Below are 72089 nucleotides of genomic sequence, written 5' to 3' on the forward strand. Positions count from 1 at the left end.
GTCAAGGGCATTCGCAGTTTCCTAGGGCATGCTGGTTTTTATCGTAGATTCATGAAGGATTTTTCATAAATCTCTAAACCTTTCTGTTCTTTGCTTGAAAATTATAAATAATTTAACTTCACATATGAATGTTTGCAGGCTTTTAATACGCTAAAATATGTTCTCACCCATGCACTGATAATAACAGCTCCAGATTGGAACCAGCCCTTCGAATTAATGTGTGATGCCAGCGACTATACTGTGGAAGCAGTCCTTCGTTAACACAGAGGGAAGTTGTTGCATCCGATATATTATGCCAGCAAAACCCTGATAGAGGCGTAGATTAATTCACCACAACTGAGAAAGAGCTTTTAGCAGTGGTGTTTGCATTTGAGAAGTTTCAGGCATATCTGGTAGGATCAAAGGTGATTGTCTACACGGACCATGCAGCTCTGAAATACCTATTGATGAAGAAGGATGATAAATTGAGGCTAATCCGCTGGATTTTATATTGCAAGAGTTCGATATAGAGATCAAGGACAAGAAAGGAATGAAAAACTTGGTTGCTAACCACTTTTCCAGGTTTCCCAGTCTAGGAAGCTCCAAGCATGAGATAGAAATTAGAGGAACCTTTCCAGACAAGCATGTGTTGGCAATTGAAGTCCTGAATGAAGAAGAGGAACCATGGTTCGTAGATCTAGCCAACTATGTTGCCAGTGGAATTCTGCCAGCAGATATGAACCAGCAACAGCTAAAAAGGTTTCTGTACGAGAGTAAATTCTACATGTGGGATGTCTCATACCTTTATAGGATTGGCTAAGACAAAGTGATTAGGAGATGCATTGCCAATGTTGAAGCTCAACAGGTGCTGGCTAATTGCCATTCTGCACCATATGGTGGACACTTTTGAGGGAAGCACACGGCAGCAAAAGTTTTCCAGAGCGGATACTTGTGGCCCACCATTTTCAAGGATGCATACGAGTTAGTGCAGCATTGCAACGAATGTCAAAGATTTGGAAATATTTCCAAGAGGTTAGAGATGCCTCTCACATACATCTTAGAGGTGGAGCTTTTCGATGTATGGGTCATGGACTTTATGGGACCATTCCCTCCATCCAATGGAAACCTTTTCATTTTGTTGGCAGTCGACTATGTATCAAAATGGGTCGAGGCAGTGGCATGCGCCAACGATGATGCCAAAGTGGTTGCCAAGTTTTTACACAGGCATATATTCATAAGGTTTGGCACACCCAGAGTTGTGATCAGTGACAAAAACTCCTACGTCATTAACAAAGTTGTAGCATCTCTCCTTGCTAAGTATAACATCAGGCACAAAGTATCCGCAGCTTATCACCCCTAATCGAATGGGTAAGCTGAGATATCTAACAGGGAGATCAAGAGCATTTTGGAAAAAGTTGTTAACACAAATCAAAAGGATTGGGCGATGAAGTTGGATGACGCATTATAGGCTTATCACACAGCCTTCAAGACACCTCTGGGCACGTTTCCATACAAATTGGTTTTTAGGAAACCCTACCATCTTCTGTTGGAGCTGGAGCATAAGGCTTTTTTGGCTGTGAAAAAGTTAAATCTGGACTATGCTGTAGTAGGAGATATTCGCCGCTTACAATTGCTAGAGCTTCAGGAATTTCGCTGAGACGCATATGAGAATGCCAAATTATATAAGGAAAAGACGAAGCAATGGCACGATGCAAGAATCAATCCTAGGAAGTTTGTAAAAGGACAACAAGTGTTGTTGTTCAATTTAAGACTCAAACTCTTCCCAGGAAAGCTTAAATCGAGATGGTCAGGTCCATTTTTGGTCTCACATGTATTTCCTCATGGAGCAGTTAAAGTACAAGAAATGGATTTAGGAAGAGAATTTACAGTGAACGGGCAGAGGCTGAAGCATTTCTTTGACGGTAGCATGGTGAGAGATGCTGGAGCTCACCAGTTTGCCACAGACTAAGATATCAACGAAGGAATAAAGGGAGTAGGATTTAATGCTTAATCATTTTATTCCTCTAAAGCTTTAAATTAGAAGTTCAGGTATTTAGTTGTTTCATTTACATTTGTGAACTTTAATTCGTGTTAATTTTATTTTTAAAGGGGGAATCATTAAGAATCAAGATTGAGTGGACTACATTCAAAAGTAAGCTGCAGTGATGACAACGTGATGTCGCTGGCACAAAAGGATAAGGCAGGAGGGAGCGTTGGGACGTGGCAGACATGCAGGTGTGTATTCATGGCAAATTCGGCTCCTAAGGAAAAAGGTAAGTAATGATTTCAATTTCAGGGAAGAGATATTAATTATTAAGATTTTGGGGGATATTTTTTTCAATTTTTGGGGGAAATTTTTCAATTGCAATTAATTAAAGAAAATTGTGGGAAGATATTCCTTAATGGCACACAACCATTTTCTGTTTTCCTTTTTAAGACCCACGTTTTCTACACTCTTCTCCCCCACTATGCGCCATAACTGTCTCCCTTCCCTTTTAAGTTCCCCAAATTCTCATCCTCTTTCCAAACATCGAAAACCCTAGCATCGCCATGCGTCGCTTCAAGCATAAGGCAAATCACAAGAGGGCGTTGAAGCTGGAGCTCTCTGCCAGTTCAGGGTCCAGCAGCGAGTTCAAGGAGGCTGACAAGACGATTCCACCACAAGGACGAGCTTCTGCCGCCTCCGCTACCTGTCATTAGCCCTCGGGTAAGTTTTCCAACCCCTGCTGCCTCTCTCTCTCAAGCCCAGCCAGACAACCCATTGCCTGCTAGCGATAACCCATAAACCTTTGCCCCTGCTGCCTCACTTACTGAACCACCCTCCACTGCTAAAACTTCACCCCTCCACCCACCCTTACGCCTATTTCACAACTCCCAGCCATCCCCACTTCCACATCTACTATCCCTCCGCCCATCCTCATCGAAGAAATCCACCCACCAATATTCTCCAAATCCACACCGACCAAAGGTCCTGCTTCGCGAACCCGCAAAAGCAAGCGCCCAACCCATTCACTCATAAGCCTCAGCCCTGCTAAGAAGAAAAAAGCACCAAAAGCACCTTCATCGCCCCTAGCCAAAGCGAAATCGACTAAATCCGCTTCCTCATCTGAGGGGAAGTGCCGCAGTCGAATGACTTCTGTTTTGCAAGTACCACCAACCCCAGGCTCCATAAAGCACATCAACGTTGTCTCTGCAGGCCAAGCTGCCTTTTAGAAATTCGTGGACCCGGAGGCGAGGGCCAACTACAGGATGATTAAGACTAGGAACTTTTATTTGGAGAAAGGGTTTATAGACGTGGAGATGCCCTAGTTTGTGAGGGATGGAGCTGCGCGAATGAAGTGGGGCATTTTTGTACTCCCCCTATGCTGGTTTTGCCAAAGCTGGTGACGGAATTTTACTTGAATTTTGACCCGGACAGGGTGGCCCGTACAACGGTGAGGTAGGTGGAGGTAAACTGGACACCGAAGCAGATTAACAGACTCCTTAACCTGCCAAGCAGCCCACAATCTGAATTTAATGAGCTGATCTAGCAGCCTTCTATGTGTGAGCTTGACCATGCTCTACAGCTTGTAGGGATCGAAGGTGCTGTTTGGCAGGTAACTAACGAAGGTGCCCGCTCCTTGAAGTCTGGTCAGCTCACAGGCGAAGCCAACGTTTGGGTCTACTTCGTCAAAAGTCGGGTCATGCCTACAATGCATGATTCGTCTGTTATGAAGGATAGAGTCCTTTTGTTGGCATGCATCTTGGAGAACCGCTCAATTGATGTAGGACAGCTCATCCACCGAGAAATTGGCCAATGCGCAACGAAGAGAACCAGAGACCTGTTCTTCCCTAGTCTAATCACCAAGCTTTGCCTTCACAGAGATGTGCCCGTCCTTGATGACGAAGAGCCCCTAAAGGACAAGCTAGTGATAGACAAGAGCACAGTGGAGCGGTTGATGAGCCAGGACCTTGCTCGTCATGGAGTTGTGCCAAACGTGGCCATCAATGAAATAATGTCCCAGTTAGTCAAAATGCAGAAGCAGTTGTCGCAAATAGAAGAGGCACAGTCAGCTTCTGTGGAGAAGGCAAATAAGAGGGACGCAAGCATCCTAGCGACATTAGAGTGTATCAAAGCGGCAGCACCATACACATCCACTATGCCGGACAAACTGAAGGAACTGTTGGAGCGATCTGGCAACTCTAAAGAGGAAGATCAGCCCACGGGCGACTCTTCAGAGAGAGAAGAAAGTGAAGGAGAAAGTTCTGTCTGACCCCTAAAAGGAAGTTCCTGTCTTTTTGTTCTTGACAAACCCCCCCCCCCCCCCCACCACCCTCCCCATTTTATTTTAAATTTCTAGTTAGATTTTAATTTATGCATTTTTCAATTTTCGCGTTTAAATTTATGTTTTTCCTGTTATTGTCTAGTAGTTTTAATTGCAATTCCAGTTTCTTCTTTTTATTTTGATAGTCAGATGTGAACCCCCCCCCCCCCCAATAAATTAAATCAAAATTAGAAGTTCTGGAAGTATATGTGTTCTCATCTTCTGTCTTTTGCCCCGCCTTTTGTGCTCAGTACGCAGTTTTCCTGTTCATGCTGGAGCATTTTAATGTAGTTATCTTTCTTTTGTTCACCCTCTGGTTCATGTTTGCCTGCCCATGCCCTAGCATCCCTCTAGCAGTACTGGCCTCAGGTAGCGCTTACTTGAGGGAAGAATTTTAATGGTCATCTATCCAAAGCCAACCCTAATCTTTGTATAGCTAGCCTGGACCTCTTCTTTTAGATCCCCCTTGGATGATAGTATTAACCCTCCACACTCATGTATATATCTTGATAGCGAACATCCTTGTATTTCTCATTTTACATTCGCTTTAAGTTTGAGGGTATGCTAGAGCGTTACATCCTAGATGTTCTTAGTCGCATTGAGGACAATGCAACCTTTTAAGTTTAGCAATTGTACAGAACCATGAATCTTTCTAAACCTGTAATTCAGCCTAAAAAAAACATCAATAAATCAGGGGCTAGTAGCCCGCATCCAGAGCATAAAGAGGCTGCAGGATTAGGAAGGGCTAGTAGGCCATGGTTAAAGAAGCCCAAGTTAGTAGTGCAAGGTTTAAAGGTTTAGGCTAGTGAAAGAGGCTTGAGAAAGGAATCCCTAGGAGAAGTTAAGCTTGAGGTTGGGAAGTATAAGGAAGCTAAAGTTGGGTAGTTAGCGTCTTCTAGAGTGTGAACAAACATAAGCTTCTTTCATTTTTTTGCTCTAGTTGAAGTACTTAGTAGAGTATGTAAGTTCTATGCATTCTTGATGAAAATGAAAGGTTGAGGCATATGGCAGGTTGCTTGAAGTACAGATTTCTAACACTTTTCGTTGGTGAAAATGGGAAAATTGCATGTTCTTGCTTGGGGACAAGCAAGATTTTAAGTTTGGGGCGTGATAACTCTAAAAAATATAGTTATTCTGGTGATTATTTGGGTGAAAATATGCATTAAAATGTCAAAGTGTATCGGTTTTAGGTCATAAATAGCATGAATAATGTTAAAATGTGAATTCTTAGCTAAATATTCTTAGTCTTTAGAGCTTTGACCAAAAATAGCATAAAATATCGTATTTTTTGTTCATTTGCACAGGTTTGTAAAGAAAAGCTAAACTAGGAAGAAAGTGCTGAACCAGAGAAGAGAAGTCAGGGTATTTTCAAGACAGGGAATTTTAAAGCTGGAGCAAAGCGATGCTAGAGCATAGAGTTACTGCACAGTTACATCAAAACACGAGATTTACCCATGTTCGTACAAACTCCAGTCGGGTGCCCTAAAAACGGAACCCGATATTTAAAGGATGTTTTGCCCTACCCGGCAGACACACAGATCCCAAGAGAGACAAAATTTGAGAGCTAAAAAGACAAGAGGAGCGAATATCTCCATTTTTGGGGGCGATAACTGACGACAGAAAGAGGAGGCTCACCTGCTTCGACGAGTTGTCTGCTTCTTCTTCTCTGCTTCTTTTTGCTGCTTCCTTGAATTGGGTTGTATTCTCCTTTCTTCCATTTTGTTTTCTTAGCCCATTTTAGCTAAACCCCATCTTGGGGGCGATTTACATGTTGTAACTAACTTGATATTGAACCTCTAGCTGCTACATCTATTTTTTAATAAAGTTGTTTTGTATTTCTTCAATCTGTTGGGTGTGTTGCCCTAAACTCGTAGTTTGTATTTTGTAAAAACAAATGTCTATTTAATAAATTTTTATTCAATAAATTTGTTGTTGAATCATAGCTTTGCATTGTCCAAAATCCAATAAACTAAACATCCATGGTTATTTATGATGTAATCGGGACAGTATATATACGGGGTATATATTTGATATACCCCTGATATATGAATGGATAATATCCCGTGAATAACCTAAAGGGTCTATAGTATATGGATAAGGCTGGGTACCTTATCCTGGCAACACTATGGATACGGCCCACTCTGTAAAGGTTACAAACGACTCGATCCATGTCGTTCGTGTGGAGACATGCGAGTGGGGGTATCCTGTACAATGAGTTTGTATAAGACCGGACCGCGAAATAGGCAATCTTTAGGTGTAACACCGTTAACTAATAGATTGCTATTTCTTAGGATGACCAGGCAACTCATTCTCAATCCTGAGTGAGTTATGGACTCCTGCCCGTAAGGGCTCGTCTTTTGATCTGTATAGGTGAGAGTGGCCCGAGTCGCCGACTCAACATTCCTACCATTTTGGGGACGAGACCGAGTGGGGCGCTGGAAACATAACTTCATAAGATGAAATTCACTCCTCCCCGACTTTAGGGGAGTAGATGAGTGTTCCCATAAATGCTGACTCCGGGACTTGAACAAGGGGCCCCACCCTCTCACTGGCCGAGAGGGACTTCCGGTTATTGGTTGGACCATAACCGGGTTGTTCATTAGAGGAGCAGTGTTGTTTAAGGAGTAAGATGTAACTGAGGGGTAAAACGGTAATTTGACCTAACTTGAGTTACGAACACTCGTGAAGGATTGACTCATCATTAATGGTCATATATCCATGGACACGAAAACATTCTGCAGTGAGAAGAGTGCAACTGCGAATCTTTAGTGGAATGACCCGTAGTTAACGAATCTAGATTAACTCGGTCAAAGAGTTTGACCGATTAATCTTGCATCGTTGGAGCTTCGGATGTGTAGGTCCATTAGGTCCCCTTGCTAGCTCATAACGGGTAAAACGAGGATCAAGTTTTTGGAAGAATTTGAATTGTTCAAATTACTTAAGGGATTATATGTATATTGATACATTACAATATATAGTTAATTGTGAATTAAAACTATATATTATGAGAGATATTATTTGAATGAGATTCAAATAAAATTAATATGAATAAGATTCATATTAAAACTATAGGTTAAAAATAATGTGCAGAAGATGTACATTAAAACTATAGCTTATATGAGAGTAATGTTTTAAAATATGATTCTAATTTTATAATAAATAATTAAGTGTTAATTATTTATGTATATATATATTTATTAATTATTAATTGGATTAATAATTAATTATATTAATTAATTTGATTAATTAATTTTATATATATATTAATTATTATTATATATTATAAATATATATATATATATATATATTAATATTATTATTATTATTATTATTATTATTAATATTATTATTAATATTAACTCCCCTGCAAAATTTCAGGGGAGTGGGGGGTTCTATGACGTGGGGAGTTACCCCACGTCATTGTTCTTCTTCTTTAATGGTTGAAGAAAACAGAACAGAGATAGTGGAAAAATAAGCATCCCTAGATCTCTCTCAAGAAGCTAACTCTCTCCTTCTCGTTCCAAATTTTTGCTCCCACCAGCACGATCCCGAGACCCAAGAGGATAGCGAGGAAGAAATATGGTGGTGTTCGAGGAAAACTAGTTGAAGAAACGTTCTTCAAAGCTAAAGTTTTCTCTGTATTTTTCTTCTGTAAAATTCGGTTTTGTATCCCGAAAATCAGTAACGAAAATCCGTTTCCGCTCTGGGATTCACATCCCTTCACCTATATTGACCTGGGAGGGCTTATAGGTGCTGATTTGCTTTATTGATAATTAGCGCTTTTCTATAGCTTTAGGGATACTCAGGAATGGGGTCCCCTAATCATGCCTAGAGCTTGCGTTTGTTGCTTGGGTATCTAGCAATGGAAGTTATACTTACTCATGTTTGGGGTGTCTCGGAAGGGAACCGAGTCAAGCTGGCATTAATAGATGTTAGTAAGCTAGAGGGTAGGTTGATAACCTGTGAAAGTATACTGAATCTCCCCCACCTTTTCCATATTTGTTAACACTTCATTATCGCTTTCTGTGCTAGAGCTTTTTCTTATTGACAGCTTCGAAAATCATGTCTGTTGCAACGTCTGTTTTCATTGTTATTTCATTTCTTTTAGATAATTTCCATACACCAAACTCTTTATTTTTTCTTTATTGGTATCTACACATATAGTTAAAATATCATCCAAAAATTCTTGTGGATACGATCTCGTTACATACTACAACCGACGATTTCGTGTATACTTGCATGTCTTGTCAGCACAGTTGTGTGGATGCAACATTTGTATTAGTAGATTTGGACGAATTTCCCTTTGAAGGTCAAAAGGTCAAAACCGAAGAAACACTATTTTTGAAAACAGTGACTCAACAGTGTTCACTTTTCTTGATGGCGTGAGCTTGTCTTAAATGGGATTGGCTCCAAACCAATTGGAAATAAAACTAGACTCACAAAGGAAGGTTATGGTAGGCTGCAACTAAGTTTGCTTGTGTGAGGATGGTCGTGCAATGTTTCAAAATCGGACAATATTGTTTGTTGTTGGTAGCAGTACACTGTTTTGGAGCAATTGGACTATTCCGTGAATTTGAGGTACTTGCTCTCCGAATTTTGGTCTAAAAATTGGTGTGGAAATCAATAAGCTACCAAGGATTAAGAAAAAGTAAGCTTCACTCAAGGAGAAATTCAAAAGGAAGTCGTTGGAGTGGCTGAAAGTGAGGGAAAAGCTGTTTTAGCTACTGTTCTTCTTGTTGTAGACCTCTTTGTCTTCCTTTTCGTTTTTGCCCAACCAAATGAACTCTAAATTATCTGAAACTTTCCAGATCAAAACTATACTAAAAGAGCTTCAAAATGGTCCAAATTTCACGTTATTTTGTTGGTGCATAAAGTTACAAGCAATACAAGTTGTAGCAATTGAAAAATCACAATTGTGTAGAAAAATCACAGCAACAAACTTCTTTTTTTTCTATTTCTTCTTTTTTGTTTTTTTCTTATGTCTTTTTTTTTTCTACTTCTTCTTCTTCTCTTCCTTTTGTTTTCTTTTTTCCTTTTTTTATTTTTTTTTTGTTTTAACTACAACACACTTAAAACATAAACACAATGTAAGAAAGTAGGTAACATAGAAGCTCAACAAACACCTCTTGATTAGCAAGCAATGGTTGGAGCTTGAAAGAAAAGTTGGAAAGCAAGTAAAGATAGATGGATAAATGGAGATATGTCTCATCTAGAGCCAAAGATCTGATACCAAATGATGTACTCAACCCTACCACAAGTGGCTTAGGCAACCTTTGTAAGAACAATCACCTCTTAGAAACACATGACAACACCTAATACACGCACAAAGAACCACCAAGGGAAAGAAGATGAGACTTACCTTGAAGGTCAAGGTTTTCGATAGAGAGAACTTTTCTAAATCCAAAGTGAAACACTCCACAAGTTTGATGACCAACTAAACTTGCATGTTTCAAGGGTTTTGTGCAACTAGATCAAGATGCACCAATTGGTCACGATTTTTGGAGCAAAGAAAAAAGCTGAATGGTTATTTTCATTTATCAATAATTCACCCTCTCAAATGTACAAGAAGAATCCTATAAATAGGAAACTTTATTTTCCCTAAAATAAAAGGAAAAAGACTTTAACTAAATCCAAACTAAACTAGTTACAAAGGGGCATAACTAAGTTACACAAAATGAGGGGTTTCTCTAAATGGGCCTCTAAAGTGCATAAAACCCCACTCTTGGGCCTAACCTATTAAATAAATTATACATGGAGTCCAAAAGAATGTTATAATACTAATTACATGAAAACACTACTTGAATGCTCAATCCCTAAATAACCCCTAAATTGGAGCTCTCATGTTTGGTGTCTTCATGTTCCCTTGAAGCTTATTTCTCCATTTGTTCTCCTTCCTTAGAAAGCTTGATAATCCACATGTTGAAGTGGATATCTCCTTCTTCATCGGTCAGCCCTCATGACATGATAGATGTGTGTTGCTTGAAGCATATCATTTTCAATTTCATCAAATTGAACATTATAAATTAGATACTTGTTCAACTTTTACTATTTATTAATTTATGTTATGTCACTCATTAATTTTAGTAATTTGATAAAAATCAAGTTTTCGTCGTATAAGTTTTACTAGTCACACAAAATTGACTGAAATAACCCCACCAAAACTTACAAATCAACCAAAAGAAAATCTAAACTAATGTTCTTTTGTTTGAATCTTATAGATTTCTTGTCAAATATATGTTTTATAATTCATTTCACTTGTATAAGAATAACTTTTAACCATTTTCAAATGAAAGTCCATTAGAGGGTAAGATTATAACATTTATCCAAATTTAGTGTACGGCTTATTGAAATTGAAAGTTTAAGGTAAATTTTATTATATATTGCAACGTTAAGAATAATTTTTTCTAGTCAAATTTATATCATATTGTGCCGCTGATATTAAAGTCTGGATCCACCACTATGGTCATTATTCAAGTAATAAAGTATTTTTCAATTTATTTGATGAACTATCCATCAGTCTTGTGGATGGTGTTCTCAATTGATTAACGTAAACAACCTCGTAATAATGAACATAGAACAAAATAACAATCATATAAACAACAAAAGTCATAATTAATTCGAAAAAATGGGAAGAACTTGACTGGTTATCAAATTCATGCAGACTATGTTAGGCTATTCCAAATTGGGTGGGGACAAGCAAAACATGAATTTTATTTAAGGGAGAGAAATTTTCTATGGAATGAGAAGAGATGGAATGGTAAATAGTGTTGGGTCTCAACATTTTAAACGGCCCAATTTACTTAAGCTCATTACTTGTGGATAAGTATTAACTTACTTGAAACAAAAGAAGAAAAAAACCCAAATATAGAAATATGTGAATTGTTGGGCAAGCTTTCTGTATGGTGTGGTGTGTGCCAGTGGGTCTCAGCCGAACAAAAAAAAAAGGAATGGTACTTCTATGGATGTGCACGAAGAAGGTAATAGAGAGAGAGCAAAAGAACTTCCATTGTTGGAGGAAAATTGTGCAAGAGCCGAAGAAGAAGAAGATGAGGTTGTTTTCTTTGCCGGTTCGTTGTTGATTCATTTTACTCATGTTTCATTTGGGTTTCTTCGTGTCGTCTTTGCCTGTGAGACCTCTCCTTGCTTTTTTGATTTCGTCTTTGGTAGATGAAGGGTATTTTGTGTACCGATTGTTAGTCAGGCTCTCGTCTAATGTATTTTGTTGTATCCTCTAGTTGCGACTAGGGAAGAAATCTTGTGTAACCAATTATATTTTATAGTGGATGATTTTCGTAGCTGTCTCGTGATTTTTCCCCTTACACTTAGGGGTTTATTGAGATTTTCTCTACCTTTAAAAAGATTAGAGACTCGCACGGTCACAAGTAATACTCGGAAGTAATCGAGGGTCGAATCCTCAGGGACTTGTTGCTTTTCAAAACAATTTTTAAGAGGTGAACGGTTCAAATATGCAATTGTGAGTTAAGAAGAAAAATAGTGGTGAAATGTTGTTGTTTGGGGTTTTAACTAATAAGCAATTTAATGAAACTCAACCTCCTTGTCTCCTGTCTTAGTTTTGATGCAAAACATGGAAAACACACTATGTTGGGAAAATACACCAGGCACAATTCCTGACTTTTTTTGGGATTTGAGTTCTACTCTTTCACCACCGCTTTTGGTTGCTGCAGAGGCTAGAGTAACCTACATTCATATTCCTATGTGAGATTACAATCCTACAGAATATCTACCAACTCATTCGCATTACCAGTCAGAGGGCCTATACCTAGGACCATGTTTTATGCACTTATTCCTAAGTCACATCCCATATTGGTTTCCTATTATTTTACCTAACTCACCTTTCCGAAGGTTGGGCTTTGGTGTATAAATCAAGTTCCCACTGGCCAAATGGAAAAAAGACGTAAAGAGAAGTTTTTAGAAACCAACCCAAAAAAGTGTCAGGCGCAATCTGGCCAAAATCCCGAGCGTGTTGAAAATCAAATCATTTTACTAAGGCATTCCACAAGGAGGTTGATAACTAATTGAGAACATAATTAAATGTAAGTAAATGCACGAAAACATAAAGAAAGTATTTTTCATTGAATTTAAATTATTTAATAAGCCGTACAAGGAGTTCTCGTTTGACCCTCTTCTCTCTCGAGCGTGAGGGGAGTTGAAACTCGCTAAAGAACTTTAAAAGAATGGAATGAACAAAGAACGGAAGTAAGAACTTGAATTAAAAGCAATACAAAAGGTAAAAGCGTGAAAAGCAAATAAATGAACAACTAGAACATGAACATAAACCCTAAAAACGTGTTCTACAACTAGAGAGCATCTAAAAGAAGATGAAATGAAGCTTAGAATGGATGATTTGCTCAGGGATGGATGACTTCCTTTTATAGCACCATAGGTTGGTTGAAACTCCCCTCCATTTTAGATGGAAAAGGGTTGAGATTCGCCTAACCACCTCACTTGGACTTGGACTCACGGTTTTGAATATGTGGGAAATGTCCTCCTTGTCCTTCATTAATCAAACCGTGCATTTTGACAAATTGCACTCCAAAAATGTTCCGAGCGCAATTCTGCAAAAAGAATTCTGTTATTTTCTTCCAACTTTGACTGCAATTATCTCATATTTTTTCTGAAGTACCATACTTTGACTTTTATGCAGAAATAATCTATGTATGTTCTACTTTAAGAATATGTGATCCTTTTTGGCAAATAATAATTGAAAATGGGTCAAAAATGTGGTCAAACAAAGCTACCAATACATGTTTTTGCAGTAAAAAGTCAACCCTAACACACAAACTTAGCCATTTGTTTGTCCTCAAGCAAAAACAACAACAACAAATCTAAAACAATCAACATGCTAAAAATATGAATGATCAACAATCCAAATGTTCTAAGTAAATGAATCATACAAGTCTCAGGAAAGGCTCCACAAGCTAAACGTCCTAACTTTACTCTCAAGCCAACAAACCATAGACCATCCTTTGTTTTGAAAATAAAAACGATTCTAAATCCTCTTCTTTTCTAAAACACAAAACTCTTTTACAAAACCATGGAATATGCACACTTCCATTTTGATTCAAAAATTTTAACATCATGTGAACCGGCTACTAGCCCCTAAGGTTTTCAACACATTAACATCGGTTTCAAACCACTACCGCCATAGAAACTTGTTAGGTAGCAACCCGGCATAAAATGATGTCGACAATGGTTTTCACGAAGTCACCTTAATATGTAAACTACCACCCTCTAAGATGCTAACGCCACCCATTTAAAGAAAATGAATGTCTATAGCGGGACTCGTGAAAAAGTAAGTGTGTTTTCTTTCCTCTCATGTTTATTACCACTCTTTTCTTACTCTCACTTTTATTTTTCTTTTCCCCAATCTTATTTTCACTCACGACACTTTTTTGACTTGCTTTTCTTCTTTTGTACTCTTTTTTCATACTCTTTCTTTCGAAAAACATTTCTTGCATATGACTCTTTTTGCATAAGACTCTTTTATTGCTTGCATTTTCTTTCTTGACTATTTTTCCAAAACATAAAATTTATTTTCTTTCTTAAAACAAAAAGACACACACTGTCCTCCCCCCCCCCCCCCCCCCCCAAACATAAGGGAAGTAATGTTCTCACTGAGGAAAGAAATTTTGAGAGATGCAAAATTTTGGCACAAAAAGGACAAGGACTTCTAAAGCAACGAAAAAGTTAAGGTTTCAAAACAAAAAGAAGCATAACATAGTTTTATAACCAAAACAAAAAGAATGGAAAATGACTTATGGCTTGATCATAAAACTAGGAAATCTAACTTATTCATGCCTTTAAGAATCCTCATCGACATCATACAAAAACAAAGAACAGAGGAAAACATTTCATTAAAAGGATGAACATGTTGAGAGCTTAGAAAAGATGCATTGAAGAAGCTAAAGACAAACTAGTAGCTAAAACAAGGAAGCATGCAAGCTTGAACTTTAAACATATGCAAAAACACACTTTATAAACATTTCTAACAGCACAACATCCCAACACTAACCTAAAACAAAAACTAAACTAAACAACCTATCATGCAAACTAAAAGAACAAAAACAACCTACACAAACTAACATGCAACTAAACAATCTAACATACAAAATCAAGATCCAAATATTAAAACAAAAGGAGGAAGATACTTCCATATTCATCATCGGAAGAGTCATCATCGGTGGAATCGGTAGGAAGACGGGAAGAAGATGGTAAGTCGGCCGCAAGTTCATTGGGGAAGAAGGTGCTTCATCACCGTATATCTTCTTGAGGAAAGCACATGTGGCACGTTGAGTAACCAAAAGAAGCCCATACTTGTGCTTAAGCTCATCATATTGCTCCCTAGTCACCACCCCTCGGGTCTCGGGATCCGCAGCGGTAATGGGAGAATCTTCCTCTTGAACAATGGAATACCCCCGAACTCTCATAAGGTATGTGAACCGCTTCTTGGGTGTCACAACATTGGCATCATCGGCCTCCACTCCCGCCTGCAAGCATAACTCAGTTATTAGTCCAGGAAAAACAAGAGGACCTACCATTTTCTCCGAGCAACTTCGTATCTCGTTTCTTATGAGCTCCCAAAAGTTGAACTCAATGCCGTTCACCCTATTGCGCTTAATGGAGGAATCGTGAGAAGTGGGTATCAACCAGTTCTTCACCACATACGTCCAAACCGTCGCTTGCTCATTGATGTCAAAGGGCTTTAAGGAAAGCTTCCCCGTGGTTGAGACGGTCCATGTCTTGTGTGGTCTACAAATAAGCCTACGCGCCTCCTCCACTTTCTCGTCCGACGGATGCACCAAAATCTCATTACCTATGACATTAAAAACATCCAACAAACCATAGTGAGTATTAATAATGGAAGGCGAGAATTTTACTACTTTACCCTGTACTCTCACTATATCTCCTAGGTTTGGGTTGATGGCATTGTAAAACTCTTTGACTAAGGCCTCGGATACATGCACAGTTGGGGCAAACAATGACTCCCAACCGTTCTCCACAAGCCTTCTCCTAACATATTTCGGCACGGGCTCTTGCACTTCATCAAAGCCCCTCTCAAGTAGAATTTCACATAATGTGAAGTTGGACCTTCGCACCTCCAATCTCACCCTTTTTACTCTTGATGGTGTTTGTTCAGTAGAATTGGGCTCCTCTTAATTGGCTTGCTCAAGTGGCTCTTCTACTCCTCTTTGCACCATAGCCCTTTCGGCCTTTTTAGATGCCCCAACCTCGGCTTCTTTTTGTGCAACCAAACATGCTACAACGGCTCGGGTCCTAAGCCTAGAAATTGAGTGCAATTTCTGCCACTTTCTTCTTCTTTTGTGTTTTCTTCACTACTTCAGTCAAGCTCACCTCCTCATCTAAAGTCTCTACAATAGCAAAAAAAATTTTGGGTCAGAAACATTCAAACTCGACAAAGGAAGGGTCTTACCTTGTGAAGAAGAGGAAGATGATTCCTCCATGGCCTCACTAGGGACATCCACAGGACCAGATGTTCCTTCTTGCTCTTGTGTAGGGGGCTCCACATCATCTTGCTGATATTTGTGCACCGGAGTTCGTACTCTCACTCCATATTGAGAGACATCGTCATTGTCTTTTTCGTCTTCATACTCATCTCCATGCACTTCTTGGGGTAATTATCCAAGATCTTCATCCTCTCCATCAACATTCAATTGTTCTTGTGCTACCCCACTATTTCCATCATCTTCCAATGGATCTTCTGCCCTTGCTTCATTCAACGCCACCAAAATTTCGACAATTTTCAGCGTTGTCCTTTCTTGTTCTGAATCATAAAAAACTAGGGGCTTTTTAGTCAAGATAGGATCTGGAAAAGATGGAGACAAAATACCTTGAGGAGTGGTCGGTGGAGTCTCATCCATAATTGCGCCAGGCACAATTTGGCATTAAATTTCGACTGTGGCCGAATCTGAATGCTCCAAGGGCTTCGTGTCGTGTTCTGAGTCTCCACTAACCTATTCTTGACCTTCAACATGCACAGCAACAGTAGTGGAAAGAGAAGGAGGGATAGACACTTCTAAAGACTCGGAAACGGGGTTATCTTGAGAAGAATTCACCCTACGACGTATGCTCATGCTATTTAACTCAAACTGAATCTCCTCACTCACTTTCTTTGAGTTTTCCATGAATTCTTGACATTTTATGTTTAGTTCCTCAATTTTTGCATAAACCCTCTCATTCTCTTTATCCCTAATTTCGTTATTTTTATTGCACATTTCCGCTCTCTCATGAAGTCTAGCGATTTCCTCATATAAGGCAGTGCCTTTTTCCTCTAAAGTTTTATTTTTTCGAAGATAGACTTTACTAACTCCTCCAAATTTTTTCTCACTATAACCTTCTTTATTAACCCTAGCATCATTAAATTCCATATTAATTTTTTTAGAATTTGTACCACCTATGGATAGATTTCTCCTAGGGTTCATTCTTATAGCTTCCTCATATCTTCTTATTTGTTCCCTAGGATCAAAAACTAGTTTTTCATTAGAAATCCTAGGAGGTTCAAGAGGAATCATACCCGATTTAGTTGGTGGAGGCAACAAGACTCTCTTCTTCTCATTCTTTTTGATCGTGTGGCTTGGAGGAAGATGAACTTTCAATGGTTCTTGATCTTGCTTCACGATCAACAGTGAAAATCTCTCCAATAAACCCTAAAGGTGTCAAAAAAGAGAGAGATGAGAGAGACTTTGAGATTCTTTGAGATTTCTTGAGATTTCTTGAGAGAATATTTAAAAACAAGTGAGAAAATCTTGGTGAAAATCGTCAATGGGGTGTTTTGAAATCCCATGGCTTTTTGTTTTATGTTTTAAAACATATTAAAAACATAATTGGGTATAAAATTGTACCTCATTTTGATTTAAAAACAACCCAAAGCCCATTTAAACATAACCCACATAAATCCCACGAAAGCCCTAATCCATAACTCAAAAATCTAATTTTTTTTCTCTTAAATTATGCCTGGCTCAATTTTGACGAGAGTCAGATCTTGATCCTGAAAAATTCAAATGCAAAAACAAAAATTAGATTTGGAATCTATACAAAAAAGCCTTAAAGAAAGTGTAAAAATTTCGCAAAAAGAAGACAAAAAAATATTTTACACAAAAAAGCCCTCAACACGACCGATGGACTGTTTTCACTGTTTTTTTTTTTTTTTATGATTAGGCATGCTTAACAAGTAGACAGTAGTTTTAGCAGCAGCAAACAAGGCATGAAGTATGATAAGGAGCCTTGGGTCCATATAATTTTAATGCTTATATGACTCTAACTTGTAAGACTAAACATGATATATGTTATCCACAAAACATCTCAGCATGCTCTCCAGCTTATGCAAATATTTCTACCTAGAAAATATCATGACTAAGCACATATGAACAAAACAACACTATATCAACAACGAAACAAGGGTTAGAAAACTCCCTCAATTAATCCGATGAGTAAAACAAAAAAAAGGGCCACCAAAAGGCGCTTTTTCTAGGCATTCCATATTTAAGTCTTGTTTTATTCCTTCTTATAGAATAATGCTCACTGCTCTTTGCCTTATGCCTTGCTTATTTTCTTGGGAACTCCAATCCTGTACTAAGAAAATCAAATTATTAAAACGTTCAGGACATAATAAAAAAACTGAAAAGTAAACAAACATGACACTAATGTACAAAACTTTCCTCCTATTGATTTTATTTTCAAGAACGTTGGAGGCTTTCAACTTTCACTCATTTCCTCAAGCTCGTTTGATCTCTCTTCTGCGTCTACCATGTCACGGTTTTGCTCCTTCAGAGCACAATATGCTTTAAGGTCTAGCTCGAGGGGTAGGTGACTTACTTGTATGCATTGATTTTTAAAAATTGGAATTTGGGGTGAAACTTCAACGTAGTAACCCTTCATCTGAACCTATCTCATCTTCTCCTATTTCTTCATTTACTTGATCCTTTACATGTTTGGTCAACTTTTCCTTCTTTATGTATTGGGTTATCTCTAAAGAGCATCGAGGAAAAGGGAAAAGCAGTCCAATATTTAGAGGTGATGGGTTTAGGTCCATTGTAACCTCATGCTCCATTACCTCTATCGGTTTCTCGGGTTCAACTTCCTTATTCTTTCATACCTCATTTATTACTTCAGGGATTGGTGGATCATCATTGTCTATTGGGAGCTCAAGTTCGTCATCTTCAAGCTTGCTCCTTTCATTGAATGCCTCACCTTGCTCTTCCATATTGGTAGGCAATGCTTCTGGTGGACTATTCCTCAGCTCATCGGCCACTTGCTCAATTTGGCTATGCAGCCTACGTAACGCTTCATCAGTTCTTGCCATAAAATTTATCATAGTTTGTTCAAGGCTAGAAATTTCCAATAATTGCGTTTGTTCTGGCATCCATGGTTGATTGTATTCCTGTTGAGGTTGTGACGGGAATTCTGGTGGGAATGCATGCTCATACGGATGGAATATACTTTCAGGTTGAATCTCTCCCCAGAGGAAATATGAATGATCCCTCCAATCATGGTTGTATGGATTTGAATAATGGTTGAAATCTTGTTGGTTCCCGAGCGTGTTGAAAATCAAATCATTTCACTAAGGCATTCCACAAGGAGGTTGATAACTAATTTAGAACATAATTAAATGAAAGTAAATGCACTAAAACATAAAGAAAGTATTTTTCATTGAATTTAAATGAATTAATAAGCCGTACAAGGAGTTCTAGCTTGACCCTCTTCTCTCTAGAGCATGAGGGGAGTTGAAACTTGATAAAGAACTTTAAAAGAACAGAATGAACAAAGAACGAAAGTAAGAACTTGAATTCAAAGCAATACGAAAGATAAACGCGTGAAAAACAAAGAAATGAACAACTAGAACATGAACATAAACCCTAAAAACGTGTTCTACAACTAGAGAGCATCTAAAAGAAGATGAAATGAAGCTTGGAAGGGATGATTTGCTGAGGGATGGATGGCTTCCTTTTATAGTACCATAGGTTGGTTGAAACTCCCCTCCATTTTAGGTGGAAAAGGGTTGAGATTCACCTAACCACCTCACTTGAACTTGGACTCACGGTTTTGAACATGTGGGAAATGTCCTCCTTGCCCTTCATTAATCAAAACATGCGTTTTGATAAATTGCCCTCCAAAAATGCGCCGGGTGCAATTCTGCAAAAAACATAATTCTGTTATTTTCTTCCAACTTTGACCGCATTTATCTCATATTTTTTCTAAAGTACCATAGTTTGACTTTTATGCAGAAATAATCTATGTATGTTCTACTTTAAGAATATGTAATCCTTTTTGGCAAATAATAATGGGAAATGGGTCAAAAACGTGGTCAAACAGGGCTACCGACACATGTTTCTACAGTAAAAAGTCAACCCTAATAGGGTTTTCCACGTAAATCTTGGTGCCTCTATGTGTCTCTTGTGTGCTTGTGATTTTATTTCTTGCATAAAGTTATTAGCTACACATTTAAAATCCCGACAAGTGGTGTCAGAGCCAAGTTGGCAAGCAACTAAGTCGGGGTTGATTTTAGTGGTTGGTAAAAATTTTCGTATGTAGTCATGGATGTCAACACAAGGTGAATGATCAATTTGAATGCAACAAATTGGTAATTGTGGAAATAGAAAATGGAAGACTTGCTATATTGCAAAAAGTTTCATGCTTCCGATTAAGGAAGAGTCGGTTATGCCAAAAGATATGTTCAATAAGATTGGCAACTCTTGAATAGACAAGTAGTGAGATATATATGCCAATAGGTTGATGATAGCATATTATATCACACTTATAAGGAGATGTCAGCACACACTTTATGGAAAAAGTTGGAGGATTTGTTCGAAATGAATACAGCACGCAACAAAGCTTTCTTGATAAGAAAGCTAGTAAATTCGAACATGCAGATAAACGTGGATGGTAAACTCCAAGCATTGTTTGCTCCTGAGTTTGTTACCGGATAGGTGTGAGACATTGGTGGTCTCTTTGAGCAATTGTTTGTTTGATGGAAAGGTCACCATGAGTATGGTGAAGAGTAGTCTACTAAATGAAGAGGTGAGAAGAAAAACAATGAATCCTTTGCCAAGTCAATCAAAAGCTTTTGTCACATAGAATTGTGGTAGAAGCCTGAGTCGCAACAAGAATCAAAATAATACAGGAAGATCAGCGAGTAGATCGATCAAAAATATTCAATGCTCTTATTGCAAGAAGGTGGGCCATAAGAATATCCACTGTAGAATATAGAAGAAATATCAAAACAAAGAAAAGAATGACAAAGGAAATGTAGAAAAATATACTGAAATAGCTACAAATGGTGATGTATTGATTGTTTGTGAGGAAAATGCAGTTAATTTCGCATGTTAGGATACTGATTGGATAGTAGACAGTGGTACGGCAATCCATGTTACCTCCAAGCGTGAAATTTTCTCATCTTACAAGTCAGGTGACTTTGGAATAGTATATATGGGAAATAATGATACATAAAAAGTCATGGGTAATGGAGATGTGTGTTTGGAGACCAATAGTGGTTGTACCTTAATTCTTAAAAATGTTAGACATGTTCTTGATATGCGATTGAATCGCATTTCCACAGGATAGCTTTATGATGATGGCTATCATAGTCATTTCAGTGAGAATCAGTGGTAGCTCATCAGAGGCTCATTAGTGGTAGCCGGAGGAAGTAAGAACCTCAACATGTATGTGATGATTGTGAAACTTGCAAAGAGCCTAGTAAATGCAGTGGAAGATGAAACGCTAATGGAGTTATGGCATAAGCGACTTAAGCACATGAGTCAGAAAGGGTTGGACGTTTTTGCGAAGAAGATACCACAAGAAAATGGTGTGTCTCTTAAAACTTGTACACATTTCCTAGCTAGTAAACAACACAAAGTATCGTTTAAAGCTCGGGCAAATAGAAGCTCCAATGTATTTGATATAGTGCATGCCGATGTTTGTGGTCCTATGAGAGAAAAATCTCTATGTGGTGCTTTGTATTTTGTCACATTCATCGACGATCACTCTAGAAAGATGTGGGTAGGTATCCTAAAATCTAAGGATCAGGTCTTAGATGCGTTTAAGAAGTTTCAAGCCAAGGTAGAAGAGAGAGACAGGGACACAACTAAAATGCATTAGGTCCGACAATGTTGGTGAGTATAGAGGCCCATTTGATGAGTATTGTAAAAGGCATGGGATCAAACATCAAAGGACAATTCCTAAGATTCCTCAGCATAATGTTGTGAATGAAATAATGAATTGCACGATTGTAGAAAGAGCCAGATGTATGTTGTCGAATGCAAAATTGCCGAGATGCTTTTGGGGTGAAGCAGTGCAAACGGCAATGGATTTGATAAATCTTTCTCCTACAATTTCTCTGAAATGTGACATGCCACATAAAGTTTGGACAGGAAAATATTCTTCCTATAATTATCTGAAAGTCTTTCGATGTAAGACGTTTGTGCATATTCCTAAACATGAGAGATCAAAACATAGTAAAACCAAACAATGCATATTTCTGGGTTGTGGATATGATGAGTTTGGTTATCGTTTATGGGATCCAGTTATTAAGAAACTAATCAGAAGCCGAGATTTTGTGTTTCTCGAAGATCAGACCATCAAAGATATCGAGACCATGTAGAAACAAGAACCTGAAACAGGTGATCTGATAAAGTTGGATCCTTCTTCATCAAACATTGAAGTTGGTAGTGAAAAAAATCATACACTTGCAGACAACATTGATGATTCTGTGTCTCCTGAGTAACTACCAGTTCCAGAGCCATCAATTCAAGAAACTATTCAAGTTAGAAGATCCATCAGGGATCGCCAGCCCTCTAGGATGTATTCTTCTGATGAATATGTGTTGCTCACTGATGGGAAGAGCTAGAGAGTTATGAGGAAGCTCTAAGTGATAGTGGCAAAGAGAAGTGGTTAGAAGGAAATGCAAAATGAGATGCAATCATTGCATGATAACCATACATACGAATTGGTGAAGTTGCTGAAAAGGTAAGAGAGCTCTAAAGAACAAATGGGTCTTCAGATTGAAGACAAATGAAAACAGCTCACAACCAAGGTTCAAAGCAAGATTGGTTCTGAAAGGGTTCAATCAGAAAAAGGGTGTAGATTTTGAAGATATTTTCTCACCAATGGTGAAAATGTCATCTATCAGAGTTGTACTTGGTTTAGCGGCTAGTTTGAAGTTGGAGATTGTGTAACTTGATGTGAAAATTGCATTACCTTCATGGGGATTTGGAGGAAGAGATATATGGAACAACGAGAGGGATTCAAAGTAAAAGGCAAGGAACACTTGGTGTGCAAATTAAAGAAGATCATTTATGGGTTAAAGCAATCACCGAGATAGTGGTATAAGAAGTTTGATTCGTTCATGGGATAGCATGGGTATAAGAAAACAACTTATAATCACTGTGTTTTTATTAAGAAAATCGTTGATGATAATTTTATTATTCTCCTACTATATGTTGATCATATGCTAATTGTTGGTGCTGATAACAAAAAGATTAGCAAACTCAACAAGGAGTTGAATAAATCATTTGTCATGAAAGATTTAGGACTAGTGAAACAAATTCTTGGCATGAAAATTTTTCGTGATAGAAAACTTAAAAAGTTGTGGTTGTCATATGAAAAATATATTGAGAAGGTACTTGAGAGGTTCCGCATGGACGAAGCAAAGCTAGTAGGTGTTCCGCTTGACAATCACTTCAAGCTCAGTTCCTGTTAAGAAACCTTCTAGATTTGTATCTAACAACCTTGTTGACAAACAAATCCTTTAGATCACAAACTCAAAAACCTCGAAAACGATTATCGAATCAACACAAGGAAAGTAAAAACTAGATTACCTTGTTGATCAATTATCCCAAGGCAATAAAACACATTCTTGGTTTGAGATACGAATCACTCCACAAGCAAGATAGATCAAGTCTTACTTTAATCATCCTAAACATGCAAACTATCACAAGATTGCAAAATACATTAGCTTTTGGCTAAAAAGAAAGGCTCAAAGGCTCAAAGGCTCAAAGGCTCATTTCATTACATCTCAATTCTATATTCTCAAAGATGACATACATGGCTATATATAGCCTTCAAAATTGTTCTTAAAAGTAACATATGGGCATGTGAAGGGTTGGAACACTTAAGTCAATGAATGCCATAAACAACCATTAACTAATTGTAACCTAAAAAGTAAATGAAAAGTATTAAAACTTAAGATACTTAAAAATACACCATAAATCCGAAAATTAAATATTGAATCAGCAAACCAAGAGTTTTGTAACCATAAAGGATTAAATGAAGCCTCATTTAATGTAGCATTGAAATATATCATTGATGCTTTTTGTCTTGAATGAAGCTTGAGTTGACTTGTATTTGATTTGAATATATTGGAGATTCATATTATTCTCTCCCTCTTGGAAAGGATACGTCCTCGAATCTAAATGATCTCCTTGTAAAGCAACCTTGTAGTCATCATCTCGAGCTTGATCAACCACTTTCACATGACTATTAATTTGTACGATAAGGGTGCAAGTTCCTAGAAATGGAAACCATGCAATTGAATCTCAAATTCCATATCTAAATCTCCAATACACTCGACCATGATTCAATGGTATTTGATTCTCCAAGTGTTTAGAAGCAATGGGTGAATGTTGCTTCTCAATGTTGCCTAGATCTCCCTTTCGCAGTGGTTGTAACGAGCCATTAAAAACACTAGGAAAACAATGGATTTGCTTAAATTGAAAACAAACCTTGTTTTCCTTGCTCTCATTTCTTTTCGTAATATCCTTTGTTTCAACCTCCTTCTCAACAAGTACCTCCGTCTCAAAAAGTACCTCCTCTTTGTATCCTCATCATGCATAAAAACTTCAATATTCAAATCAGTTCCAAACAGAGCCCTTCAAATAATGAAAAAGAGAAGGAAGACATGAGTAGCGTTCCATACTCCTCGGCCGTTGGAAGCTTGATGTATGCAATGGTTTGTACCACGTCAGATATAGCTCATGCAGTTGGTGTTGTCAGTCGATTTCTCTCCAATATAGGTAGAGAACATTGGGAAGCAGTGAAATACGTTTTCAGATATCTCAGAGGTACTTCCATAGTATGTTTACAGTTTGGGAGTGGCAAAACTGTGATACATGGGTTACAGATTCAGATATGGCCGATGATGTTGATTTCAGAAAATCCACTCGAGGTATCTGATTACTTTTGCAAGGGGAGCTATATCATGGCAGTCCAAGTTGTAGAAGTGTGTTGCTCTTTCAAGTACAGAAGTTGAGTTTATAGTAGTAACTGAAGTTTGTAAAGAAATGCTTTGGATGAAGAAGTTTTTGCAAGAGTTAGGCATTAAACAAGAGAAATTCATGTTGTACTACGATAGTCAAAGTGTTATTCATTTTAGTAAGAATCCAACTTTCCACTTGAAGTCCAAGCATATTGATGTCAGGTATCATTGGATTTGAGACGTGTTGAATGAAAAATTGTTAGAGATCGAAAAGATACACACAGATGATAATGGTTTGGATATGATGACAAAGACCTTACCTAGAGGAAAGCATGAAGCATGCAGACTGATAGCAGGTATGGTTGACCCTTCTGCATAGTTGGGAGGGGGAGTTTGTTACATCCCGACATCTTAAAAGGCCTAATTTACTTAAGCTCATTACTTGTGGATAAGTATTAACTTATTTAAAAGAAAAGAGAAAAAAAAAGGCAAAGCTCTTGATTGATCAACGCGAGTGAACTGTGCTTAGACGCTTCGTAAAACCGCACCGATCTATGAGAGGAGCTGATGGATGAGTAGGCTTCCCCTTTCGATTCACGGAATGTGATTTGGGACTACTAGGTAATCTAGTATCCTTGTGCATGAAGATAATCAATTTGGTCGTTGTGGTCGGACTCAAAATATAGAAATATGTGAACCTTGCTGGGCAAGCTTTGTATAATGTGTGGTGTGTGCCAGTGGATCTCAGCTGAACAAAAAAAGGGAATGGTGCTTCTGTGGGTGTGCATGAAGAAGGTAACAGAGAGAGAACTTTCATTGTTGAGGAAAATTGTGCAAGAGCCAAAGAAGAAGAAGAAGCGGGGTTGTTTTCTTTGCCGGTTCGTTGTTGATTCAGTTTGCTCCTCTTTCGTTTGGGTTTCTTCGTGTCGTCTTCACTAGTAAGACCTCTCCTTGCTTTTTTTATTCCGTCTTTGGTAGATGAAGGTATTTTGTGTACCGATTGTTAGCCAGACTCTCGTTTGATGTATTTTGTTGTATCCTCTGATTGTGACCAGGGAATAAACCTTGTGTAACCTATTTTATAGTGGATGATTTTAGGAGTCCTCCCGTGGTTTTTCTTCTTACACTGAGGGGTTTCCACGTAAATCTTGGTGCCTCTATTTTTCTTCTTGTATGCTTGTGATTTTATTTCTTGCAGAAAGTTGTCGGCTACATTTAAAATCCCAATAAATAGAATATGCTATTGTGTGTTGTGGATCACTTGCATTTCGCGCCATTAGATAAAAGTGAGATAAGATAGTAAAAATCCCTTTCTAAAATTAAATTATTTAATTTGTCTAAGTACCGAACCAACCTTAAATTCTAAGTGAACCAAAATTAGAACTCTATAGGAAGAAAAATTCAAGAATCCAAATTAGTAGGATAGGAGAAGAATCTTAAACTTCAAAATGATGTAGCATGAGAACCAGAACCCAGAACATTACATATTTACTTCGATGATCGACAACAAGAGTAAATAAAACTTGTTTTTAAAATCAGGATTCCAATCACTCCACAAGTTAGCTTGAAAAAAACCAATTGTAACCCATTTGGTCATGTTCCCGTTTCTTGTTATTCTTTTTCAAATTTTATTAAGAAACTTAAGTATTTTGCAACTTTGTGTTTCTTGTTGCTCATTTTTCTGGAAAATTTTATAGAAATTTTGGAAACAATAAAAAAAAGTTTCTTATTTTTTCTTTTCGTTACCAAATTTGTTACAATACATACATATAAATATTGTTTGATCATCATTGAATCCATGGATTTTTGACCATACAATTCTATTTTTCTTTATTAAAAATGAAGAAATAGAAACAAGAAACGAGAATGTTACCAAACGAGCTATTGAAATTATTCTAGTATGCAATTCTAAAACACAAGAAATGCAAAGAAAAAGTTGATGGCTATAGCTCAAATTTTCATACATCTCAAAACTCAATTATCAAAGGTGACATACATAATATATAGCCTCCAAAATAATCCTTAAAGTAACCTACGGTCAATTGAAGAGTTGGAACACTCAAGTCCATCAATGTATGAACATACATTAACTAATTGTAACATAAAAGGTAAATGGAATGTCTTAAAATTCAAAATATGTGAAAATGTACTATAAATTTGAGAACGATAGTTTTTAACCATCCAACCAAGAACTTGTAAACCATCCAAGATTGAATGAAGCTCCAACTCGATGTAGCTTCAACTTGAGTTCCATCTATAATTGATGCTTAATTCACTTGTCTTGAATTGAAACTTGAGTTGCAGTTAAGTTCATTGGCACATGTAAGCATTTTGATTCATATCAACATTTATAACAGACACCTTTTATTTTCTTCTCCAAAGATTAATTATCTTTGTTGATAAAATAAAAATTTCGCCAGTAAAAGGTTCTCCTAATGTGGTTATCGCGATAGTTTTGCCAACGAAAAATAGTCATCATGAAAGGTTTTTGGCAATGAGTTTTTAAGTAGGGTGACGAATATAGTTGCATCAGTAAAAATTTTATTCATTGGTACAGTGTAAAGAAAAATTGTCAAAAAATCTTTTTTTTTTTTTTAAGAATAGAAAACAAGAAACAACACAAACGTCCGGATAGCTCCCGACGCTTTTAAAAAACGTCCGGATAGATCTCGACGTTTTGATTTTTTTTGTCAGCATGGAGTTTTGGACAGAGCCCTTTCCGGACGAAAAAAAAGTTGGGAAAACTTTTGCCGATGTCTCTATAGACTTTTGCGGACGATTTTTTTTTTTGGTTTGGAAAAACGTGATTTCTTGCCGTGTAACAGCACAAAACGAAAGTTAATGGGAAGAGTGAGGAAAAGAGATTAAAATGCGAAATAGGGTAAAGGGAAGAGGAATTCAAATGTAATTTGACATAGTTACAATTTATTGCATAAAATAAATGAATGATGTGTGGTAGTGAAGAGTTAGTTGTTATTAGTGGTTTTGAGTTGCAGAATGGTGGAAGCGAGTTTAGGGTGTAGGGCGAGGGACAGAAACCCACGAAGAGGTGAGTGCACACGTGCCAGTTTACACATGTCAAATCTGCGTCCTGGCCGTCGAAATGGAAATATACCATATATATAAATTATAAGCAAAGCAATGACGTACAGAACTCAGATTCTTCCTCTTCAATAGCGTTTAATGGGTTCATAAATAACACTCTCACCATCTTCTGCTCTGCTCTGCGTCTCTCTCTCTCTCCAGCTTCGTCTTCATTACGGGATGGTTTGTGCGATGAGTGAAAGATTTTGTAATGCTTTGCCCACCATTGTTATGGTGTTTGTTCAGTTCGGTTTTGCCGGAGTTAACATTTTCTACAAATTGGCAGCCAACAATGGCATGAGTTTGACCATTATTATTGCTTATCGTTTGTTGTTTGCCTCCGCTTTCATTGTTCCCATCGCCTTCTTCCACGAAAGGTTTCATTTCCCCGCCCTCAGCTCAGCTCCTTTTTATTTTTATTTCTTTTCCATTAATTATCTCACAATTATTCAATTTTTCATGCATTCATTGGTTGCAGAGGCAGAAGGCCAAAGCTCACTTGGTCCGTTCTCTTCTACGCTTTTCTCTCTGGACTCTTTGGGTAAGCAACCCGCCTATTATATTAGTTAATTAATTAATTAATTCTTCATTTCTTCAAAATTGAGAGAGATAAAATAAAATAAACAATTCTAAATTTTTTGTAATATAAACACTTAAATTTTATGGTTTACGATGGAAAGGGAAAGTGAAATGTTATTGAGATGAGAGATGTTCCATGACTGCAATCACGCTCGATATATGGAGCAGTTGTTGAAGTTACAGTTGGCCGTCAATTTAATTACATTAGCGACTTCGATCTTGTGATACCCTTCTAGATTAATCCAAAAGTAATAATACAACAAATTTTTATATGCTTTGCCAATAAAATAAAATAATCTCACAGATTTAATGTTTTAATGTTCTAATATTTATGATTGCATTGAGTTGGTGCAGGGGATCGTTGACTCAAAATTTATACGTCCAGAGCTTGGCCTTGACTTCAGCGACCTTCGCTTCAGCCATCGGCAACCTTACTCCAGCCATCACTTTCATTCTGGCCATCTCGTTCAGGTTAATTTTATAAATAATTTAAGATAATACTTACTCATTAAACGGTGAAGGTAAGATTTGGTCCTCACTATTATTTTAATTGACAACCCACTTTATCCTTAAAAAAAAATAGAAAAATACTTATTACTTAACCATGAAAACCAAATCATTAAAGAATTAACAATTCATTAATTTTTATAAAAAATAATTGTTATTGTATTTTTCTCTTCTAGTTGTCCAACATTTAAAAAGGAGTAAGGGACAAGTATTTTTCAATAATTTACTTTTTCTTAATATAGTTTATAGTATTATAAGATTTATATATTTTTTTTGGTCAGGTTGGAGAGGATGAACATAAGAACAATGGGAGGGAAGGCTAAGGTGGTGGGAACATTAATAGGAATAGGTGGGGCCATGCTGCTCACATTCTACAAAGGCGTGGAGCTGAAACTTTGGTCAACCCACGTTGACCTTTTGCATGAAAGTCATCACTCAGGGGGACACGTGGCAGCACCAGACCACAGCATCAGCGATCAGCTGTTGGGGGGTCTGTTGGGCGTTGGAGCCTGCCTCACGTATGCTTTATGGCTGATTGTGCAGGTGAGCTGCCGCCTGGTCACGTGCCGTGCATGGCTATATATTTTATATATATGCGAATTTCCATATCTATCCCTTGTTCCATTTTTGTTAACGATTGCAGCGGTTTGATGTTCATAGGCGAAAATGAGTGAATACTATCCGTGCCATTACTCAAGTACGGCGTTGATGAGTTTGATGGGATCCTTCCAGGCCGTTGGATTTGCATTCTGCGTGGAGAGGCGATGGAGTGAGTGGAAATTGGGGTGGAATATCAGGCTTCTCTCTGTCGCATATTCCGTAATTTTCCATCCACCTTTTTATTATTATTGTTTTTTATCCCTGAATTAAAGGATTTTTGTTGTGGATTTGTGTACGAACTACTTTGCGTCTAAGCCAAAACAATTCCTACGGATAGAGAAATTTTGCATATTAACTTTTCGTAGGTGTAAATATTTCAATTCTAAAAATTTAAAGGGGCAGCGTAGGAAAAAATTACAAAATTTTAAGTATTTTACATAGATTTTTTAAATTACGAGAAATTAGAAGGACAATTACTCTGCTCTGTATATAACACATAGTTTAAATCTTCTTGGTAGTCTCTTTTTCATCTTGGACTTCATATTTTCAATTTTCTTCCTTTTGATTTATATAATTGACATATCTATATATGAATTAAATTTATCTAATCTCGTTAACTAAATTTATCTAATCTCATTAACTTAGATTTTAGATTTTCAGATTTAATGTTGGCTTATTCTCCCATTTATAATGATTTTCACTTGCAACTCATTAGTTTAAACTTTTGTGTGGTAATATGACGAATGTTTGGTGTGCACGTTGTAGGGGGTTGTGGCTTCGGGAGCCATGGTAACGCTAATCTCGTGGTGCGTACGCATGAGAGGCCCTTTATTTGTATCAGCTTTCAGCCCTCTCATTATGGTGCTCGTAGCCATAGCTGGCTCCTTGTTTCTGGAAGAAAAGCTATATTTAGAATGGTATTATTTTTCCCCTTTTCTTTGTTCCTCTTATAACACAGACACACATCGTTTTTTTTTAATTAAAAAAAGAAAAGAAAAGAAAGGAATTAGGGAGATTCACACCATTAGAAACCCAATATATCTTCAATTGACAGAAAAAAAGGATGGTCCAATTAATAAAACGGAATCCGTATAAGAAACTTTATAACATAATTTATAATTTAAGTTTCTGTCTAATCAAAGTAATAACTAAGAGCTCCATACTCTTGTTTTTATTTGAAAAAAAAAACAATTAAAGTAGTTCTAAAAATTTGTTATTCGAAGATATGGATAGACAAAACTATTTGATTATTGTGATTAGAAATACCTATTTTTAGAAAAAATAAAATAAAATTTAAAAAAGGACTTGTTTAAGTGGTGAAGTGTTCAAATTTGATCATATTGGTGGGCAAGTGGATGAGACAAGTAAATGTGGAGTTAAAAATCAAAATTGGATAATCAATTAACAAATTTGTATCTCATCGTGCGATATAAACTAATTTTATAATGATTGTGTTTACTTATCTTAGTCAAATTGTACTTCTCATCCTTTTACTGAAACAATGAATTTATTTTTCTCCTTTTAGAAGTTTTAACTTTTTAATACTATAATATAATTTATTTATTCTAATGATATACTATCATATTAATTTATATTTTAATTATTAAACTAAATTGATGATTAATTTTAATATTCATCGACTATTTTTACCAATTAAATGTCTTCGATCTCATTTTTTTGTTATATTTATAAATATTAACAGCTTGCTTGGTGGATTGTTGATCATATGTGGGTTATACATAGTGCTATGGGGCAAAAGCCAAGAGATGAAGAAGATTACGCAATTGACCCCCACCGAAAGCATTGAGCCCCAACACGAGAGGATAGACTTGGTCATTTCATCTCCAATTCCATTGCCTAAAATTGGAAGTGATGTTCGTGATTCCAACAACAGTAACTACAACACCCATTAAGAAAGTGTGTTAGAGATGCTTTTTTTAAAGTGATTGTAGAAAACTATACTTGTTTTATGAAAATTGGTAGTTTCGGTTAAAATTTTAAATAGTGCTTATAAAACCAATTAGAAATACCTTTTAAAACTTTCAATAACCAAAATAGTTCGAAAATTTCTAAGAAGAGATTAAAAAAACACTTAAATTGGTTTTAGTCCAACCATTTAATTAGTTTCTTTCCAAAATTTTACGTAATAAACACTTTCACTTTAAAATACTTTTTTTCACAGAGCATCTCAAACAAACTCACTTTTAGAAAATATAAATTCATGCTATAAATTCTTTCATGCAAGACTCACTTAGACGGATCTAATAAAAGAATCTCCTTTTTCTTTTTCTTTCTTTATTTTTCTTGATATCAAAACAAAGCGTTGGGTATTGATAAAATATATATTAGTAGAATACGATGCGAACGAGAGAAAGTGGAATTGCTAGTTAATTGGGAAATGGATGCGTATAGTAAGTTCTTTCTTTGTATTAATAGCAAAAGTGTGCATATATTTTGTGAAAGAATGTGGTGCAAATTTTAGTAAAGTTGTCTCTCCCATATTTCGATGGATTTATTACAACAAAACGCTCCAACTTTAACTTTTCATGCGGTTCCATATATTGGCTGTCAATTCGATGGGGAATCTCACTTGTGTTAGTGTTTTGCTTTTGTACAAATGTAACACTTTTAGAAATGAATTTATTGGGCTAAGTGCAAACATTTGAAAAAGTCTCTCAATTCTTTTTGGACTTTTTAATGTCACATTATGTTGTGAGTGGTAGGAAATAATAAAAAACCTCGAAAAATGAGATCATTAAGTTTGGTTTAAACTTTGGTTGAGAAATCTATACATGCATTGATTTTTTTAAAAAAAGAAAAAGAAAAAAAAACCATTAATTCGTGTGTAGGCACAAGTTAATGAAGACAGTAAATTATCACAAATTTTCAAGGTTAACCATGAATTTTCAATCAAAAAGTTCTCTCAAACCTGACGGTAAAAGTCATTTTATATTCAATGGGAAAATTAGTCCTACTATAGTTGGGAAGATTTCTATACTACTGTCATTCACACTATCTCATGTGTAGTGGACCCTACGTAATTTTAAAATGAAAAAAACACACGTACTATTCTTTCTCCCTCTTAAAATACATCCACCATCCTTCGACTCTCTCTCTTAAAATACATTTTATCTCCTTTATTCTCTCTCTCTTAAAATACATTTTATCTCCTTTATTCTTATTTATATTTTTTAGAAAAAGACTTTTATCTTCCTTTTTTCTTTCCTTTCTTCATCTTATATCATTTTTATTTAAATATTTTTACAACAACTTCACATTTCTTTCTACATCTCGATTTATTTGTAGATTTTTATCTCTTCAAACTAAATCTACTCGTTTTTTTCGTTTAACTAATATTTGTAGTTCAAAGTTCGTTATTGATATTTTCTTTTTATTTAGAAATTTATTTTAAAATAATAAAATAATTATATTTTCTTATCTAATGGATATTGTAATTTGATTTTATTGGTGTATTTTGATATGTTATTTTATTGTTAACTTGTTTTGTCGGTTTAATCAATATTATAATTAGATTTTATTTGTTATCCATTTATATATATATTCTTTTTTATTGGTAACTTTATTTAAAAATAATTAAATAATTTTTTGTTTAATTTGAAGTTTATAATTAAATTTTATTTTTTATCTATGCATCATAATGGTAAGCATCCTAATATAAAAACAAAAATCTAAAAATTAGATATTTTTTTTAGTAAAAGAATTAGATATTTAACAAAATTATAATTTTTTAAGAGAGAAAATCTACAAATAAAAATATTCAAATAAAAATGTGGGGTCCACTTTTTTTATTGAAAATATAAACCACAATCGATGAGAGAGAATGTAATTTATGGGAAATTTGAATATATGACACGTCCCATTGATCGTTTTAGATTTATGACTCTTTTGAAAAAAAAAACTAATTTGTGACCCATTTTCCTTATTTTTTTACCCCTTTCATAATTTTTAAATGTTAAATTTGTGTAGTACCCTGATGTTTTAAAATCAATAATCCAGTTAAAAAAAAACAAATTTTATTTTCAATCTTTATTAACTTGAAAAATCAATTATCAGGAAAAAAATCTAACTCAAATAGTTAATTAAAATTTAATTATGGAAAAAGTCAATTAAAAAGAGTTGAAATTACAAAATGAAATATTCAATATTCAATTGTTTAATATGGAAAATCGAATGTACATAATTACATCAGATTTGTCTGAATTTAATTACAAAAAAAATCAAGATTTCATAAATCTCGGGCCAATATTGCATTAAATGCCCGAGATTTAGTTGACAACAAGAGGGCTAAGATCGGAGAGAAGGCAAAAAAAAAGAAAAAAAAACTGCACTGGTGTGGATCTCGACAACAAGAGGGCTAAGATCAGAGAGAAGGCAAAACAAAAAAGAAAAAAATAACTGCACTGGTGTGGTCCGGGATCCACACCATTCCATTTTTTTTCTTTCTGTCTTCTCTCCCATCTTGCCCCTCTTTGTTGTCAATTAAATCTCGACCATTTAATGCAATATTAGCCCGAAATTTATGAAAATTTTTACTTTTTTTTTATTAAATTCGGATAAATCTTATACATTTATTATTAAGTCATAAATAAATAGGATATTTTGATAATTTTACAAAATAAAAAAGTGGAAAAGAGTCACAAATTAGAATGGAGGGGTTACACATAACATTTTTTAAAAAGGAGTCATAAATCCGAAATGATTTATGGGAGGGGTCAAATATCCCAATTTACCATAATTTATGAAGGAGAGAGAATGATAGGTAGGTTTTTTTTTTATTTTAAAATCATGTGGGGTCCACCTTATTTTATTTCTAAAATAAGATTACACATGTCATATTGTGAATGGGAGTAGTATAGAAATCTCCCCTACTACGGTAGGATCGGAAAATCTCCTATATTTGATGGTTGTTCGTGCAACTCCAGTTCCAAAGCTTGTTTATGTTCACTAGTAGTGGGTCGGTTGGGTCGGGTTAATTATGAAAGCATACGGTTCGGGTCAATTTGAACATAACATATCAATTTTCTACTCTATAGTTTATCCAACCTTGTGCCGTCTTTGAGGCGGCTCAAGATGATATGAGGCCTTGGGAAAAACTTTATTAGGGGCTTTAATATAAAATATATCAAGATTCGTAAATAATCATTCTTGTTAATACCTTATTTAAATGTTCTTTTTCTTTGTTAATTCATTTTTTAATTGTTTTAATTTTTAGGGTTATTGCATTGGATAGCAAATAAGTTTTATATATTTAACAATATAGCAACCGTTTATCACAATTTCAAATATAGCAAATTTTTTAGAACTCTGATTTTGAATATTTTAATATTCCTAAATTACCCTTTCCAAATCTCGCGTGAAATTCTTTATCGTTCACAACTTTTATTTCCTCTATCAATTCTTCATCAATCTCCTTGTTCATAGTTTGATTACTTAGATTAATCTCCATTAGGCCTTCAGGTATTACTTCTTCTTCTTCTTTCGATACTAGCTTCAGATTTATTTAAATTTAGCTTCAGATTCATTGATTTGAGCTTCAGTTTTCAGAGTTCGTTTACTTCTTCTTCTTCGATTTCCTGCATGTTTGATTTTGAACCAATTTTTGTTCGTATTTTTACCAGACTTTTGATGTGATGAAATTGATAGAGATCATTTACTTCTACTTTACCAGATCAGATTTTGTTCGATTTGAGCTTTAGATTCATAGTTCTTTATTTCTTCTTCTTTGATTTTCTGCATGTATATATTTTTACCAGATTTTTGATATGATGAAATTGATAAAGATCTAATAGAGGAATTGTTATATTCAATAATTGAGAGGATTCTTGAATTGTTAGAACTGTCAGATTTTGGAATTGTCAGAAATTGTAATATTACTTTACGTTCGAATTCACTTCTCAATTTATCTTCAATTTCACTTTTCTACATCAATGTATTAATTGCTGATACACCCTTGTTTAACACTCCACCACACTATAGCTCCTCCATTAAGAGTGAATATTGATCCTTACGTGGATTTCTGAGAATCCTTGTCAGTCTGAAAAGTATAGTTATTGTACCCGGTGAGGATCAAATCTTAGCGTCGTACACAAGCATGTAGTCCCTCGTTTATCGAAGGTACTTGAGGATTGTTTTGACTGCAGTCCAATGTGCAAGTCCTGGATTGGCTGATATCTACTGACAATCCCTACTGCATAGCATATGTAAGACATAGTACACAATATGGCGTACATAAGATTGCCCACAGCTGACGCATAGGGAATACGTCTCATATCCTCAACCTCTTGCGGTGTCTTAGGACACTGTTCCTTAGACAACATAATCCCATGTCTCAAAGGCAGTAGCCCTTTATTGGAATTCTGCATTGAATATCTGACTAGTATTTTGTCAATATACGATGCTTGAGACATATCTAGCGTTTTGTTCTTGCGATTCCTAAATATTTGAATCCCAATAACAAACTGTACTTCTCTCATATCTTTCATTTGGAATTGTGTTGCCAGCCAGTTTTTAATGTCGGTGAGAAAACTTACATCATTCCCAATGAGTAGGATGTCATCAACGTATAAAACTAGGAAAGCTACAGTACTATTGACGACTTTCTTGTAAACACAAGGTTCCTAAACATTTTGGTCAAAGCCATAAGATTTAACCAAAGTGTCAAACCTTATGTTCCAAGATCTCGAAGCTTGTTTCAATCCATAAATTGATCTCTTAAGCTTACAAACTTTTTGCTCTTGACCCTGTTCTATGAATCATTCTAGTTGAGCCATGTAAATGCTCTCATCAAGCAAAAAAGCTTTCTTGACGTCCATTCACCATATCTCATAGTCATAATATGTGGCAATGGCTAAGAGAATGCAGATAGACTTCAACATGGCAACATGGGAGAAAGTTTCTTCATAATCAACTCCATCTTGCTCGGTATAACCCTTTGTCACGAGTCTAGCTTTAAAGGTCTGAACATTTCCATTGAAATCTCTCTTCCGCTTGTAGATCCATTGGCAACCTACAAGTTTTACCCCATCAGGTTGATCCACAAGTTCCCAGACAAAATTGGAGTACATAGACTCTATTTCTTAATCCTTAGCTTTGACCCATTCATCTTTGTCAACATCTTTCATTGCCTATTTATAAGACAACGGTCCTCAACCCCATCATTAGGTATGACAACCTAGGATTCTGTTAATCCCACGTAACGGTCAGGCGGAGTTACAACCCTCCCACTACATCAAGGCCCTCTAAAATCTTGTAAAGTTTGATGTCGGCTCGATGTACCGGCTCCTTCAACAACCCTTGTTGTTGGTCCAGCAATATCAGCAACTGTTGCTGTCGTACTGATAGCTTCATTGAAAATTTCTTTTGACACTATTTTACTACATGGTTTATGATCTCTTACGTAGTCTTCTTCTAGGAAAGTAGAATTTGTCGATACAAAACTTTATTTTCCTTATGATCAAAGAAGTAATCACCTCTTATTTCTTTGGGATAACCTACAAATAGGCATGCCTTTGAACGAGGTTCCAATTTCTTTGGGTTCGTCACAAGTACATGTGCTGGACAACCCCAAATCCTAAAGTGTCTTAAACTAGGTTTACGACCTCTTCAAAGTTCAAACGGTGTTTTAGAAAAATTCTTTGATGGAGTATTGTTCAGGATATAAACTGCAGTGCCCACTACATAACCCCAGAACGAGTCAAGCAATTAAGCATTGCTTATCATTGACCAAACCATGTCTCACAGGGTTATGTTTCTCCTTTCTGACACACTATTGTTATGGTGTATCGAGTGTTGAGAGTTGGAAAGCGATTCCATGTTCTATTGTATAGTCTTGGAATCTTAAGTCCATGTACTTACCACCACGATCTGATCAAGTGTTTTAATGGACTTACCTAATGAATTTTCAACTTCATTCTTATACTCTTTGAACTTTTCAAGAGCTTCAGACTTATGTTGCATTAGGTAAAAATACTCAAATCTTGAATAATCTATGAAAGAGATGAAATATTCATACCCACCTCGAGCTCGAACATTCATCGGACCACAAAGGTCTGAATGTACAAGTTCTAAGGGTTCTTTGGCTCAATAACTCTTTTTGTAAAGGACCTTTTAGTCATTTTACCCTCAAGGCATGATTCATATACTGGTAAACAGTTGTCATCTAAATCACTTAGGACACCGCTCTTAACTAGTTTCTCGATCATGTTGAGATTAATGTGGCCAAGCCTGAGGTGCCATAGATGAACATTTTCTTTAGGAGAAATTCTTTGTCTTCTGAACTGTATTGTTGCAGTTTTAAAAAATTCAGTGTTTAGAATTGTTTTAGTTAAAGTTGGTCTTAGTAACGTACAAGTTATTTTCTAATTTTGCTTAACAAATTTCAATACCCTTTCTTATAATAAAGGCTTCATTAGACAGAAAAGAGATTGACTTGGATTGTTCAAGTAAGCAAGCAACATAAATTAAATTCCTCTTAATTTGAGGGATAATATAGACATTATCTAATAATATTTATCTATGCTTGCTGAAAAATAACTTGACGCTTTCCACCGCAACAGTAGAGATGATCTCCCCAGTTCAAACTTCAGCATTCAGCTGCCTCTAGGAACTAATTCCCTTCTTTGGATTTCTTCTTCTCGGCCAAGTACTTCGGGCAGTTCCTCTTCCAGTGCTCGTCAACACCATAGTGGAAACATTTCCCTTTGGCCGCGGCCTTAGCCTTCTTCCCCTTCTGGGTAGCAGCGGGGACAATTTTATTCCCTTGTCCACCCTTCTTCTTCTTGAAGTTTTTCGAACCCGAAGAAGAAGGTCCAGACTTAGTCCCAAATGTCAAACCTCTGTGGAAGTTTTTGTTGGAGGTGACAAAATTTGGCTCCCCTTTAGGTCCCTTATTTTTCATGAGGTACTCGTAAGTCCGGAGCTTGTTGAAGAGCGGGGTCAGGTTGTATTCTAGTTTATTCATCATAGCATTGCTGCGAAACTGAAGGAAGCTCGTCGGAAGAGACTCAAGAATAAAAGGATCTCCTTTTCCTTTTTCTTTTCTTTATTTTTCCTTGATATGAAAACAAAGTGTTGGGTATTGGTAAAATATATATTAGTAGAATACGATGCGAAAGAGAGAAAATGGAATTGCTAGTTAATTGGGAAATAGATGTGTATAGCAAGTTCTTTCTTTGTATGAATAGCAAAAGTGTGCATATATTTTGTGAAAGAATGTGGTGAAAATTTTAGTAAAGTTGTGTCTCTCCCGTATTTCGATGGATTTATTACAACAAAATGCTCCAACTTTAACTTTTCAGCAGTTCCATATTGGCTGTCAATTCGATGGGGAATCTCACTTGTGTTAGTGTTTTGTTTTTGTACAAATGTAACACTTTTGGAAATGAATTTCTTAGGCTAAGTGCAAACGTTTGAAAAAGTCTCTCAATTCTTTTTGGATTTTTTAATGTCAGATTATGTTGTGGGTTGTAGGAAATAATAATAGCAATAAAAAAAACCTCGAAAAATGAGATCATAAAGTTTGGTTTAAACTTTGTTTTGGAAAATCTATACATGCATTGGTTTTTTAAAAAAAAGAAAAAAAACCATTAATTTGTGTGCAGGCACAAATTAATGAAGACAATAAGGGCTCGTTTGGTAACGGTCTCATTTCCTGTTTCTCGTTTCTCGTTTCCTGTTTCCTATTTCTTGTTTCTATTTTTTTTAGAATTAGAAACAGGAATATGTTTGGTGACCATTTATGTGTCTTGTTTCTTGAAAAAAAAAAAGAAATAGAAACTAAAATATGTTTGATAACTATGTCAAACTCTGGACCTAACCCATAACATAGGTAGACATGCACCACCAAGCCAAGAAACAGAAATGGCAAAAACGAAACTACTTTTCGTAGTTTCAAAAAATTGGTCCCCTTTTTTTGGAAACGTTTCTCAAATTTTAGAAACGAGAAACAGGATTGGTTATCAAACATATCTGTTTCACAAAAATTGAGAAACAGGAATAAGAAACAGGAATCAGGAATGTTACCAAACGAGCCCTAAATTATCACAAATTTTCAAGGTTAACGAGGAATTCTCAATCAAAAAGTGCTCTCTAATCGGACCGTAAAAGTCGTTTTATATTTGATCGAAAAATTTCTAGTCCTAAGATTTCTACACTACTCCCATTCACACTATGTCACGTCTGATCTTATTTTAGTAATAAAATTAAATGGACCCACGTAATCTTAAAATAAAATAAAAACCCACGTACATGCTCCCTCCCTCTTAAGATACATTCTCCATCTTTATGGGGAAATTGAAATTTATGACCCCTCCCATAATTAAAATTGGAGTTATGACCCTTTTGAAATAACTTAATTTGTCATCCCAGCCATCTTTATTTGTGACACCTTTAAATAAATTTTAAAGTGAAATTATTGTATTTCCCTCATGTTTCAAATTGCACATCTTTCCCTCCTGACTTCCCCTAGCCATTGAGTTGGTGTAAATGAGGTAACTTATTTCATGCTAACTGACCCGTATACTCACGACTTCCCCTGATCATGTTCTTTAATCTTAGGACCTTACGATGTGTAGGCAGCCTAATGGCTTCGCAATGGATCAGTTAGGTGATCATGAATCTCGAGTGAGTGTAATTCAGGTAACTACCTTCTAGTGTGCTAGTATACTTTCATGTTAGTATATTATAAGCTGATGCACTTTGTTATATATCAGAATCTCACTATCGATAGGCAACCCGATGGTCCATCAGACAGGCGATCCACTAGGCGACTCGATAGGCATCCCAATATGCAACACGATGTACCACCGCAAGTGATCGTTAAGGTAAACTTAATATCATATATTTTGTCATTTGTACTTTACCTGCTCTCATGTTAAATTGTGTCGTCTTGAACTCATCAACTGTGGTTTAAGTTAAACCTGACCTTCACGAAGCCCTAACTGATCGGGGGCTACGGAAGTGTTATTACTTGTGGAAACTCAAGGATATGTACACACCAATCGGGAAGCAGAGATGACTGTGGTGAGCTACGACCCAGCATGTCAATGCTACCACCCAAGAATAGGTGAGTATGTTTCTCTTTATTGTTGTTCTCTTTTTCCTCCTTGATTTGATGGATATTGAATAAACATATAAATTTCTTCTAGTGAAAAAATGAGTTTGCTATTTGGAAAAGTGTAACGTTGAGATCTAAATTTTCTCTTTGGAAAAAATGAGATTTGTACTTATAATTAAGTTTCCTCGTTTTCTTATTGAAAGATCAGTAGTTTTAGTTTTCATTATATATATATTAGTCATGTGTCATGTGTGATATATCATTCCTATAGCTTTTTCCCCACTTTTTTATGGGTTCTGTTTCCTATATAAAAAAACTTTTCAAATGATTATAAATACGTTCATATACTGTAGTATATATATATTCCCACACACCCACACTCGATTATGAAATTAATGTTTGCTTATTGCTGGCTTCTTTGCCCACCTTTAGGTTTTGTAAGAATAAATATTGTATTGTTATGTTGCAATAATGTTGTTGTTTAAAGAATAGCATGAGTAAAAGTGTATTTTTTCCCCTCTAAGTCACTATCTCATGCTAGGTACTAAATACACATGCACACGAGAGTAATACTAGTAGGAAAAGTTTAGGTAAGAATGGAAACATGGAAATCAGTAAGATAAGAAAGCTAGAACCTTTAGGTGTTGTTTCCTTCACTGTCTCGTTTCGTCATTGGTTTTCACCTTAGCTCATCAACTAAGTAAGGTTCAAGTTCACTTGGGTTTTGAACAAACTGAGTCTATTGTAGTTATGATTCATCATGTTCCTATCAGAACATATGTCATTATAGTTTGGGTTGATGTATCAAAGAAAGATGATGCATGTTTGGAGAGATCTAATTTAGAAATGATGTGTATTGAAGAAGCTATGCTTAGTATAGTTGCATGACCACGTAATAAAATGACTATTGGTATGAACATTTCCTATATCTATTCATGTGAATTTACTAAAGAATATTGTTATTTAGTTTTACTCATGGTATTCACATAATTATTTTCTTTTTTCTTTTAAATATTTTTTTGTAGGTGAATGAGAATCATATTAAAGCAAATAGATCAAAGATGACAACTCATTTTATACTCCACGTTGCTTTATCCTACAAAACTTCATGAATTTTGTAATTCTATATATGACCTGATTTTGTTAGAAATTACTATGGATGGATTTATGTAACTTTGTTCTACCTCATACTATTGAATACTTTATTTTGTGATGTAATGGATTCTAAAAACTTCATTTATAAAATGGATGTGATGATATATTTAATGTGCCATATAAACCCTAAATCTTATACAAAGTTTAAAAGAGAAGATCTAAATGCTATAAAAATAATTGACCGTAATAATTATTGCAATTGGAAAAAAAGTATAGATATTATAATAATGTAATATAAAAGATATTTATACAGTAGAATAGCATAAGTGAAAAGCTATTATAAGTTTAAGTTTAAGATAATATAGAATTTGAGCTATAATGAATATTAGCGCAAGGAAAAAACTATTACATATTTTTTATAGTGGAAAAAATAGCTATTATAGGTTTAAAATAGCATGAAAAAAGAACTATTGAATCATATAATAACGTTAAACTAAAACGCTGTTAAATGTTAACATAAGAACGTAAATATGCAATAATTTATTCATTTATTATAGCGTCAGTTATAGCCCTTGAAAAACGTTAGAAAAAGTGTATATCATTTGTCCTCGTCACACATAGTGTATGGATTTATGTTTCACATAATCACCACGACAATAACATGAAATCATGGAATTCTAAAATAATTCAACTCCTGACAACTACATGTCCTAGAGTTCAAATTTTAGAAATAGTTCCTCGATTGGCTTTGCATTGTATTTAAATTTTGCTATCAAGTATATCTTAATATGTCGTATACAAAAGCAATGAAATGCAGTAGGAAATACTTTCTCAATTGGCTTACAAATGGTTTGATGTTTATCATAAACGAAAACCAAATTGTTCACTACGGCGAGCACACTTTTTATTTGAGTCATAAAGCATACCCATGATGCTACGGTCTCACCATCGACAATCGCAATTGCTACCGGGTAAATCTGGTTATTCGTATCCACACCAGAAGCTGTTAACAATACCCCTTTAAACTATCCCTTTAGGTGGGCCCCGTCAACAACAAACACTAGTCTAATACAACCCAGAAAACTTCTAATTGATTGACCCAAAGCCATAAAGATATATTTGAAATATTTGCCATCTTGTAGTTCCAATTCGAAAATAGTACTTGGGTTCATTATTTTTAATACTTCACCATAAATTGGTAGTAAACCATATGACGATGCTGGATCCCCTCTAATAAGTTGGAGTGTTTCTTCACTAGACCGTCATGCTTTATCATAACTTAAATTGACATCGTACTCCTTCCTCATGTCTTGTATAATATCTTTTGGTCTATACGTGCGGGAGACGTCTATGAACTTTGGTTGGACAAGACGTCCGACCACCCAACTCTTGGCTTGCCTATGATCCTGTTTCAAAACTCCACAATTGCATGTATAGACAGTACAATATTTTTTAATCTTGAACATATTGCAGTCCCTTAGCTTTGTAGCTCGAAGTCTCCACGTGCAACTAATATCAATGCACCGCAATATATATAGTTATGGCGTAGACCTTTTCACTTTAAACTGAAAAATTCATCCGTATTGCAACTAAATGCATTTTCAAAATCAGCTCCTTCTTTGTATCAAATACTTTGCCCTCTAAATATCATTTGTCCTAGAAGACTGTACCATGAGTTGCAATTTCTCATCATTAGGCTGTCCGGTGAGACCATTACATCCTGTTTTCCAGATCGTTTCTTCATCCCTACTAATCTCAATTAATACCTGTTCCACATTAGGCTCAGGCTTTTCATCAAATGCATCGTCATTGTCATCATTCCCATATTTTGCTTCAGAGTCTCTTTCTTCTGACTCTCCCAATGATCATATGATTCATCACTTTCATCTTCGTTATCATTCCACACTCCCAGCGTATCCTATCACATACCCTGTCATCTCCCAGATTACATGGAACAACATCTGAACCCAATGGTGTTAAACACATCATATCATGACCTGTATGCTTGTAGGAAGGGTGCGGCTGTTAGGAAGAAGAAGGGTTCGATGATGAGGAAGGAAATGTGGGTATATGATATATGGGTCTCTGGAATGGGAGAATACAAGTTGTGGGCATAGGAATCGAGGACACGTGTTGGCCTACATAATATGGGAAAGAAGACATGTACGTTTCATTCCCATGTACCTGCTTTATCACGATAGATATGTATGCAGACAATTCAGATACATCCCCACTAGTAAAAAAAAAAAAAATCAGGTCATTGTCATCAGTTATCTCCATTACACAAACTTTAGTTTTAAAATGAGATATATGTCTAATTATAATATCGAATTGTACGGGGTTTATATTACTCAATCTATACATGTGACCTAGAAATTCCCTGTTCGTGGTTGTGGTATCCAGTGTCAATCCTCTAATACCACAACCGACATAATCTTTTTCACTATCGTTCCATTCTCCACGAAATTTTATGAAAACACGAGGCATCCTGCAAATAGAATAAAACTAAATGAGATAAGAAAATCAATCGTTGAGAAAAAACATTAAAAAAAAAAAAGAAATTGTCATCCCGGATTGTCTCGGACCAGTCTCACGTCCAGGACAAATTATGGTTCTGGATTACTCCGGGACATGTCTTAGACCAGTTCTGGTTCACGAATAGTCCAAAATGTGTCTGGGCTCGTGTCCCGAACCAGGATGCACCGGGATTGAATGTTTATTCAATCCCAGTGCAATTTAACTTGAATCTCGAACCATGTATAGGTATGGGACAACGATATGAACAATATTTTTTTTTTCTTTTCAACAAGCCAATTCCAGTAGAATGTATGAATGAGGAAATATTTCAAATAATTTCAGCAATTTAAAGTAAAAATATTGTAAGTGTAATGTACGTAACTTTTCAAAAGTGAAAATGTAGGGACAATGATTTTGGATAGTGTGGGGACAATGATCAAACACGTTGGCAACAATGTTTCTTTGAGATGATTTTAAAAACGTGATTGGTGTTTATTTGTTTTCATTTATCCAATTTCAAGTATTGAAAGAGTTATAGATCCCAATTTTACCCATCTACAACTCTCTCTCTTAAATACATTCTATCTCCTTTACTCTTATTTATATTTTCTAGAAAATTTTTATCTTTTTTTTTCTTTCATTTCTTCATTTTCTATTATGTTTATTTAAATATTTTTACAACTCCACATTTCTCTCTACATCTCAGGTTGTTTGTAGATTTTTCCCTCTCCAAACTAAATTTGTTCGTTTTTTTGTTTAAATAATATTTTGTATTTCAAAGTTCGTTATTAATGTTTTCTTTTTATTTAAAAATTTATTTTCAAATAATTAAATAATTATTTTGTTCTTATCTAATGGATATTATAATTTGATTTTATTGCTCAACCATTTTGATATGTTATTTTATTATTAACCTGTTTTTCCCATTTAATCAATATTATAATTAGATTTTATTTGTTATCCATTTATATGTATTCTTTTTTATTTGTAACTTTATTTTAAAATAATAAAATATATATTTTTAATTTGAAATATTATAATTAAATTTTATTTGTTGTCTATATTCATCATAATTGAAATCATTATAATGTAAAAACAAAAATCTAAAAATTAGAGATTTTTTTTAGTAAAAAATTAGATATTTAACAAAAGTTAGATATTTTTTCTTTTGAAGGGAGAAAAATCTATAAATAAAAATTTGGTGTCCACTTTATTTTATTAAAAGTATAAATAAAAATAGATGAGAGAGAATGTAATTTATGAGGGAGAGAATGATAGGTAGGTCTTTTTTTATTTTTAAATCATGTGGGATCCACTTTATTTTATTTCTAAAATAAGTTTACACATGACCTATTCTGAATGGGAGTAGCATAGAAATCTCCCCTCCTACTACGGTAGAACTAGAAATTTTCCCATATTTTATGGTGGTTCAGTTCCAAAGCTTGTTTATGTGCTCGCTAGTAGGGGAGGTGTGTCGAGTCGGGTGAATTATGAATGGAGTTGGTTCGGGTCGGTTTGAACATAATAGATCGATTTTATACTCTATAGTTTACCCTACCTTGCGCCGTATTTGAGGCGGCTCAAGATGATATGAGGCCTTGGGGAAAAACTTCAATAAGGAGCCTTAACAAAAAATAGGGTAAATTGCACAAACCACCCTTAAATTATGGCAGTGGTTGCAATTATACCCCTAAACTTTTAATTGTAAAAATTAAACCGTCAAATTTTGATAAGTGAAAAAATTGAACCCTGAACAAATTTAGCAGTATAAAATAAACCCTCCAACTTTTATGAATGATAAAATTGCACCCTTAAACTTAAAAAAAAAAAAAGAAATTACATCTATTTTAGTCTTATTTCCTTCAAATCTCTACTTTCTCTCTCAGTCTCCCATCATTGATTTTTGTCATTTAATCTGGTAGAAATGGAAATTGTGGAAAACTGATTTGTAGGTGGAAAACTGAATTGTAAGCTGGGAGATAACCACAACAGAGATCCATTCAATGGCGAAGTATTAAGAATTTTGTTTTCTTGGAAGTGAAAGAAAATTCTAAGAAAACAAAATCATAAGCCCTCAACGTTTTCGATTACACAAGTAAAAAATTACAAAGAGAGTGGGTGAGACAAATGTTCGGGGTAAACAGAATAGGTTTCTCAATTGAAGAGGTGAAATTTTATGGGTATTCCTATTCTTCACTATTGGTTAAGAGAATTTGGTGTTAAACAGAATCTGGATTTCAATATTTTGCGTGACAGAGTTTTGATTTTCCCTCTAATACTCGTTTTTTGCCGAGAGAAACTGACTAAAATAGATGTAATTTTTTTAAGTTCAAGAGCTTTATTTTTACTATTAAAAATATTTAGGGGTGCAATTTCACCACTCATTAAAATTTGAGGGTTTATTTTCTACAACTCAATATTGAAGGGTTCAATTTTTTCACTTATCAAAGTTTGAGGGTCTAATTTTTACAATTAAAAGTTTAGGGGTATAATTGCAACAACTACCATACTTTAGGAGTGGTTTATGCAATTTACCCTAAAAAATATATAAAGATTTGTAAACAATCATTCTTGAAATACCTTATTTAAATATTTTTTCTTTTTTAATTAATTTTTTATATATTTGTTAATTGTTTTATTTTTTAATCATCTAATTGTAAATCAACCAAAGCATTCATATGAAATATGTGTTCATACTAGATTTGTGACTTCTATGTTGAGAACTAAGATTAATCTTCAATTCCTTAATCCTATCATTTAATTTAAGTGTATTAGATTTGGTACCAAATAAATTACAACAAAAACAATAAAGTTTATCAAAACTTTTTAATAAATTAGCCAATTTCTATCATATTTTTCGCCGTTAGATAACTTTTTAGTATAACGAATGTAAGAAAAATGACTAGAATTTTCATCTTTTGGAAAAATTAAATAACTTTCTCTAATGAAACATTTTTCTACCAATAAATCAATTTATTTATAATCAATATTGTCTCATATTCGTGGATCATATATATTATAATTAGAATTCATCATACATGATATAATAAGTAAAACTTTCATAGATATACAATCAATTTTTCTACTCTTCTTTTCTTCTTAAGCTTTTCAGATCCATATTCATATTTTCTTGTAGACATATTGATATTCTAAGTGATAAAATATAAACAAATCTTAAAGTATTGGACAATCCAACAATATGGAATAAAATAAAAAAAAAAGTAAAAGAATTTGAATGAAAAAATTTGGAACCTTGAAACCGCTAGATTGATTTGAGCAAATAAGGATTTATACTACAATAATTGATAATCACATAAAAGTTGTGAGACCACACCAAAGATAAAACATGAAAAGTTTAAACTTAATAGAGAGTTAAAAGTTAAAATTAGTCTAACTGGCATAATATATTTATAGAGTTTTAAGAGAAGTTGAAAGGTTTTAGTTGTTAAAAAAAATCAATAAAAAAGATAAGAAATATGAAAGCCTCCTCATCCCATGTAAACTTGGGATTGCTTTAAAGAAGTTATATTAATGGTCAAGATTTTTAAGGAAATTATAAAGGAATTGTGAAGAAAAATGATAAAGTTAAGAAATTTGAAATGATATACAATTAAAATTGATAAAATTTTATGAGCTCATTGTTTATGGATTTTTTATTTGTAAGAGAATATTTTCAATATTACTAGAAAAATTTTATGAAAAATATATTATTTTGGATTTTTATTTATAATTAAAAACTAAAACAAATAGATAACAACATTATAGTAGATATACTATGTATTATATTTATATGATAAATATGAGGCCCTTCTACAACTGGGGGCCGTAGGCAATCATCTTACTCGCTTATAGCTTAAGTCGACCCTGTCTATCGCTTTTTATGGCTTCTCCCTCTTTATCTCAAATCCCCCCTTTTTATCCCTTTTTCTTTACTCTTTTATCTCCCTCCCACGATTTTTCTCTACTATATTCTCTCTCTTTCACTCTCTTTCTCCCTTTCCTTCCAAAGGCTATAGTGACGTGATGACGAAACAAACCCACGACGGAGTACAAAGACCCAAACCCTCTCTCTCCAGACAAAGGGACACAATGAACAAACCCATGGTGGCATTGTTGAGAAAATTAAAACCCAAAATTTAAAAGTCATAGATCGATTTCTCATTTCAGTTCAAGAGAATTAATACCAAAGAAGCGGAAGCTTACCTTGATCCATAATTGAACGTTGCTGAGAGGTGGGTTCGATCTTCCAAGTCTAAAGAATCATGAATTAGCCAGGTGGATTTCAACAATATGAAGAAGAAGGCGTTTTCTTTTTCTCTCTCTAAAGGGATAAGAAAAGAATGGTCGTGATGATTATGACTTCGGGACTATAACCCCTCTATAACCGACCAAATAACTACTCATCGGTTACAAGGTTTAAATATTTCCGACTTAGCCTTATTGGGATTATGGAGCCAAACCAAGGAGAAAATCTTTTTCTTATAAGGAAAAGGTCAATTTAAAATTTTCTTTGTTCTATTTAGTTTGGGCCTTTTTATTTTTCCTTTTCCTTTTTTAGTTTCTTGTCATACCATCTATTATAAATAGAAATAGATGGGTTATTTGATTGGTGTGCATAAATAGAGAGTCATGAGAAATTCTCCAAGAAGAGTGAGTTTGAGAGCCAAATACTTGTGTATTCGTTTGAGAGTTTGAAAGGCTTGTGGAGTGATTCGTGAGCGTTTTCTGTGCGAGGGAAAACTGAGAGAAATCATTGTAAGAGGCTTGTAAACTCTTGGGAGATTCTTCCTGAAATTTTAGTAGAACCTGCAACGGTAGTAGAAAATTGGACGAAACCCACACTGGGTGAACCAATACAAATCTGGCGTTTAATTTTCTTCTCCTTAATCTTTATTTATCGTTCTTGTTACTTAGAAAATTTAGATTATTTTATCTAATCCTTCAAGTGCCAAGTGCATTTTTTTCACAATTTGTAACGCCCCAGAATTTTCAACATCCCAAACGGGGACCGTTACTAAAACCACTATAAAAGTCTTACTCGAATTAAAGAAATAAACAACTAACTACTCGAACTAAGCCAATCCTACCACCATTTTAATTGCTCGACTTAAACCTTTAAATTCCTCATTTGACAGCAAACAAAATGACTTGTCCTCCGTAGACAAGTAATATAATTGTCTTCTACTTGAGTTAAATCTAAATGAACTTGAGTAAACGACAATAGCCCAACAACCTATTTGACACTAACTTAACCATGCAAAATATAATAGCAATAAACTCAACACCTAAATACACCACGCTTCTACTGCGCTACTCTGAATAACAACAATAAAAGGAAAGACAAAAACATCCAACTAAAGAGTTTATCCAAGCTTCAACTTCCAAAGTTAATGAGTTTTAAAATAGACAAACTTAACATACTTTTAATGGACTCAACGACCTAACTTCTAACGAGAAGCCAAACTCAATAACAATACAAACTAAAGCTTTTGCTAACCGCCTGAACTTTGCACAACCAAGGTTCTAACAGGAATACATAACCGAAACAAATAAACTCATAACAACCTATTATAATCCCAATGAAACTACACAAAAGTAGCCATGGTCTTTATTCTCGAGTCTCCTCCGCACCATCACCATGAACGTAACTCGGATCCTCACCTGAAAACAATAATTGCAGGGGGGTGAGTATATAAAATACTCCGTAAGTAGCCCTCTCTAACTACGCACAAACAATATGCTCAGCACAAGCATTTGTTACAAAATATTAAACTAGCATTCATGCATCAATAACTCATAACGCTCATTAACACACACATGCAATCAACGTAAGCGCAAAAACATGCATCGATATCAAACAACATGCTCGAAATCACAACAGCCCTCACAATTTGATAACAAGTAATCATGCATCGATAGATCATAATGGTTAATCAACACACACACACAAGCATCCAGGATATCAAAACTCATATATCTTCAACCACAAGGCCCGCTGGTCTCTAACTCCTTCGAGCTTATCTGGATATTAAGAACTTGGTTTGTGGGAACCATCTTATAATTGAAAGGGAAATTAAGAAATCGCGAGAGAGATTTTCTCGTTAGAGTTTCGAAAACTCAATCAACCGACGTTCGGGCGACATAAAAGAAATTGGGAGAACCTCATTTTTATACAAAATGAGGATCGAGAGGGAAGTCACAACTTCCTCACTCACTTCCCCACTCACCACCATTAATGATGGAAAGTGGTAGGTTTTTCCTCCTATTTTATTTTTCTTATTTTTATTTTTATTTTTATTTTATTTTAATTAATTAAAACATTTTTAATTAAATTAATAATTAATTTAAGCTAAGTTAATTAAAAAAAGAAATTATTAATTTAATTTAATTAAATCTAATTTAATTTAGCCAGATTAACATATACCATTAATTTAATTAATTCATATTTAATCAAATTAAACTTAAATTAATCAACCATATTAGAATCAAATTCTAATATCCACCTCACTCATAATTTTGAATCCAATTCAAAATTAACTTTATATTATAATCTATCAACATACATTATGTTAATTGCATCTCATACAATTAACTTTAATTCCCGTTAACAAATTTGAACAATTCAAATTCTTTTAAAGACTAAATGTTCTTAACTATCATTTACGAGCTAGTAAGGGGACCTAATGGATGTTTGGGTATTTTGGATTCAAAATAAATGAGAGCGCAAGTGTATACCCGTCACAAGTAGTAAAAACGGAACGAGTATTCCGAGTATCGATCCTTAGGGACAAATGAAGTCTTTTTATAGGAAATGTTAATGATCGGATACTTTGTAATTGAATTTGGGGTGACAAATAATAAGGATAATGTTGGTTTTGATATTTAAAAACTCAATGCAATAAACCCAGCCCAGTTACTTCAAATTAGCTAACAATACACAAACTTTTTCCAACTAGGCGCCAGGCGGCTCTCATAAATTTTCTTCGGTTTTACTTCGCCATCTTCTTATGTCTAAGTGATTTTGAAGGTTTAAGTCCATTTCTAATATGTCTATTAGAAAAAATAACTTAATTTAGTAAGAACCAACCGTAACCTTAGGTCGAGGTCCTATGTCTAGGCTACCCAAGCTAAATCTTTATGTCTAAAGTATTCCTCTCTAAAGTTAAATCAGTAAATTTGTGAAAACGTATCAACCCTTTCAGTATTGATGTTTGGTTAAAACATTAATTGGCCAAATCAAGTTCCAACTTATGGAAACAACTTTAAGTGATAAAATAGGAGAAAAACGCCTTTTGCCTCGTTGGATTTTAAAAAACTTTAACTAACTATCCATAACTGGGCTTGGGAAAAATAAATTTAGCTCATGATGATAAAGGAAAAACAAAATTTAATGTTCATGGAAGTAGACGACATAATTAAAGGATGAGTAGAATTAAAACAAGCTGGAAATTATGGAGTTGTAGCCCGAATGACCCTAACCTGTTCTCTTTCAAGATTGGGGAGCAATACTCAGTCAATTCCTCAAGGTCGAGTGATTACAACTTCGTAATGAGAGATAGGGAAAGGAATGAATATCAAGAACTTGCTGGAATTTTAATTAAATAAAATCAAACTTACAATTCTAAAATAACAAGCTGGAAATAAAGGGTGAACTTGAAATAAGCAAGGTTAAAACAATAACAACTCAAAAACTTAATGGGAAAACGAAAACAAGCTGAGAAGTAAATGTCTAAAGCTGAAATGATCACTCCGGGATGATGAATGAAGAGAATGAAATGCTGAATTTATAGGGACTTCAAGGTGGTTAGGAGGTTGAGAGCTTTGTGGAGAGCCATCCATTTCAAACACCTTTTGATTAGGTAGTTGTTGAATTGGCAACCTTTAATGTATGGAAGACACGTGGCAGAGCTTTGGAAGGTTTCAAATCACACCAAAACGTGTGTTTCACATTAAGGGCAATCTCGGGATTGGGGAAGGCGCCATGCGCCTAGCTCGAAATTTTTCTGCACAAAAGTGTAATTTTCGTTAGAAATAAACTCTAAATGATGTAAAAACGTCCTATGTGCATGTATAACCTAAGATAACTTAAAATGAAAGGTTTTGGATACTATAATAAGCTTAAAATATGGTTTCCGAGTTTAAAACATTAGAAAACATGACACATTTAGCTTCTTTTTACCCTTATGAACAAGGGAAATCACACCCCCAAACTTGGCTCTTTGCTTGTCCCCAAGCAAACTTAACAATTTATATCTCTTAAATCACATGCAACAATCATAAGCAACATCGAACACAAGGATAGACTAGACTTGCTTTTCATATGGTGTCTCAGGAAAGATCATCAAAACCTCATCGTCTTCCTATCTTCAAAAGCCAAATTACCATAAGCCAACAAAGTTCAAAACAATAAAAAGTTTCTTAACAATAACAAGGGAAATCACACCCCCAAACTTGGCTCTTTGCTTGTCCCCAAGCAAACTTAACAATTTATATCTCTTAAATCACATGCAACAATCATAAGCAACATCGAACACAAGGATAGACTAGACTTGCTTTTCATATGGTGTCTCAGGAAAGATCATCAAAACCTCATCGTCTTCCTATCTTCAAAAGCCAAATTACCATAAGCCAACAAAGTTCAAAACAATAAAAAGTTTCTTAAAATCCTTTCCTTTTTCAAAACATGAAAACTTTTTGACAATGCTCTAGAATTTGCACGCTTCCTTTTTCACTTAATTTTTAACACTGAATGTATGGCTACTAGCCTCTGTGGGGATTTCCTCCACAGCTTTGTAGAGGCCTTTCAAGTAACAACCGATCATAACATATCTACGGTAAGTTGCACGATGTTACACTAGACCTAATTGCTACCCTCGAAGCTGCTTACGCCACTCGACCTAAGCTACAACGAGTGTCTACAGTGATAAAAATAAAGACATTTTCTTGCTACTCTTTTTTCTTACCTCTCTTCTTTTTCTCTCACAATTTTGAAATCTTTTCCCCACTCTTATTTTCTCACAAGCAAAGAGGACTCTTTTATTTGCAAATTTGTTTTTTTTTTCGACTCTTTCTCTTTCTCTTTTTCTTTTTCTTTTTCTTGCAAAGACTCTTTTTATAAACATTTTCTTTCTAGTGACTCTTTTTCACAAAATAATAGCATGTTCTTTCATGAATAAAAGAAAACAACTTTACATTTTCTTTCTAAAAGCAAAAGACTGTCCCCCTCAAACTTAAGAGAGACAGTGTCCTCACTGGGAAAAGCTTTTTGAAGAGGCAATGCAAAAATCAAAATGAAAGAGGACAAGGACTTCATAAAACATTGAAAAAGTTTAAGTTTCAAAAAGAAGAAAAGAAAAGAAATCATGTTATTGAAAAGAACTCGGTCACAAATGGCTCATGGCTTTTTAGGACAAAAAGATAAAAAAGTTCATCTAATCCTTAAGAATCATCATCGACATAAAAATAAGAAAAGGCACACCAATATGCTAAATGAGATTAAATTTGCAGCATGTGTTGTTTAAGAAATATACTTCACTAAGGCCAAGAACGAGATCATGATCGAAACAAGAAGAAACTAAATGGTCATATTTTCATAACAAAACTCAGAAACAACCAGAAAAGCTCACAATAATATTCAGCCAAAACCAAAACATGCAACTAAATTCAAAAATAATATAACAAGCATAAGAATAAGAATAAGACTTCCCTGGTCTCATGGATCAAACGGCCACGCCTCAATGATTATGACATCCTTTAACTGGTCATACATCTGTCTTGTAACCTGGGTGACTGTTTCTAACTTTTGCTCCGTGGCCTCCAATTTTGCTTCAGTTACCGCCAACTGCTGCTCCAACCGACGAACAGTATCCCACAAGCCTCGAATTTCAGAATGCGGTGAGCCGACTCGAACTGCCTCCCAAACAAGTGCATGTCCCAAAAGGCGCTTCAAATTTCGTTCTTCTATCATCAGAAACTTTCTCTCAATTTGGCCTTCTGGAATCTTGACACCTTGATGAAGACAGAGTGAGGTGATCAAACCAGGGAAAAAAAGTTTACCATTTTTTCGAGCCGCACATTCATGGATTACGCTCCGTATTAGTCGCCCAAAGTTTATCGGGAATCCCTTCATCATAGCGTATACCAATAGAACTCGATCTCGAATAATGTGCTGGTCATACTCGGTTGGCATGATCCTGTTCTTCACGACATATAACCAAATGGCAGCAGCCGCAGAAATATCCTTAGGTGCAAGCTTATGAGACCCCATCGTCGAAATATCCCACGTAGATAAAGGTGTCCCGATTGTATCCACTGCCTTACTAAGATGTTCGTCAGATGGATCAAATAAAATCTGATTTCCAAGAGCATTCTGGTAATCAGGGAGTCCATAAAAATGGTTAATCTATGCAGTAGCAAAGCAAACCTCTTTCCCGCGCACCGTCACCATATCCGACTGAGGGTGAATGGACGAATAAAACTCCCGCACTATATCAACCGCCATACAGCTCACTGGTTCCAGCAGGCGTAGCCATTCCTTTTCTCGAGCCACTTCTCGCCACATGTTCGGGACAACTGGAAGATCTATATTTAAGCCAAGCTCAACCAATAGCTTCCTCGATTTGTTCCATCCGCGATGCTTCCTAAGATTATAGGGCGTCCATTTAGTCTCGAGCTCGTTACTAGCATCGGTATGGATACTGACTATCTCAGGAGTCGGTATCGGTACAGAAGACTGCGCTCTAATCGTAGCAGCACGAGCCTTAGCTGCTCGAGTCTTAGGTTCATAAGAAGTTATCTTGACCGTCTTGTGCTTTTGCATTCTCTTTCGTGGTGTGGCTTTTGGCCGCCTTCTAGCCCCAAAAAGCTCCCTGATGGGAATCCTATCGTCTGTGTCTGTGTTGACTGATGGTACAACCCATGGATTCGACAGCGAAGATGATGCGACGGAATGATTTTCAATTGGAGGTCCTGTCCTAGAAATTCCTACCCCCATTACTGCAGTATCCCCCTTGTATGGACTTCTTTCTCTCTCAGACTGATGAGATCCTGTGGAATGCTCTCTTTGAATAGAGTTTACTGAAGGGGCATTAAAAGCATTCGAAGCCGGCAAGGAGGGATAGGACTCAACTTCCCAAGCACCATATATCTCCAAAGATGGTGATATTCCTTTGTCCAAAATATCTGAAACGAAAATGCCAGGTACGAGAGCCTGTGTCGCTACACAATCTCCCTCGGTTTGTGTAGGTTTAGTTACCTTTTCCTTTGAACTCTTGGATAATGTTTCTGTGGAAATATCAAGAGGTAACTTTCGTTCAACCGCCATCTCCTCTTCTTGAAGACTTATTGTTCTGGATCTTATTGGCGATTGTATACGGGGTTGCATATAACAAGCTCTCCAGGCTATTTGACTAGCAATCCTCCTAGCATCTTCGAACATTGCTTCCCATTCCTCAGATGTGTACCTTCGAAATTCATCATCCCTACTCTTCTTCGCTGATCCACTAGATAAATCTCTTGAACCGGCTCGTTTTCTTGATATTTCGCCCACTGTCACTGAGAGAGGCGCCATGCGCCTAGCCTCAACTTCTGCATCAATTTCCATGCTTTGCACCCCTGAACTTCCTCCTTTGTGTTTCCACTGTCGACACTCTTATGAATGCCCCAATTCATCAAAATTTACCTCACTCTCTTTGCTTAGTATCTCTTTTCCTTTATTTTCAGCAATCACATTATCTTTCTCACTATAATGGGGAGCCATAGGGACGAACTGTTGGGTAGGTAAAGATGGTCGGGTGCTAGATATAGTAGTGGGCATTAAAGGAGGCTCAAGAGGTCTCAATGACATTCCAAAACTCTGACCTTGTGAATACATAGGACCCGGTTGATACTCACTCATCAGCATCCCTCCTAAAAACAGAAACTGAGATGAAGGGGGAGGGGTACTAATCATCGATGGGGTAACTTGGGCACAATTAATCAAATTATGGCCTAAGTCGAGTGATTGTAGTGGCTGGACAACATGGTTTTGAGGGGTAAAAAACTGATTTTGAGGGTAAATAGGCGGAATACCTATCGGGAAAGTTGGGTAATTGGACGACTGCGAACTATATGCGGGAAAAGTAGGAGGGAACAAAGGATACATACCAGAAAAATTATTCCCTAATTGCTGCTGAAAACTGGCCGGAAGAGGGTCAAAACGCTGCGGAAACGGTCCAAAAGTAGGTGGGTTTTGAGCCCGGACCAATGACCCATCATATTGGTTGTGTATCGTGGCTTGTGGCACTGTCGGATTAGCGATAAATGGCCGGAAACCTCCATTTACTGCTGCTGGTCGAAAAATGTGGTTATTGGAAGCGTGAACATTCAAATCTTGGGAGTTTGAAGGATGAGAACTTATGGGTATTGTGGTAGTGGAAGAGGGGAACGTAGTACTTTGAGAAGAAGAAGCCATGGATGATAAAAAAAACAAATGGAAAAGATGGAGAAATTTTGTTTTTCCGTTTCAGCCGTAAAGCGCAAGAAGAGAGAGGAATTGAGGCTACTTTTTTCGTGAAGAAGGAGAGACTAAACAGATGAAGTGTCCTTTTCTTTTTATTCTTGAATAAAAATAGGTTTTAATGTTAATTATATCAAAAACCCAATTGGAAAAGGAAGCTCATAAAAAAAAAACTCAAAAGCCCATGTGTGTTATTAATTTTTTTTTAAACTCCTAATTCGATTAAAAACGAATAAAAAAAATAAAAATAAAAATAAAAAATAAAAATAAATAAATAAAATTATTGCGCCCCCCTTTATTTCAAGTCAAAACTAACTCCCAAAATTAAATAAGAATTTTTCGAATTTTTGGATCGGGCCGAGGCGCCAGGCGCCTTGCCTAAAAAAAAAAATTCTAAATTTTCTAAAATTTTTTCCAAGTAATTTTTCAACACCTTAATCTCAGCCTAAACAACCTAACTACAATTAAAAATAAGTGAAATTCGAAAAGAAAATAAGTAAAACTACTCCTAACTAATTTACACAAAACCCTTCAAAAGAAATTTTCAATTAAACAAGGAAGGGAAATATATATTTTTTTTTTTCAAACTCTTAACTTCCTGGAAGTTGGATAGAGGTCTTCCCTCTATCTATTTCTTCTCCAAAATATTTTTTAACACGTTGGCCATTAACTTTAAAAATGTTACCTTTAAAATCTTCGAGTTCAATGGCACCATGAGGGAAAATTTTTGAAATTTTAAATGGTCCAGACCACCTGGACTTTAGTTTTCCCGGAAATAATTTTAAACGAGAGTTGAAAAGTAAAACTAAGTCTCCTACTTGAAAAGCTTTAGGCCTAAGCCTCTTATCATGCCATTGCTTAGTTTTTTCTTTAAAAATCTTTGCATTTTCGTAAGAAAAGTTACTATGCTCCTCAAGTTCTATCAGTTGGAGCTTCCTTGATTCTCCTGCAGAAAATAAATCAAAGTTTAGTCTTTTTGTCGCCCAAAAAGCTTTATATTCTAACTCTAACGGTAAATGACAAGCTTTACCAAAAATCAACCTATATGGGGACATGCCGAGAGGAGTCTTGTATGCTGTCCTATATGCCCATAGAGAATCGTCCAGTTTTAAAGACCAATCTTTTCTATTTAAATTGACAGTTTTTTCCAAAATAGATTTGATTTCTCTATTAGACACATCCGCTAACCCATTGGATTGGGGATGATAAGCTGTGGCTATCCTGTGACGGACATTATACTTAGACAACAAACTTCTTATCGCTCTATTCAAAAAATGAGTCCCCTCATCACTTATCAAACATCGAGGGGTACCATAACGAGTGAAGATATGCTTTTGTAAAAATCGAACAATTACCCTAGCATCATTCGTAGAGGTAGCAAAAGCTTCTATCCACTTGGACACATAATCAACAGCTAATAAAATATAATTCTTACCATACGAAGGAGGGAACGGACCCATGAAATCAATACCCCATACATCAAAAATTTCAACTTCCAGAATAGGGTTCAAAGGCATCTCATTAAGTTTAGAAATATTACCTGTCCTCTAACACTTATCACAAACTTGAGCGAAACTATGTGCATCACGGAATAGAGTGGGCCAGAGGAACCCGCTTTGTAATACCTTCGCTGTGGTCTTTTGTCCATCGAAATGCCCTCCATATGGAGACATATGACAAGCCTCCAAAATTGCTTTTTGCTCTTCCTCCGCTACACACTTGCGAAGGATTCCGTCAGGACCAAGTTTATACAAAAAAGGCTCATCCCACCTATAATATCTCACATCATGAAGAAACTTTTTTACCTGCTGTCGACTGAATTCATGAGGAATAATACGACTTACCAAGTAATTTGCAATGTCAGCATACCAAGAGACATTTTCAATGCGAAGTAATTGCTCATCAACGAATTGTTCTCGAATCTCTGCCTGACCTTCCTGAAGTGGGGACTCGAGCCTAGACAAGTGGTCGGCTACTTGGTTCTCCGTTCCTTTACAGTCCCTTACTTCTGTATCAAACTCTTGAAGTAGCAAAATCCATCGTATCAAACGTGGTTTTGCATCCTTCTTTGCAAATAAATACTTTAGAGCAGAATGATCAGTATAAACAATTACTTTTGCCCCTATCAAGTAAGACCTAAACTTATCAAAATCAAACACAACTGCTAACAATTCTTTTTCAGTAGTGGTGTAGTTTAGTTGTGCCCCCGTTAAAGTCTTACTGGCATAATATACTGGATGTAAAAACTTATTCCTTCTTTGACCTAACATGACCCCTAAAGCATAATCACTAGCATCGCACATAAGTTCAAAGGGTAACTCCCAGTTAGGTTCTATAATTATTGGAGCCGAGCTCAAAGCAGTTTTTAAAGTTTCAAAAGCTGTCATGCAAGCATTATCAAATACGAAGGGTATATCATTTTCCAAAAGTTGGCAAAGGGGTTTTGAAATCTTTGCAAAATCTTTTATAAAACGCCTATAGAAACCCCCATGGCCTAAAAAACATCTTATTCCTTTAACATTTGTGGGAGGTGGTAATTTTGAAATAACATCAATCTTAGCACGATCCACCTCAATCCCATTTTTCGAAATCTTATGGCCTAGAACTATCCCTTCTCGTACCATAAAATGACACTTCTCCCACTTTAAAACAAAATTTGTTTGCTCGCATCTTTGTAAAACATTTTCTAAATTCAATAGGCAATGATCAAAAGAATTTCCAAAAACTGAAAAGTCATCCATAAAAACCTCAAGAATATTTTCTACCATATCCGAAAAAATGGCCATCATACACATTTGAAATGTCGCCGGTGCATTGCATAGACCGAAAGGCATACGCCTAAAGGCAAATGTCCCATACGGACAAGTGAACGTCGTCTTCTCCTGATCCTCCGGAGCGATGGTAATCTGGTTGTATCCCGAATATCCATCTAGGAAGCAGTAAAACTCTTTACCTGCAAGACGGTCCAACATTTGATCAACAAACGGGAGTGGAAAATGATCTTTTTTCGTTACCTTGTTTAGTTTGCGATAGTCGATGCAAACTCTCCACCCGCTCAAAGTCCGGGTTGATATAAGTTCATTCTCCTCGTTTACCACCACTGTCATCCCGCCCTTCTTAGGTACGCATTATACTGGGCTCACCCAGCTACTATCTGATATAGGGTAGATGACTCCGACGTCTAACCATTTCAAGATCTCTTTCCGAACAACCTCTTTCATTTTTGGATTCAGACGTCTCTGATTCTCTATTGAGTTGCTGGCACCTTCTTCCAATAGGATCTTATGCATGCAGAATGCAGGGCTTATCGCTTGAATGTCTGCAATGGTCCAACCAATGGCCTTCTTATATTTTGCCAATACCTGTAACAATGAAAGCTCATTTTCAGTAGTTAGACTGGAAGAAATAATAACAGGCAAAGTTTCATTAAGTCCAAGATAAGCGTATTTCAAGTGAGAAGGTAAAGGCTTTTGTTCCAAAGTGGGTGGTTCCACAATGGATGGTTGCAATGTTTTGCACACTTCTGACTTTATATCCTCTTTTTCCTCTGGTGGATGCATCTCTTCATCTACATCTGGACAATCACTTTCTGCAGCCTCTAGTTCTTCCTCAATTCCTGTAACTAAAAGATCATAGAACTCATCAAACGAAACAGGATTTGAAGTACTAATAGCTGAACATTCTTCTAAATCTCCTGGAAGTTTCATTGCATCCAACACATTAAATTTCACCTCCTCATTATTAACCTTCATTGTTATTTCTCCTTTTCGAACATTAAATATTGTATCTCCTGTAGCTAGGAAGGGTCTACCTAAGATGATAGGTACATCCAAATCGGCCTTACAGTCTAAGATGATGAAGTCTGCAGGGAAGATAAACTTATCTACATGAAACTTATCTTTTATTTTTCCTTCAGGCTTCTTAATGGATCTATCTGCTAATTGGAGGGTAACTGTAGTAGGTCTAGCTTCTCCTATGCCTAATTCTTTGAAAACAGATAGAGGCATTAGGTTAATGCTAGCACCTAGATCGCATAAAGCTCTACCTAAATTCTTTCCTCCAATAGAACAAGGGATGGTGAAACTGTCGGGATCTTTACATTTTATGGGCAAAGGGCTACCTACAGCTTCACTACTACACTTAGTCATAGCTACCATCTCATGTTCACCTAACTTCTTTTTTCTAGACACAATATCCTTCAGGAACTTAGCATAATTTGGCATTTGTTCTAAGGCATCAAGTAAAGGAATGTTTATGTGGAGTTGCTTGAGGATGTCTAAAAACTTTCTAAACTGAGTTTCTTGGTTTTTCTTGGCTAATATTTGAGGGAAAGGAGGAATCAGGAGAAAAGATGAATTTTCTTGTGAAGAGGCGCCAGACGCCTCCCCCTCACCCGAGGTGGTTTTTTCTTTCTCTGCTTCACTAGGAGAATTTTGAATTGATGTGGAAGGTTTCTCTACCTCAACCGGCATCTTTGGTCTTTCATAAGACAATCCACTTCTCAAAGTTACCGCCTTGCATTGCTCTTTTCCATCTCTTTTTGGAACTTCAGTATGCCAAGGAAAAGAGCCTTGTGGTCTCGCCTTCAAATCATTGGAAAGTTGTCCTATTTGAACTTCTAGGTTTCTCATTGCCGCTGCTTAAGTTTGGATTGTGGCATTCTGGGATTGCATCAATGCATCATTGCGCGCCATGTACTCCTTAAACATGTTCTGAAGACTAGTATTGTTATTATGAGCTGGCTGCGATGGGGTTCTTTGGTTCTGATTATACTGTTGTGGTGGTGGTGGCATGTGTTGATTGCTTGAAAAAGTAGGAGGGACATAGGGCTGCTTATACTGCTGGTTCTGCCCTTGGGTCGCTCCACTAGAACTTCCTTGACCTCCCTAGGAAAAGTTGGGATGATGTCTCCACCCCGGATTGTACGTGTTTGAATAGGGGTTGAAGTTCTGATTGTTCCCGTGACCTACATAATAAACAGAAGCTGGATTATGCGGACAATTCTCATAAACATGGTTATCACTTCAACAAGAACAAACAGTTTCATTAATTTGGCAAACAGGAGAAGCATATTCTGGTTGCACGGGTGCAGTTGGTGCACTCTTCCTTTCTAGGGCCAACTCTTTGAGCATTTGGTTCATCGTCACCATTTCCTTCTGCATTGAAGTTCCTACATCCAAAGCGAATACACCCGCTTGATCCTGCTTCTTAGGGGCAGGTTTTGACCTTTGAGAACACCATAGCTCATTGTGGGATGCTAGGTCCTCCAAAATATCAACTATTTCGTTGAAGGTCTTCTTCGTGAAAGCTCTATTTGCAGCGTTGTTGAGCATCATCTTAGTGGGGTGGTCCAAACCTCGGAAGAAGTGCTCGATTTGGATACATGCTGGTAATCCATAGTTCGGACACTTTCGCAGCAATTCTTTGAATCTTTCCCATGCCTCGTGTACTGGTTCACGATCATATTGTCTAAAGGTGACAATCTCTTCCCTGATGTCTGCATGGCGAGTAGGAGGGAAATACTTTGTAAGGAACTTTTCTATTAGCGAATGCCATGTTGTAATTGATCCTGGCGGGAACGAGTTGAGCCATGTTCTTGCCTGATCCTTAAAAGAAAATGGGAAAAGAGTTAACCTTAATGCATCATCAGTTATATTTGGAAATCTAAATGCACCAGCTATTTGAAGAAAAGTTTTGAGATGATCATGAGGATCTTCGTGTTCACGCCCCCCGAACTGTCCTAATGTCTGAAGCATTTGAAACATAAGTGGCTTCAGTTCAAAGTTGGCGGCTTCTGGAATGGGATTTAGGATGACAGAATCCAAATTCTGGAATGCTGTGGCAGCATATTCTCGCATGGCTACGTCTCTATTATCTACCACCAAGATATGATTGAACTCATTGTTTTGTTGTTGACCTGCCATATTTCCGTTAACAATTGGTGGATCTGCAGGATCTTGTGGTGGAATCTCGTCCATAAAAGTGATGGTACTTTCACTCTCGCTTTCGAAATCTCTTTCTTTTTCTTTCTTTTTTTGCTTTTCTCTCTGTTTTCTGAGTCTCTGTTCTTTTCTCAACCTACGACAGGTTCTCTCAATTTCAAGATCAAATGGCAATAGAAATGAATCCGTGCTCATGCACTAATCAATGACTTTCGTGGTTGGATATAAATCAAAATGTTTGAGAACAGAAATGACAATCACAAAAACCGATAAAAGACTAAAACAAATGGTCCCCGACAACGGTGCAAAAAACTTGTTTGGGTATTTTGGATTCAAAATAAATGAGAGCGCAAGTGTATACCCGTCACAAGTAGTAAAAACGGAATGAATATTCCGAGTATCGATCCTCAGGGACAAATGAAGTCTTTTTATAGGAAATGTTAATGATCGGAGACTTTGTAATTGAATTTGGGGTGACAAATAATAAAGATAATGTTGGTTTTGATATTTAAAAACTCAATGCAATAAACCCAGCCCAGTTACTTCAAATTAGTTAACAATACACAAACTTTTTCCAACTAGGCGCCAGGCGGCTCTCATAAATTTTCTTCGGTTTTACTTCGCCATCTTCTTATGTCTAAGTGATTTTGAAGGTTTAAGTCCATTCCTAATATGTCTATTAGAAAATATAACTTAATTTAGTAAGAACCAACCGTAACCTTAGGTCGAGATCCTATGTCTAGGCTACCCGAGCTAAATCTTTATGTCTAAAGTATTCCTCTCTAAAGTTAAATCAGTAAATTTGTGAAAACGTATCAACCCTTTCAGTATTGATGTTTGGTTAAAACATTAATTGGCCAAATCAAGTTCCAACTTATGGAAACAACTTTAAGTGATAAAATAGGAGAAAAACGCCTTTTGCCTCGTTGGATTTTAAAAAACTTTAACTAACTATCCATAACTGGGCTTGGGAAAAATAAATTTAGCTCATGATGATAAAGGAAAAACAAAATTTAATGTTCATGGAAGTAGACGACATAATTAAAGGATGAGTAGAATTAAAACAAGCTGGAAATTATGGAGTTGTAGCCCGAATGACCCTAACCTGTTCTCTTTCAAGATTGGGGAGCAATACTCAGTCAATTCCTCAAGGTTGAGTGATTACAACTTCGTAATGAGAGATAGGGAAAGGAATGAATATCAAGAACTTGCTGGAATTTTAATTAAATAAAATCAAACTTACAATTCTAAAATAACAAGCTGGAAATAAAGGGTGAACTTGAAATAAGCAAGGTTAAAACAATAACAACTCAAAAACTTAAAGGGAAAACGAAAACAAGCTGAGAAGTAAATGTCTAAAGCTGAAATGATCACTCCGGGATGATGAATGAAGAGAATGAAATGCTGAATTTATAGGGACTTCAAGGTGGTTAGGAGGTTGAGAGCTTTGTGGAGAGCCATCCATTTCAAACACCTTTTGGTTAGGTAGTTGTTGAATTGGCAACCTTTAATGTATGGAAGACACGTGGCAGAGCTTTGGAAGGTTTCAAATCACACCAAAACGTGTGTTTCACATTAAGGGCAATCTCGGGATTGGGGAAGGCGCCATGCGCCTAGCTCGAAATTTTTCTGCACAAAAGTGTAATTTTCGTTAGAAATAAACTCTAAATGATGTAAAAACGTCCTATGTGCATGTATAACCTAAGATAACTTAAAATGAAATGTTTTGGATACTATAATAAGGTTAAAATACGGTTTCCGAGTTTAAAACATTAGAAAACAGCACACATTTAGCTTCTTTTTACCCTCATGAACAAGGGAAATCAATGGACCTACAGATCGGAAGCTCTAACGATACGAGATTAATTGATTACTCATTAATCATATTAATCAACATTCGTTAATTGTCGGTCGCTCCACCAAAGACTCACAGTTGCACTCTTCTCACTGTAGAATATTATGCGTCCATGGATTTTGATCAATAACGGTAAGTCAATCCTTCACAAGTGTTCGTAACCACAGTTGGGTCAAATTTTCGTTTTACCCCTGATCCTCTAATGAACAACCCGGTTATGGTTTAACCAATAATTGGAAGTCCCTCTAGGGCCAATTGTTCAAGTCCCGGAGTCAGCACTTAAGAGAATACTCATCTACTTACCCTAAAGTCGAGAAGGAGTGAATTCTATGTTGTGTAGTTATGTTCCTAGCTCCCCACTTGGTCTCGTCCCCAAAATGGTAGGATTATTGAGTTGGCGACTCGGGCCACTCTCACCCATACAAATCAAATTACGAGCCCTAACAGGCAGGAATCCATAACTCACTAAGGATTGAGATCAAGTTACTTGATCATCCTATTAAAATATTAATCTATTAGCTAACAGGGTTACAACAAAAGATTAATTATTTCACGGTCCAGTCTTATACAAATTAATTGTATAGGATACCCTCACTTGCATGTCTCCATACGAACGACCTGGATCAAGTAATTTATAACTATTACAAAGTTGGTCGTATCCATAGTGTTACCAAGATAAGGTACCCAACCTTATCCATATAATATAGACCCTTTAGGTTCTACTGGAACATTATCCACCTGCATATCGAATATATACATTGTATATCAAATATATATGCTGTATATTTAATATATACTGTATATCTGTTATATATTGTTCTAGTTACATGACATAACCTCGAATGTTAGTTTATTAGATTTGGGTTAATGCAATTCTAAGAGAAATATCAATAACAACTTTATTGAATGAATATTTGTTTTATGTTTACAAACTACGAGTTTAGGGCAAAAAACCCAATAAACTCCCAGTTGAACTAAACTCTAGTGGGGTATATAAAAGCTAAAAGCAACAGTGGGTTGTACAATAAAGTACAAATACAATAAACTATGGCATACACTATACCCTTTACAAGTCTCCCACTTGCTGAAGACTCTATTGTACATATCTCATAGGCCTAGACTATCTAGATGGCTATCGAATACTTTAGCCGTAAGAGCCTTTGTAAATGGATCTGAAACGTTATGCTCCGAAGTGATCTTCATAAAGATCGCGTCTCCTCGTTGCATTATTTCTCGTATCAAGTGATACTTCCTCTCAATGTGTTTGCCTCTTTTGTGACTTTGAGGTTCTTTAGAATGTGCCACAGCACCATTGTTATCACAATAAAGTGTGATGGGACAAAGTCATGTTTGGAACAATTTCCAAGTTAGTTAAGAACTTTCTAAGGTACACCGCCTCTTTTGTTGCTTCACAAGCGGCAACATATTCGGTCTCCATTGTGGAGTCTGCGATGCATCATTGTTTGATGCTCCGCCATACTGCAGCTCCTCCATTAACAGTGAACACTGATCCCGAATTGGATTTCCTTGAATCTTTATCACTTTGGAAGTCAGAGTTAGTGTATCATGTAAGGATCAAATCCTTAGTGCCATACACAAGCATATAGTTCATCGTTCTCTTAAGATACTTAAGGATAACCTTAACGGCAGTCCAGTGATCATATCCTGGATTGGATTGATACCTACTGAAAATCCCTACTGCATAGCAAATGTCAGGCCTAGTACACAACATGACATACATCAGGCTGCCCACTACTAAAGCATAGGGAATGCATCTCATATCCTCAACTTCTTGAGGTGTCTTAGGACATTGTTCCTTAGACAGAGAGATTCTGTGCCTGAAAGGTAGTAAACCGTTCTTGAAATTCTACGTCGAATATCTGGCAAGTATTTTGTCGATATAAGTTGCCTGAGACAGAGCTAACTTTTTGTTTTTTCCATTCCTTATGATTTGAATCCCAAGAACAAACTGAGCGTCTCCCAAATTCTTCATTTGGAATTCAGTTGCTAGCCACTTCTTAATGTTAGTTAGGAAACCTACATCATTCCCAATGAGTAGGATATCATCCATATAGAACACCAAGAAAGCTACAATGTTGTTGATGATCTTCTTGTATACATAAGGCTCATAAACATTATGGTCAAAACCATAAGACTTGATTGCAGTATCAAATCTTATATTCCAAGATCGAGATGCTTGTTTTAATCCATAAATGGATTGTTTAAGCTTGCAAACCTTTTGCTCTTGACCTTGCTTAATGAACCCTTCTGGTTGAGACATATAAATACTCTCTTCAAGATTGCCATTCAGAAAAGCAGTCTTGACATCAATTTGCCAAATTTCATAGTCATAATACGTGGCAATGGACAAGAGTATTCTTATAGACTTTAGCATGGCAACCGGGGAGAAGGTTTCCTCATAGTCCACCCCTTCCCTTTGGGTGTAACCCTTTGCCACGAGTCTTGCCTTAAATGTCTGTACCTTTCCTTCAGCGTCTCGTTTTCTCTTGTAAATTATTGTCTATGGATTATGTTACCATTCTTATATGTGCAAGTATACACAATCGTCGTAACAAGTAATAAAAAGTTTGAATCCACAGAGACTAAGTGCCCAAACACTCAATATTCACTTAAGAAATCAATGCATTAACTAAATAATTTTCTTCTGAATAAATGCTAAAATGAACAATAATGCAGGCGGTTTAAATATATTCTTAAACACGTAAATTTTCACTAGAGCTAACAAACATAAGCAATCAACGAGTAACTTCTTAAGAAAATAAAGGCGTAAGAGGAAGAGAACAACGATTCTTTCTGGGCTACTCTAATGATGCTACAACATTAATAGAGTGAATGCAGTGGTCAAACAAACAAGATGCTTTTCCAAACACCCCAGATTTTCTACCATTAGAGTTCTTAAACAAACAATAACAGCATATATGAATAGTTTTTAACCAAGCTAGATGGTGCTTATCCCTACGTTACCACACTCTAACGTCAAGTAGACTCTAGCTCAAGATGAAGTTTTTCGCTCCTTAATACATTTTTCCAAAGGTTATTAAGTTCAATATGGTGATCAAGTACATTGAAAATAGAGTGATATAACAACTTCAAATCAAAACACACTATCATTAATGCAATACAACAAAGTTATAGCTCTTGAAATGAGTTCACAACATCTCCCCCTTATTCAAGGTGTTTAGCTAGACAATGCCACAAGGAGATTAAAAAATATAGGAATAAAAACAATAAGAAGAGCTTAAAAGATGAAGAGAGGGAGCTAAAGATCAGCTGCCAACAAGAGTTCTTGGCTCTTTTCTTAGCTATCGTTGTCTAGTCTTCTTCTCCTCTTGACTTTCTCGAACGGTTGGAGAGGTTTTCTTGAAATGAGGATTGAGTGATTTCAAGAATGAAATGGAATTGTCTTATGTGTGTGTAGTCTTCTCTTCTTGTTGGCATTTATACCTCCCTCTGATTTTAGGGCAACAAAACAAGCCCTGTTGGGCCCAGCTCTCACTCCCAGGTGAAACCTCCAGTTACTGTGGTAAATTTTGTTGAGAATTCTTTTCACTGCCAACTTGCCGCTTTTTGCCTCTTCTTGGACCCGATGTTGTAGCATCAGCAAAGTTGCAGCAAAATTCTCAAAATTAGATCATTCATATAAGCGCTAGCATTATATAGGAGAATCTTGACTTAATTGCTAATTTAGGCACAACTCAGTGAATATGGGGGCTAGATGAGGCTATCTTTAGCTATTTTATGCGGATTTTAGACATAAATAACTCTATTTAGGAGAGTTATCATAGCTCCACTTACAACCTATAAGTTTGATCCCATCAGGTTGATCTACAAGGTCCCATACGAAATTAAAGTTCATAGACTCTATTTCAAGGTCCATAGCTTTGACACCTTTGTCCTTATCAACATCTTTCATTATCTTTTTGTAGGTCAATGGATCCTCAACGCCATCATCAGGTATAATGACCTAGTTTTTTGTTAAACTCACGTAACGATTAGGTTGTGTCACAACCCTCCCACTACGTCGAGGCACTCTCAACTCTTGAGATGCATGTGACGGACGTGATGTACTAGAGCCATCAACAACTCTTGTTGAAGTGCTAGCTTTATCAACAACTCTTGTTGATGTATTTGTAGCTTCATCGGAAAACTCATTTAACACAACGTTGCTTCGTGGTTTATGATCTCATATGTGGTCTTTTTCCAAGAATGTAGCGTTTGTCGATACAAATACTCTATTTTCTTGTGGATCGAAGAAGAATCCACCTTTCCTTTCCTTGGGGTAACCTACGAATAGGCACACTTTTGAACGAGATTCCAGTTTCTTCGAATTTGTCACTAACACATGTGCTGGACATCCCCAAATTATGAAGTGACGTAAACTAGATTTACGTCCTCTCCATAGTTCAAAAGGTGTTTCAGAAACAATTCTTGATGAACTGTGTTCAACATGGTATACTGCAGTCTCTACTGCATAACCCCAAAACTTTCACATTGCCCTTTGTCTGCAACTTTGACATTGCCCTTCTTGGTAGTAGCAGTAGCAGTAGGGTCAGCTTTCTCCCCCTTATCACTGTTCTTCTTTTTATTCTTGAAAGTCTAATTTCCAGAAGAAGAAAGTACATATTTGGTTCCTGAGGTCAAACCTCGATAGAACCATTTTGAGGTGACAACGTTTGTCTCCCCTTCCTATCCCTTATTTTTCATAAGAGACTGAAAAATTTGTAACTCATTTAAGAGCGTGGTAAGGTTGTACTTTATCTTGTTCATCACAATATTGCTGCAAAACTATAGGAAACTCCTCGGAAGAGATTACAAGATAAAGCTGACCTGACTCCCCTCATCTATGACAGCGCCGTTCACTTTAGCCACATTAAAGTGGACCATCAGATTGAGAACATGTTCTCCCATTGATTTTCCCTCTTTCATGCGGGAATCTTAAATGAACTTGAGGGCATCATGTCGGGCTTAAATGGACGACCATCCAAACATGTCCCGCAACGAGTCCACGATCTCCCATGCGGTGACCATGTTCTTATGCTTCTTAGCCAACACATCAGATATGCTTGCTGATATTTAGACCTTGGCCTTGTCATTGGCCTTGATCCATCTGTCATAGGCATCCCGACTGGCTCGGACTGCATTAGGCGTGGGGGTTAAGACGAACCTAAGATCATCTACCACGAGTATCGTGTTAAGGTTTGTTTTCAATTGTGTGTAATTTTCGCCGTTAAGTTTTCGGCGGCAAGGAGGGCAATAACCAAAGTAGACATGCTGAAATACAAACAAGTCTATATTAGACACTTACACTGCCCATTAAAACCCAATCAATTTTAGCAAAAAGTAATAATGCACCCTATTAGTCAAGATTATTTTAGAGCAACAGCTACCGTGGGGCAGTCAACTACTCCTTCACTCAATTGAGACATTCTCAACTAAATATTACACCATAATAACTCTTATTCCTATAATAGTTAGTCATCATTTGTTTGGTCAAGAAGTTATTAACTAACTTAATAACTTCCCATAAGTGTGACCTGCAATTGTCAGACTCTAGAATTGTGTATAAAACCTCCCGTTGCAAACAAATGGAGAAGATCGTAGGATGTGTTGTCACACGTCCTTCTCCCACTTACTATAAATATTTTCTCCATTCACCTTGGTATTGAACCATGCAAACATCTTTCGTAGGGAGGCTACACCTAGGGTGACACGAGGCTGAGCATGGAACTCACGGTGTCAACTTATACGGAGCGTGAGGGAAAGAATGTTATATATATACCACATATATCTCATATACTTTGTATATTTTATATATACACCTAATCCTCCCACTTAGTATTTTATAACTAGGATTTATTACTTTGGTAAAATCTGGCTAAATGAAATTATCTAAGTTTATTAGTTTGCCCAATATAACTTTTATATTGGATTTGTTTAACACTAATGTTTTAGTTCATTAAACACTTTAACGAACTAACCACATTATTGCATGCTATAAAATATTGACTAATTCAACCCCCAAGTCAGTTTCCAAGTAGAAGTGTTCCCTTACAGTCAGCTTAAGTACCTCAACCTAGACAGAACCTTCCATAGACAGTGTTCCCTTATAGGCAATATTTTATATAACCTTTTATTTTGTCATTTTAACCCTATTTAAAACCAAAAAATAAAAAGTATATAATCTAAGGTATAATTAATTTCAAACCCGTTTAAAATTAATTATTAAGGACCTAGGATGTGCATGCAACTCTTGATTACAGACTTTAATTTTTATTTACCAAACTATAACACTTATAAATTTAAAGAAATTAAAACTATAATCATGCATCAATGACATACATAAATATAACATTTATATTTACTAAAGTAATGTCATGCTCAATGCAATTTTATTTTCATCTAATTAATACAACACTTATATTAATTAATTATTAAAATAAATCATGCTATCATACATTGTAACTATTATATACATTTGATGCATGAACACGCTTAACCTATGGTGGGATTTTAAACTATATGGCATACTTAAGGCAACATATACAACTAATTAAGTATACATTCAAAATGGGTTTTTGCAGCTCTAACAGTGTCGAGGCGCTGTCCACCCGGTTTCTCATGTTTTTCTTCACTTATTTGGTACTCTTTCACAGCAACTCCTTGCCATGAACGACATAGACTTACAGACTCGATTTATAGGATTAAACACCAAGAACATCAAGCTTTTACATTGATCGAATCAATGGAAAAACTGTAAATCTAATGTCAAAAACTGAAAACATCTATTTGCAAACCACATACATCAAATGTAGAGACAGACACCCACCATACTTTTCTTTGTTATTCGAGACAAGATCGAAAGTAGAGCCTAGTCTCTGATACCAATTGAAGAGATCGAATCCCGCAGTGGAAGCGCACGAATGCGTGTGATCGATCGTGTTTTAGAATTACAATGAAGAAAAGACATAAGCATGAATAAAAGGAAGTTAGTGCTACATATCTTTGAAGGCACCTCTTCAATGTAGACAACAATGCCACTATAAAGTCTTCATTCCTATCCTCTAGATATTAAGAACTCGGTTTGTGGGAACCATCTTATAATTGAAAGGGAAATTGAGAAATCGAGAGAGAAATTTTCTCGTTCGAGTTTCGGAAACTCAATCAACCGACGTTCGGACGACACAAAAGAAATTAAGAGAACCTCCCTTTTATAGGGAGAACCTCCCTCACTCCTCTACTTCCTAGCAGTGGGAAAACCTTCCTACTTTCCACCATTAATGGTGGAAAGTGGGAGGTTTTTCCTCCCATTTTCTTTTTCTTTTTTTCTTTTATTTTAATTTAATTAAAACAATTTTAATTAATTAAATCTAATTGAATTAATTAAAAAAAGAAGAAATTATTAATTAAATTTAATTAATCTAATTTAATTTAACCAAATTTATCTATTCCATTAATTTAATTAAATCATATTTAATCAAATTAAATTTAAATTAATCAACCATATTAAAATCAAATTATAATATCCACCTCTCTCATAATTTTGAATCCAATTCAAAATTAATTTTATATTATAATGTATCAACATAAATTATGTTAATTGCATCTCATACAATTAGCTTTAATTCCCGTTAACATATTTGAACAATTCAAATTATTTTAAAGACTAAATGTTCTTGACTGTCCTTTACGAATTAGTAAGGGGGTCTAATGGACCTACAGATCGGAAGCTCAAACGATACGAGATTAATTGATTAAAGTCATTAACCATATTAATCAACATCCGTTAACTGTCAGTCGCTCCACTGAAGA

At 35.8% G+C, this 72089-nt stretch overlaps 1 protein-coding gene and 1 non-coding gene across 2 annotated transcripts; both read left to right on the forward strand.

Moving 5' to 3' along the window:
* The first annotated feature begins 27681 nt into the window (after positions 1-27681).
* LOC111022969 (WAT1-related protein At1g68170-like) lies at positions 27682-31805 on the forward strand. Its single transcript, XM_022300302.2, has 7 exons — positions 27682-27971; positions 28073-28135; positions 28528-28644; positions 28962-29223; positions 29341-29499; positions 30046-30197; positions 30983-31805. The coding sequence occupies exons 1-7, from the start codon at positions 27775-27777 to the stop codon at positions 31191-31193; spliced, it is 1161 nt and encodes a 386-aa protein (XP_022155994.1). The 5' UTR covers positions 27682-27774; the 3' UTR covers positions 31194-31805.
* A 30048-nt stretch (positions 31806-61853) lies between these two features.
* LOC148211912 (small nucleolar RNA R71) lies at positions 61854-61960 on the forward strand. The gene has a single exon (XR_015790598.1). It is a non-coding gene; the product is annotated as a small nucleolar RNA R71 (small nucleolar RNA).
* The last annotated feature ends 10129 nt before the right edge of the window (positions 61961-72089 follow it).

The sequence above is a fragment of the Momordica charantia genome (assembly GCF_013281855.1).
Source record: "Momordica charantia cultivar OHB3-1 chromosome 4 unlocalized genomic scaffold, Mcharantia_2.0 BLBB01000004.1, whole genome shotgun sequence".
Lineage (NCBI taxonomy): Eukaryota > Viridiplantae > Streptophyta > Magnoliopsida > Cucurbitales > Cucurbitaceae > Momordica > Momordica charantia.

Bases quoted from the DNA above. Each gene is read 5' to 3' on its own strand.
- LOC111022969 (XM_022300302.2), top strand. From the start codon at position 27,775: ATGGTTTGTGCGATGAGTGAAAGATTTTGTAATGCTTTGCCCACCATT. The intron at 29,224-29,340 runs GTGAGCTGCCGC...TGATGTTCATAG, and splicing joins CTTTATGGCTGATTGTGCAG to GCGAAAATGAGTGAATACTA. The intron at 30,198-30,982 runs GTATTATTTTTC...AAATATTAACAG, and splicing joins GAAAAGCTATATTTAGAATG to CTTGCTTGGTGGATTGTTGA.